This window comes from Petromyzon marinus, chromosome 57 (assembly GCF_048934315.1).
Source record: "Petromyzon marinus isolate PM22_M1 ecotype Great Lakes invasive population chromosome 57, UKy_Petmar_22M1.pri1.0, whole genome shotgun sequence".
NCBI classification, from domain to species: Eukaryota; Metazoa; Chordata; class Hyperoartia; order Petromyzontiformes; family Petromyzontidae; genus Petromyzon; species Petromyzon marinus.
Genome location: NC_133723.1, coordinates 6,266,939 through 6,339,027, shown reverse-complemented (window position 1 = coordinate 6,339,027; position 72,089 = coordinate 6,266,939). Strand labels below are relative to the sequence as shown.

The 72,089-nt window shown below is 50.5% G+C and overlaps 1 protein-coding gene across 7 annotated transcripts; it reads right to left on the bottom strand.

Annotated features, from left to right (window-relative positions):
• Window positions 1-16,957: 16,957 nt before the first annotated feature.
• ZFR (zinc finger RNA binding protein) lies at window positions 16,958-48,228 on the bottom strand. Of its 7 annotated transcripts, none has more exons than XM_076052707.1 (21): window positions 48,070-48,228; window positions 47,679-47,757; window positions 41,886-42,195; window positions 41,067-41,177; window positions 40,829-40,946; window positions 40,030-40,290; window positions 38,986-39,215; window positions 37,891-38,076; window positions 35,669-35,945; window positions 33,923-34,080; window positions 33,069-33,188; window positions 31,411-31,556; window positions 31,150-31,309; window positions 30,638-30,849; window positions 29,962-30,154; window positions 29,216-29,369; window positions 26,079-26,176; window positions 23,695-23,790; window positions 22,188-22,299; window positions 21,946-22,043; window positions 16,958-20,390 (listed from the first exon to the last, which is right to left on the bottom strand). In XM_076052707.1, the coding sequence occupies exons 1-21, from the start codon at window positions 48,209-48,211 to the stop codon at window positions 20,232-20,234; spliced, it is 3,420 nt and encodes a 1,139-aa protein (XP_075908822.1). In that variant the 5' UTR covers window positions 48,212-48,228; the 3' UTR covers window positions 16,958-20,231. The 7 variants fall into 7 exon arrangements, with proteins under 7 accessions (XP_075908822.1, XP_075908824.1, XP_075908823.1 ...); XM_076052709.1 differs by having other exon boundaries at window positions 31,150-31,285; XM_076052708.1 differs by having other exon boundaries at window positions 40,829-40,943.
• Between the last annotated feature and the right edge of the window lie 23,861 nt (window positions 48,229-72,089).

Sequence of the window (72,089 nt, the reverse complement as noted above, 5' to 3'; positions counted from 1 at the left end):
TAACGGTGACACCGCTAACGGTGACACCGCTAACCGTGACACCGCTAACGGTGACACCGCTAACCGTGACACCGCTGTGTCACTGCTAACGGTGACACCGCTAACCGTGACACCGCTAACTGTGACACCGCTAACGGTGACACCGCTAACGGTGACACCGCTAACGGTGACACCGCTAACGGTGACACCGCTGTAACACCACTAACCGTGACACCGCTGTGACACCGCTAACCGTGACACCGCTGTGACACCGCTAACCGTGACACCGCTGTGACACCGCTAACCGTGACACCGCTAACCGTGACGCCGCTAAGGGTGACACCGCTAAGGGTGACACCGCTAACCGTGACACCGCTAACCGTGACACCGCTAACCGTGACACCGCTGTGACACCGCTGTGACACCGCTAACGGTGACACCGCTAATGGTGACACCGCTAACGTCATCTCGATGTGGGGACGTTACCGGCGGGGGGGGGGGGGGGATGCAAGGTGACATCTCTCGTTGCACAGGCGGTGGGCGGAGGATGGCGGCATTCCTCGCCCGTGCCCTAGTCGAACATGAAGGGGGAGCGACTCGCGGCCCGGAGGACCATCGAGGCATTTGGTGCCCAGCTCCTGCTTTAGCAGCCCTGCGGGGGGGGGGGGGGCCCAGTGGTGGAAGTTCCTCACTTCCTCTGGCACTCACGTTTGTCGACTCCAAGGTGGATGACCGATGGCGTGAGTCAACCCCCTCCCCCCCTCCCCCCAACCACGATTTGAACTCTGAACCTTCTGGCCGCGAACCGCTCATTCTGCCGCCCGGTGCAATACATTTGTGACCGCTCCAACGGCTTACTGGAATACGCCCGTGGGCGCGGAACGTCGTTTGCCCATAGACAAGTTTCGCGCTTAGCGGTTCACGATTATAAACCGCGGTTCGCAAAAAACGGCGCCAATGCACAACAACAACAACAAAACAACAACAACAACAAAACAAACAACAACAAAACAACAACAACAACAACAAAACAACAACAAAACAACAACAAAACAACAACAACAACAAAACAACAACAACAAAACAACAACAAAACAACAACAAAACAACAACAAAACAACAACAAAACAACAACAAAACAACAACAACAACAACAATGCCGACCGTTAACTCACCGCGACGATTTTAACGAATGGGACGACCGCGTTCCGTCGGCGCTTGGAGCGTGGAGGATGAACCCCGCCGTGCGCCAACACAGAGAGAGAGAGAAGGGGGGGTGGGGGTAGGGGTGGGGTAGGGGGGGGGGTGGCAGCGACCCCACCAGGCACGGCCGCTGCCCCTTGTCCCGGTGCCGCGTCACAAACCCCGGGGGCCCTGTGGCGTTGTCTCACCGCGCGTTGTCCCGCGACGCTGGCCCCCCCCCCTTCCCCCCCCCCCCGCAGCCACCGGTTGTCGTGACTGTCGAGCGTGAAGGCCGGGGCGGGAGGACCGGTTGCCCGCGGAGGGGGGGGGGGGGCACGGAGAGGAAGGGGGGGGGGGTAAATTCAGACAGGGAGCCCCCCGTGGTTTGTTCCTTGCGCCAGGGCCTCGTGGAAACCGGCGGGGGTCCGTCACTTTAGGGGGGCTGTGGGGCCCGGGGGTTGATTTTACGTGACCCCCCCCCCCCCTCGACAATCCCGCGAGAGGCGCGACATTCACCACAATGTACAAACAAGAGAGAGAGAGAGACGACTAGTACTACTACTACGGAGTGGAATGGCGAGCGAGAATCACGACGACACCAACACGAGGTGCAGGGAAGGCCGTGGGCGGGGTGGTGGAGGGCCGCACGTGGAGCGGCGTTCTCCATTGCAAGGCCACCACGCGAGACACTGGCGGCGGGGGGGGGGGGCCCTCACGTGACAACAACGCCCCCCCCCCCAATCATCATCATCATCGAGCTGTCGTCTAAGCCAACAGTGGCGGCACCCTCGACACCGCTGATGATCTTCTTTGGTTCTTTCGGTTAAAGTCACGTAGAATGAGAATAAAATAATAAATTAAATAAATAAAATAACGCTATAAAATTCTCACGACGTTTCGGCCACAACACAACAACTTGTGTTGTGGCCGAAACGTCGTGAGAATTAAATTGTGCAATTTTATCTAATTATTTCATTCTCATTCTACGTGACTTTACCCGAAAGAACCAAAGAAGATGAATCCTTGCAGTCACGAAAGCTTTAAATCGAAATTTAACCGCTGATGATGTCGGCGAAAGTGGCTCCCCACTCTGATGCCGAGTGAAGGACACCGCAGCCTTGCCACCCCCCTTCAGTGCCGGATGAAGCTAGTGCGGGGCCCGTAGCATTATGTTGTTGCAAAGGGGCACTAAAGAATTTTTAAAAAAGACACGTAAATATAAAAACACACGCATTTTTAACTTGCACAGCAAAAGTTATTGTATTTTTTTTTCATTTGCTATTCAGCCAGATAATACGACAAATCGCTAACCTTAGACACCCAGTCGTTCATAACAGTTGAAGGCGGTATAGTACTATAGTGATAGAGCAAGTGCAGAATTGGTGGCTTAAAAAGCATTTAGCGCGGGGCCTTGAAAGTGCGGTGCCCGTAGCTACTACTACACGTGTAGTAGTAGTAACTACTACTACATATGTAGCTACTACACGTGTAGTAGTAGTAGCTAGTGTAGTAGTAGCTACTACACGTGTAGTAGTAGCTACTACTACACGTGTAGTAACTACTACTACATATGTAGCTACTACACGTGTAGTAGTAGTAGCTAGTGTAGTAGTAGCTACTACACGTGTAGTAGTAGCTACTACTACACGTGTAGTAGTAGCTACTACTACACGTGTAGTAGCAGCTACTACTACACGTGTAGTAGTAGCTACTACTACATATACGTACATATGTAGCTGCTGGCTCTCAATCGTAAAAAAAGTACAATGTTAATAGATGCATAGGGCTCGATGAAAACAAGATAAGTTGATACTTTTAACGCGCCCGTGGCTTCATTTGTGTTTTCGATTATTTAACTTCCAAAAAAAATCTGGCCACGTCTCGCACACCCCTCCCCCCCATCCCCACCTCAGAAAGGGCCTCTCTCACTTCCCCAGGGGGGGGTGATGCGTGCACCCCCAGGTTCCAGAGAGTTATCATTCACGTCTCGTCGCAGCCGGGGACGATTGTTAAAGAATCTGGTTTCTGTAGATCGGGCGGTGGTGCCCACTCGGCCCCAAATCGGGCACCGGCGGGCCGATCGTTGGCAGGCGATCGTTGGCTCTCTCCACTGCCGCTTTGTGGAGGACACTTTCCCTCCACACACAGACACGCACAAAGTCACACACACAGACACACAGTCACACAGACACACACACAGTCACACACAGACACACACACACAGACACGCACACACAGACACACACACAGACACACACACACACAGTCACACACAAACACAGACATACACAGACACACACACAGACACACACAGCCAGACAGACACACACACAGACACACACACAGACACACACAGACACAGCCAGACACACGCACACAGTCACACACAGTCACACACAGCCAGACAGACACACACACAGTCACACACAGTCACACACAGACACACACACACAGACACACACAGTCACACACAGACACAGCCAGACACACACACAGTCACACACAGACACACACACACGCACACACAGACACACACACAGACACACACACAGTCACACACAAACACGGACATACACAGACACACACACACAGACACACACAGTCACACAGACACACACACAAACACACACACAGACACACACACAGACACACACACACACACAGACACACACACACAGACACACACAGACACACACACAGACACACACAGACACACACAGACACACACACACAGACACACACAGACACACAGACACACAGACACACACACACACACAGACACACACACACAGACACACACACACAGACACACACACACAGACACACACACAGACACACACACACACAGACACACACAGTCACACAGACACACAGACACACACAGACACACACACACACACAGACACACACACACACAGACACACACAGACACACACAGACACACACACAGACACACACACACAGACACACACACACGAGATGCCGCGTGGGCTATGGGGTTGGTGAAGCGACCGCTTGGGGGCTGGGGGGTGGGGGCTGGGGGGTGCCTACGGCGCGTGTCGTCGACGGCCGCCTTCGAAGACGACGCGAAACGTAAATTATTGTACTGTACTACTGCCCCCCCCCCCCCCGTGTTATAATTTCCCTGGTCACAGCTCCCCCCCTTCTCCTAACCCCCCACGTCATAGCCCCTCCCCCCTCCTAACCCCCACTTCACAGCCCCCCCCCCAACCCCCAATTCACAGCCCCCCCCAACCCCCACTTCACAGCCCCCCCCAACCCCCACTTCACAGTCCCTCCCCAACCCCCACTTTACAGCCCCCCCCAACCCCCACTTCACAGCCCCCCCCCCAACCCCCACTTCACAGTCCCCCCCCAACCCCCACTTCACAGTCCCCCCCCAACCCCCACTTCACAGCCCCCCCCCCAACCCCCACTTCACAGTCCCCCCCCAACCCCCACTTCACAGCCCCCCCCCCAACCCCCACTTCACAGCCCTCCCCAACCCCCACTTTACAGCCCCCCCCAACCCCCACTTCACAGCCCCCCCCCAACCCCCACTTCACAGCCCCCCCCAACCCCCACTTCACAGCCCTCCCCAACCCCCACTTCACAGCCCCCCCAACCCCCACTTTACAGCCCCCCCCAACCCCCACTTCACAGCCCCCCCCCAACCCCCACTTCACAGCCCCCCCCAACCCCCACTTCACAGCCCTCCCCAACCCCCACTTCACAGCCTCCCCAACCCCCACTTTACAGCCCCCCCCCAACCCCCACTTCACAGTCCCCCCCCAACCCCCACTTCACAGCCCCCCCCCAACCCCCACTTCACAGCCCCCCCCAACCCCCACTTCACAGCCCTCCCCAACCCCCACTTCACAGCCCCCCCAACCCCCACTTTACAGCCCCCCCCAACCCCCACTTTACAGCCCCCCCCCCAACCCCCACTTCACAGCCCCCCCCAACCCCCACTTCACAGCCCTCCCCAACCCCCACTTCACAGCCCCCCCAACCCCCACTTTACAGCCCCCCCCAACCCCCACTTCACAGCCCCCCCCCCATCCACAGCAACCCCCATGTGACCCTCCCATCTAGCCGACCGTGTGAACCCCCCCCCCGAGGAGACACTGAACACCACAACTACTGAACACTACAACTACTGAACACTACTACTGAACACCACAACTACTGAACACTACAACTACTGAACACTACAACTACTGAACACCACAACTACTGAACACCACAACTACTACTGAACACCACAACTACTGAACACCACAACTACTGAACACTACAACTACTGAACACTACAACTACTGAACACCACAACTACTGAACACCACTACTACTGAACACCACTACTACTGAACACTACAACTACTGAACACTACAACTACTGAACACCACTACTACTGAACACTACAACTACTGAACACCACAACTACTGAACACTACAACTACTACTGAACACTACAACTACTGAACACTACAACTACTGAACACTACAACTACTGAACACTACAACTACTGAACACCACTACTACTGAACACTACAACTACTGAACAACACAACTACTGAACACTACTACTACTGAACACCACTACTACTGAACACTACAACTACTGAACACCACAACTACTGAACACCACTACTACTGAACACTACAACTACTGAACACTACAACTACTGAACACTACAACTACTGAACACCACAACTACTGAACACCACTACTACTGAACACTACAACTACTGAACACTACAACTACTGAACACTACAACTACTGAACACTACTACTACTGAACACTACAACTACTGAACACTACAACTACTGAACACCACTACTACTGAACACCACTACTACTGAACACTACAACTACTGAACACCACTACTACTGAACACCACTACTACTGAACACCACAACTACTGAACACTACTACTACTGAACACTACAACTACTGAACACTACTACTGAACACTACAACTACTGAACACTACAACTACTGAACACTACAACTACTGAACACTACAACTACTGAACACTACAACTACTGAACACTACAACTACTGAACACTACAACTACTGAACACTACAACTACTGAACACTACAACTACTGAACACTACTACTGAACACCACTACTACTGAACACTACAACTACTGAACACCACTACTACTGAACACCACAACTACTGAACACTACTACTACTGAACACTACAACTACTGAACACTACAACTACTGAACACTACTACTGAACACCACAACTACTGAACACCACTACTACTGAACACTACAACTACTGAACACCACTACTACTGAACACCACAACTACTGAACACTACTACTACTGAACACTACAACTACTGAACACTACTACTGAACACTACAACTACTGAACACTACAACTACTGAACACCACTACTACTGAACACTACAACTACTGAACACCACTACTACTGAACACCACAACTACTGAACACCACTACTACTGAACACCACTACTACTGAACACCACAACTACTGAACACTACAACTACTGAACACTACAACTACTGAACACCACTACTACTGAACACCACAACTACTGAACACTACAACTACTGAACACTACAACTACTGAACACCACTACTACTGAACACCACAACTACTGAACACTACTACTACTGAACACTACAACTACTGAACACCACTACTACTGAACACCACAACTACTGAACACCACTACTACTGAACACTACAACTACTGAACACTACTACTACTGAACACCACTACTACTGAACACTACAACTACTGAACACCACAACTACTGAACACCACTACTACTGAACACTACAACTACTGAACACCACTACTACTGAACACCACAACTACTGAACACCACTACTACTGAACACCACTACTACTGAACACCACAACTACTGAACACTACAACTACTGAACACTACAACTACTGAACACTACAACTACTGAACACCACTACTACTGAACACCACAACTACTGAACACTACAACTACTGAACACTACAACTACTGAACACCACTACTACTGAACACCACAACTACTGAACACTACTACTACTGAACACTACAACTACTGAACACCACTACTACTGAACACCACAACTACTGAACACCACTACTACTGAACACTACAACTACTGAACACTACTACTACTGAACACCACTACTACTGAACACTACAACTACTGAACACCACAACTACTGAACACCACTACTACTGAACACTACAACTACTGAACACCACTACTACTGAACACCACTACTACTGAACACCACTACTACTGAACACCACTACTGAACACCACTACTACTCATCGTCACAGTCGCTTCCACACACGCGTCTCAGTTTCTACTATAATCATTATAGTCATTGAAGGACGGGATGATGATGGTGGTGATAATGGTGATGATGGTGGTGATGGTGGTGGTGATGGTGATGGTGGTGATGATGGTGGTGATGATGGTGATGATGGTGGTGATGGTGGTGATGATGATGATGGTGGTGATGATGGTGGTGATGATGATGGTGATGATGGTGATGGTGGTGATGATGGTGGTGATGGTGGTGATGATGGTGATGATGGTGGTGATGGTGGTGATGATGGTGATGGTGGTGATGATGGTGGTGATGATGGTGGTGATGGTGTTGATGGTGGTGCTGGTGGTGATGATGGTGGTGATGGTGGTGATGGTGGTGGTGGTGATGATGATGGTGGTGATGGTGGTGATGATGGTGATTGTGGTGATGGTGATTGTGGTGATTGTGGTGATGATGGTGATGGTGGTGATGATGGTGATGATGGTGGTGATGGTGGTGGTGGTGGTGATGATGGTGGTGATGGTGGTGATGATGGTGATGGTGGTGATGATGGTGATGATGGTGGTGATGGTGGTGGTGGTGATGATGGTGGTGATGGTGGTGATGATGGTGGTGATGGTGGTGATGATGATGGTGATGATGGTGATTGAGGTGATGGTGATTGTGGTAATGGTGGTGGTGATGATGGTGATGATGATGATGGTGATGATGGTGATTTGGGCGAGGGTCGGGCTTGAACGGCGTTGAAGACAATTGGTGACGAGGCGAGCGAATGCAGCGATTGAGCCATTCAGGACGGGGGGGGGGGCACGGGGTTTAGAGGCTTTAGGGGGTACAGGGAACGTGAATTGAGGTTGGTTTGGCCTCAATGCCTTGGACGCAGCAGCAGCAGCAGCAGCCTCCTCCTCGATGGTTCACGGTAATTAATGACGACGAGACCAGGTAGGGGGGTTGCCACCTCTTGAGCTACACCGGGACAACCGTACGAGGCAGAATACTTCGTGAATGCGGAGGGGAGCGCTGCGCGTGACCGCGTTGCCGTGTTGAGTTTGGTGCATTGTTAACAATAATAATGATGATGATGTTGTTACAATCACTGAGCAAGTGACAGAACCTGGGAAGAGTGACTCTGATTTCCCAGGGCTGCGGGCAGCTGACCTCCTCGACGCGAGGGCGTTCCTGGCAAAAACCGGGACGGGTGGTAACCCCATTCTGCAGTCTCTGTTAACAAAACGATGGATGTTGGTGATGCAATTGTGGCAATGTTTGATGATGATGATGATGATGCAATTGTGGCAATGTTTGATGATGATGATGATGGTAATGATGTTGTTGACGATGTCGATGATGATGTTGATGGTGATCCTGCCTGTGATACTGTTTGTGTGCGTGTCCTGATTGCTAAACCGATGATTGTTTTCAAATAACAGGTTGTAATTGTACCCTTTTGTCGGGATCAGCTTGTACTGGCTTGGTTTTTATTGATTTGAAAGTAGTAGGAATACGTGAAGATAACAAATAATGACGACGATGACGACGGTGATGATGATGATGCTGATGATAGCGTAAAAGGAAAACACAACACCACAATTCAAATTTATAAAGCATTTAAGTGTAAACGCGTGTACACATGTATGGTCAAGTCATGCATGTCATTAACACCTGATTAGTAAACACTAAGAATATTTAACAAAAAAACAATCACGAAAGCGATGTCCGTGTGATTGGCCGCTTCCCCGTCTCGTTATTCGCGGCAACAAACGGGGCTCGTCGCGTCGCGTTTTGCAAAAGGAGCCCGCGGAAGCGGACACCACGGAACTACTCCGGGCACGGGCCCAAAAACGACGACGGAATGAATCGCGGAATGAAAAAAAAACCAAATGAATCGTCGGGGGGTCAGATCGCGCAAAACCCCAACACGCATTTTTGGCCCCGATATTCTCCGACGGCCTGTTCAAAATTAAGCAAGCTCGCGATTCGAAATATTCCGAACTTTGGGATGAACTCCCAGAGACAGCGAGAGAGAGAGAGACGTCACGCATCCACACCGCTCGCCGCCCTCCACACCCAACTTCGTCTGCAGCTCGCTGACAATTCTCGAAACCCGCTCCTGGGCCTCCCCTAGGTCGACTCGGACTCGAATGAGCACCTGGTGCCGAGTGCGAACATCGCCACTCGGGAGAGCAGAGGCGTGGTCGGCCTGCAGAGATGTTCCTCGTGAAACAGCGCTTGCTCCATTAATAGAGGGGGGGGGGGGTTATTTTTGTTGGCTTTAGCTCGCGCGAATATAAACTGTGTCATAGTCTTGGTTCTTTCGATAAAGTCACGCAGAAGGGAAATAATAAAATAATAAAAATATAAAACAATAACATTCTCACGACGTTTCCATTGCAACACAAGCGATCATCATCAGGTGTGAAAACCACAGCAAGAATGTTTTCTGTGTTTTTCACACCTGATGATGATTGCTTGTGTTGCAATCGAAACGTCGTGAGAATTTTATTGTTCTATTATTTTCATTATTTTATCGTTTCCCTTCTACGTGGTGACTTTACCGAAAGAACCGAGAATATGAATCCCTGCAGTCACGAAAGCTTTCAAACGAAATATAAATGTGGTGTCGTTGAACGCGCCACCACTCGACACAGCCTGATTCGTAAGGGGTTTGTCACGCAAACAAAGGGTGCCAATTTGTTGCGAGTACAGCACTAACCGGTGTGTTGGAGACTGCACCCACAACATTGACAATTGGGAGTATGATGTTTCGCCAGTAGTTACAACTCGCATCGTCAGGCTATCGGCAGAGTTGTTCAAAGCGTGCCAATTTATATGACGAGTTCAGCATCGGAACGGTTGCTCCGTTGGGAGAGTCAAACCCACAGCGCAACATTTATCGCCACGAGCACTTGCCACACGCAACAGTCTTTTGAGGCTACCACCGGGGGGCACATCTGTCGCCCGCTGTAATGTAGATCACCGTGAGTGCATGTGATGCGTGGGGCGAGTGGCGAGTTGATGGGCGAGTGTGGAGGAGAGTGATGAATGTGAATGTGAGAGTAATCGGTGAGTGATGGAGGCGATGGGAGTGTGGCGTACACCCTGATGCGGGATATCTTGATGGGTAATGATAGTTGATGGCTGGTGTGTGCTGTGACCAAGGGTGATGGGTGAATAATTGATGTGTGTGAGATGATGGGTGAGTGATGGGTGAGTGATGGTAGTGATGGGTGAGTGATGGTAGTGATGGGTGAGTGATGGTAGTGATGGTAGTGATGGGTGAGTGATGGTAGTGGTTGGTGAGTGATGGTAGTGATGGACGGATGATGGTAGTGATGCTGGTGATGGGTGAGTGATGGGTGAGTGATGATAGTGATGGGTGAGTGATGATAGTGATGGTAGTGATGGGTGAGTGATGTGGTGAGTGATGGTAGTGATGGGTGAGTGATGATAGTGATGGATGAGTGATGGTAGTGATGGGTGAGTGATGTGGTGAGTGATGGTAGTGATGGGTGAGTGATGGTAGTGATGGGTGAGTGATGTGGTGAGTGATGGTAGTGATGGGTGAGTGATGGGTGAGTGATGATACTGATGGGTGAGTGATGATAGTGATGGGTGAGTGATGGTAGTGATGGGTGAGTGATGGTAGTGATGGGTGAGTGATGTGTGAGTGATGATAGTGATGGGTGAGTGATGATAGTGATGGGTGAGTGATGGTAGTGATGGGTGAGTGATGATAGTGATGGGTGAGTGATGATAGTGATGGGTGAGTGATGATAGTGATGGGTGAGTGATGGGTGAGTGATGATAGTGATGGGTGAGTGATGATAGTGATGGGTGAGTGGGTGAGTGATGGTAGTGATGGGTGAGTGATGGGTGAGTGATGATAGTGAGGGGTGAGTGATGATAGTGATGGGTGAGTGATGATAGTGATGGGTGAGTGATGGTAGTGATGGGTGAGTGATGATAGTGATGGGTGAGTGATGATAGTGATGGGTGAGTGATGATAGTGATGGGTGAGTGATGGGTGAGTGATGATAGTGAGGGGTGAGTGATGATAGTGATGGGTGAGTGATGATAGTGATGGGTGAGTGATGATAGTGATGGGTGAGTGATGGTAGTGATGGGTGAGTGATGATAGTGATGGGTGAGTGATGATAGTGATGGGTGAGTGATGGTAGTGATGGGTGAGTGATGATAGTGATGGGTGAGTGATGATAGTGATGGGTGAGTGATGATAGTGATGGGTGAGTGATGATAGTGATGGGTGAGTGATGGGTGAGTGGGTGAGTGATGGTAGTGATGGGTGAGTGATGGGTGAGTGATGAGCACGCGATGGCGGTGACGCGCGCTGTCGAGTGAATCACCTTTCCCCAGGCAACCCCCCACTGCACGTGGTGACACACTCGTTCATTGACAGCCTGCGATATCAAACGACGCAGGTACATCGGCAGGGAAGCGATCGTCCTGCGCCACGGTGCATGTCGGGACCGGAGCACTCGACTGAGACGTGAGAGCTCCTCCGTGCTCACAAGTCGCCTCGAGAACAACTCAATAATTGACAAGCAGCAAGACGCCTCTCTCTGTCTCTCTTCACCCTCCCAAGCTCGCAGCTCTGAAGTCAACGTTGGCACGGCATCTTTAAATTAAATATCCTTTCATTGTTCAAGGTGGGAAACGTGGCACACACACACAGCAGCAGCAGCAGGATCAGCATTGTTACAGGCGGTCGAGTCGCCTGTACATCAATACAACCACCAGCTACTATTATCACGACTACCGAAGACAAAGATCCCCCACCCGTGTAGCAGTGCCGGATTATCGTAGTAGAAAAAGTAGCTATGTAGTAGCAGCTACACATGTAGTAGTAGCTACACATGTAGTAGCAGCTACACGTGTAGTAGTAGCAGCTACACATGTAGTAGTAGTAGTAGCTACACGTGTAGTAGTAGTAGCTACATGTGTAGTTGTAGCTACACACGTGTAGTAGTGGCTACAACATGTGTAGTAGTTGTAGCTACACGTGTAGTAGTAGTAGTAGCTACACGTGTAGTAGTAGTAGCTACATGTGTAGTAGCTACACGTGTAGTAGTGTTACAACACGTGTCGTAGTGGCTACAACACATGTCGTAGTGGCTACAACACGTGTAGTAGTATTGGCTACAACACGTGTAGTAGTAGCTACACGTGTAGTAGTAGTAGCTACATGTGTAGTAGTAGTAGCTACATGTGTAGTAGTGGCTACTACACGTGCAGTAGTAGTAGCTACACGTGTAGTAGTAGCTACATGTGTAGTAGTAGTAGCTACATGTGTAGTAGAAGCTACACGTGTGGTAGTAGTAGCTACACGTGTAGTAGTAGTAGCTACTACTACACATGTAGTAGTAGCTACGGGCCCCGCACTTTCAAGGGCCCCGCGCTAAATGCTTTCAAGCTATCAATTTCGGTTCAGTGATTCTGTACTTGCTCTATCACTATAGTGCTATACCGCCTTCAAATTTTATGAACGACCTGGTATTTAAGGTTAGCGATTTGTCGTATTATCTGGCTGTATAGCAAATGAAAAAAATATAATTACTTTACTTCGCAAGTTAAAAATTTCGTGTTTTAATATTTGTGTATTTAATTTAGGGCCCCTTTATAACATCATGCTACAGGTCCCCCACTAGCTTCATCCGGCACTGCTTGCATTGCGAGTACCGTAAATGTTCGTGCATTTGATTAATAAAAACGTGGAGCACTGCCATCTCGTGGCCGCCTCGGAGCCCAGCGAACGTGGCAAGTCCCGACCACTCTCCACGTGAACCACCAACCCTTGCCGGACCAAAACCTTCAACATACCTGGGTACATAATAAAGAGTTAAAGCTTTCGTGACTGCATAAATTACTCATTGTTTTTTTTTCGGTAAAGTCGCGTATGTAGAAATACCACAAAATTAAAACAAATAAATCACGTTTCGACCGCAACACAAGCGATCTTCATCAGGTGTAAATAACAAATAGCGAGGCAGCACATAGGGTGACAACAACGCAACACGTAGAGAGCGTTAGACTTGCACGGAGGTAAATACAACACGAAGATGAGAGACGAGAATTCAACAAACCTAAGAAAAAATTACCAACTGTGTCGTTGGCCTGACTGGTTTTGAATCACGTAATTTTTTCTTAGGTTTGTTGAATTCTCGTCTCTCATCTTCGTGTTGTATTTACCTCCGTGCAGTTTAACGCTCTCTATGTGTTGCGTTGTTGTCAACCTATGCACTCCCTCGCTATTTGTTTTTTACACCTGATGAAGATCGCTTGTGTTGCGGTCGAAACGTCGTGATTGATTTGTTTTAATATAATTTTGTGGTATTTATACAGACGTGACATTACCGAAAAAAACAATGAGTAATACCTGGGTACGGCGGTCAGGTGACGGGTGTGGAAGAGCGCAGGTCGGTGGCTGGTTGTGAAGACGATGCTGCTGCTGGTGAAGAGTTTGTGGTGTGGGGAACGGTGGTGCAGCGGTTAGCGCACTGCGCTACGAACCCGGCGACCCGATTTCGATTCTCGCTCACGGCCAACACCAGTGGCGATTATCTGAACCTGGTCATGGACCTCCCCTAGATCGACCGAGCCTCAAATGAGTACCTGGTGCGGTGTGTAAGCATCGTCACTGGGGAGACAAAGGCGGCCGGGCGTGGCGTTGGCCACCCACCCCCTCGTGTGCCGTGTTCCGGCCTTCATAGGCGCTCGCTAACAGCACTTGCCCCAACGGTCTATTACAGGCTATACGGGGAATCTTTGCCTTGTTGTTGTGGTCGTGGTGGCGATGTCAGCTGTATCTGGGCGACACTTCACAGTTGACCAGGGCACGCTGGGGGTGACAATTCTTGGAGTTGCGTCCTGACGATGATCATGAGCGCGTGTTGCGCGAACGGGGGGGGAGGGCGGGCTATGATTGGTCGAGAGAGCACACGACCTCGTGCAGCCGCGTGACGTCGACCCCCCTAAAAAAATAAACGAAACACGATTAAGAATTGTTAGGTGTCTGTTCTGTTCCATCGGCTCTTGCTATCTTGGTGGGAGGGGTCTTTATAAAGCGACGTTGAGTTGTATCGACGTGACCGAGCTTAATTTGAGTATTTTGATGATTCCCCTTCGAACGAAAAAACAAATCTGGGCCATGTCTCGCACAAACTCGGAAAAGGCTTTTCGCGTCACGAGGGCGTGTTGTGAGCACCCCAGGCGAAGAACCACTGCTCCAGACATGGCCTCATATCGACACGTGTGTCCACCCACTATCGATCACTTACATTGTATTCCTCCCGACAACCCACCCACCCCGCCAGCCCTTCCACGCTGTAATCGATGAAGCTTTGTGCGGGCCATGGGAGTTCGCCAGGAGCAGCCTCACAACCGATGCAGCCCGACGGCATTTGGCTGGACAGTGAGGTCACCGGTGAGACGAGAGTGAGACGACCAGTGACCAGTGGTATGACCAGTGAGACAGTGATATGACCAGTGAGACAGTGATATGACCAGTGAGACAGTGATATGACCAGTGAGACAGTGATATGACCAGTGAGACAGTGATATGACCAGTGAGACAGTGATATGACCAGTGAGACAGTGGTATGATCAGTGAGACAGTGATATGACTAGTGAGACAGTGGTATGACCAGTGAGACAGTGATATGACCAGTGACCAGTGGTATGACCAGTGAGACAGTGATATGACCAGTGAGACAGTGATATGACCAGTGAGACAGTGATATGACCAGTGAGACAGTGATATGACCAGTGAGACAGTGATATGACCAGTGAGACAGTGATATGACCAGTGAGACAGTGATATGACCAGTGAGACAGTGGTATGATCAGTGAGACAGTGATATGACTAGTGAGACAGTGGTATGACCAGTGAGACAGTGATATGACCAGTGAGACAGTGGTATGACCAGTGAGACAGTGATATGACCAGTGAGACAGTGATATGACCAGTGAGACAGTGGTATGACTAGTGAGACAGTGGTATGATCAGTGAGACAATGATATGACCAGTGAGACAGTGGTATGACCAGTGAGACAGTGATATGACCAGTGAGACAGTGGTATGACCAGTGAGACAGTGATATGGCCAGTAAGACAGTGATATGACCAGTGAGACAGTGATATGACCAGTGAGACAGTGATATGACCAGTGAGACAGTGATATGACCAGTGAGACAGTGATATGACCAGTGAGATAGTGATATGATCAGTGAGACAGTGGTATGACCAGTGAGACAGTGGTATGACCAGTGAGACAGTGATATGGCCAGTAAGACAGTGATATGACCAGTGAGACAGTGATATGACCAGTGAGACAGTGATATGATCAGTGAGACAGTGGTATGACCAGTGAGACAGTGGTATGACCAGTGAGACAGTGATATGACCAGTGAGACAGTGATATGACCAGTGAGACAGTGATATGATCATTGAGACAGTGGTATGACCGGTGAGACAGTGGTATGACCAGTGAGACAGTGATATGACCAGTGAGACAGTGATATGACCAGTGAGACAGTGATATGATCAGTGAGACAGTGGTATGATCAGTGAGACAGTGGTATGACCAGTGAGACAGTGATATGATCAGTGGGACAGTGATATGATCAGTGAGACAGTGATATGATCAGTGAGACAGTGGTATGACCAGTGAGACAGTGATATGACCAGTGAGAAAGTGATATGACCAGTGAGAAAGTGATATGACCAGTGGTATGACCAGTGATATGACCAGTGAGACAGTGATATGACCAGTGAGACAGTGATATGACTAGTGAGACAGTGGTGTGACCAGTGAGACAGTGGTATGACCAGTGAGACAGTGGTATGACCAGTGAGACAGTGCTATGACTAGTGAGAGAGTGATATAACAAGTGAGACAGTGATATGACCAGTGAGAGTGATATGACTAGTGAGACAGTGGTGTGACCAGTGAGACAGTGATATGACCAGTGAGACAGTGATATGATCAGTGATATGACCAGTGAGACAGTGACATGATCAGCGAGACAGTGGTATGACCAGTGAGACAGTGATACGACTAGTGAGACAGTGATATGACCAGAGACAGTGGTATGACCAGTGAGACAGTGATATGACCAGTGAGAAAGTGATAACCAATGAGAAAGTGATATGACCAGTGAGACAGCGATATGACCAGTGAGACAGTGATATGACCAGTGAGACAGTGGTATGACCAGTGAGACAGTGGTATGACCAATGAGACAGTGATATGACCAGTGCGACAGTGGTATGACCAGTGAGACAGCGACATGACTAGTGAGACAGTGATATGACTAGTGAGACAGCGATATGACCAGTGAGACTGCGAATGAGACGACCGGTGACACCAATTTGCAGTGAAACCGCCGAGGGGTTTCCCTCTCTTTCCCCCACAAACTCTGAAGGTGTCCACTTGTTATTTCTCGAGGTTTTTAATTCTACATCGGGCGACACCGACATCCAAACACAACACTGCACTTGTACACGGAAGCCACGCGGCTTCCCCCGTGTCCTGTCTGTCTCACAAACTAAGGTGTTGCAATCGCGTTAACCTTCAACAACAGAGGAAAAGGGGAGAGCTCTGGAACCAACAAGCATCGTCTTGATAGTAATACTAAAAAAAATAAAAAAAGACAAAGAACTCTTACTACGCGGCGAGTTTTGAAAGCCTGAAAGCATGCAAGGTCAAGTCAGTATTTAGCCACCCGCGGGCTGTCCTCAAAAGCCACGTCCTGGGGCTCTTGCGGCTCCGGGCCACGTTTTTGCGATGCCCGCGGCCAACGCGACGCGGGCCCCCCCCCCCCCCCCCCTAGTGGCCACGCGCTCGGCGGCACCGCCACACGTGGGCCTCGGGCAAGGCGGAAAACGTGGAGCAGGGAGAGTCGCAATAAAGCCCGGCAGTGGAGTTTGAGGGACACGCGGAACGCATGTGCGTCGCTCGCGACGATGTCAACAAACTGGACACAACTGGGCAAAAAAGTAAAAGCCGTCGCGCGCACAAATACGTGAAATAAATAAGGAGAACAACAACGTTCTTAGAAAACAAAGCTCCCTGGAGCAAGCGGGACACTGTCTGGGCCTCAACGAGCCGGTCTCCGCGGTCGTCCTGTACGACTCTCTCCTCTCCTGCCGCGTTTTCGGGCTCCGTAACCGCCGCGCCGTTCGGCGCGACGTCCCACGTTTGCGCTCCCGAGGGTGGGGTGGGGGGTAACCGAATTCCGTTCCCAGAGCTGCCGGCACGTGGAGAGAAAAACGTCGGACACCGAACCCGAACAACGCGCCAGTGGCAGCCTTAAAAACACTTGGGGGGCAACCAAATCGAGTTGTTTCCCCCCCCCCCCCCCGATCGTGTCGCTCGAGAAGGACCGAGAATGGGGTTTTTAGCTCGGGCTGCATTGGCCCAGGTGTGGGTCGCATCAATCCAGCCCACGGTTTGCTGCCAGCCCTGGCAGTGTTTGGGTAGGCCCACTGGCCATTCTCGCTGCAGCTGCCGCAGTAACAGCAGCCGCAGACACAGCACGCGCAGCAGCCGCAGTAACAGCAGCCGCAGCCACAGCAGACACAGCAGCCGCAGTAACAGCAGCCGCAGCCACAGCAGACACAGCAGCCGCAGTAACAGCCGCAGCAGCCACAGTAACAGCAGTCGCAGTAACAGCCGCAGCCCACAGCAGCCGCAGCCACAGTAACAGCCGCAACAGCCACAGTAACAGGAGTCGCAGTAACAGCCGCAGCCACAGCAGACACAGCAGCCACAGCAGCCGCAGCCAAAGTAACAGCCGCAACAGCCGCAGCTACAGCAGCCGCAGTAACAGCCGCAACCGCAGCAGCAGCCGCAGCAGCATCAAAAACACAACCTGGACTGGATCAACAAGCAGGATTGAATTTAGGCAAAAGATTCGTGTTAGGTTTTAGGGGGTTTTCTTCGTTCAAATTAACAATGAATAATTAACAACCCAATTCAGAACTTGTCGAACAAACGCTCAACTGTCCCGACGCTTGGAGTGCAACTGGCAGGGCCATATCGGCAAGCTCCCACCTTGAGATCCGACCCGCAACAAAAATGTTGGTAGAGGTGGGCGCGACGTGATGAGTTCACTGCGAGTTTGTCGGCCGAAGGAAACCGGGGGGGGCGGTGGGTTGGCGGGGGGCCGCCCTGCGTCACGCTCCACCCCCTAACGCACTGCTGGGGGTCTCCTCTACGGTGGCAGGAGCCACCCCCTCCTCCCCCCCCCCTCCTCCTCTACGCAGCAGCGCTGCTGAAGCAGCTAATCGCCGGTCTCACGGCAGGAAGCCACAAACTAAAATGAGAAACAAAATGTAACACAGATTCACTCGAGCCGAAACTCACCGTCCTACAGAATCTCTTTAAAACATCTAGACATCGAGGGGTTTTTTTTTTGCTTCCACTAACTTACGTGGTTATTTATTTATTATACATTACCATTCTTAGCGTGCGAGCGAGCGCGCGTGTATGCGCGTGTGTGCGCGAGTACAGCTAGAATGAAAAGTCCGGCCGATATCCGAGTGTGGATGCTGCCGAAGTCGGCGGGTGAACCGGTTACGGTGTGACGCCAACTCGCGCCACCACGGAGGGCGGCGGCGGCGGCGGCGGCGGGCGCACGGCAGGGGGTGGGGGGCACCGTCGCGGTGAAAGCGAGCACGCGGGAGCGCTCCGCACCACGACCGCATCCGCTCCGCGCGAACGCATCGTCGCAGAGCGACGCAGGGGAGCGTGACACCGCCCTACCGAGGCGTCCGGCTCGAACCAACGGACTTCGCTCCGGAACTCGGCGCCCGGGCAGACGCAGCGCCGGACACGGCAATCCCCGCGATTTCGCCGTTGGTGTATGGGGGGGGGGGAGGGGGGTGGTTGGGGTGGTGCAATCGGGGGGGGGGGGGGACACACACACACGACCACGCGGTCCCCTCCCCCGATTGTGGCTCGTCACCAGGGCCCACGCCTTTTATTTGTGATCTCCGTCGCCAAGACCAGAAGCGCGCGGAGCTACGGACGGACGGCAAGGGCTGCTGCTGCTGCTGCCCTCGTGCCGTACGCTCTGCAACCGCGGCTACATGCGGACGACCGCAGGCTTAATTAACCGGGTAACTAATCCAGCGCAGCCACACGGGAAGTCCATTCTCCTCCGCATTGTTTTTTTTACGTCGGCCCATCCGGCCTTCCGGAACCGATGCTTTCCAGCGGCACCTTTCAAGCAGGCAAGCCATGGACCGGTTTTGAACTTCTGGGTCTCATCGGCAGATGCCAAGGCCCGTTAAGACGCGGCCCGCTGCCTGAAACGAGACTTCCCAAGCCAATTTTGAAACTGTAAATAATGAGCGACTCACCGGCACAGCAGCCAGAGAGGAATGCCGGCAAAAAACCTTCGTATGACCGTCATCCTCCTGCTGCCGCTGCGGCCTTAAAAAATAAAATATCACCACTCCGTTCACTCCTCCTCCTCCTCACCCGTGGTCGTCCACCCCGGCGCACAGTGAGCGAGCCGAGCGAGCCGTGCGAGCGACATTTGCCGACGCCATTAATGGCAGTCGGGAAGGACGGGGGTCGAACTGAGCGAGAGAAACGGGGAGCGGGGGGACGAGGGCAGGGACCGGGCGGCGCGGGCAGAGCGTGTGGAGTGTGCCGGGTGGGCAGCAGGGTGACCACCGCCCCATCGCCCACCCATGCCCTAGGCCTCCTTCTTGTCCTTCTTGCCGTCGCCGTCACCCTCCTCTCCTCCGTCGCAGCGCCGCTTGCGGTTGTGGCTCCGCGCCTGCGTCCTGAGCGGCGGCGTGTCCATGCCCAGCAGCTTGTACACCTGGCGGAACGTCATGAGGCGCAGGGCGTGCTGCGGGGGGGGGGGGGGGGGGGGGGGGGGACACGGGGGCGGCAGGCGCGGGGTTAGAACGGACGCGCGGACGCAGCGCCAACCTCCTGGGGCGCCAACGAGTCCGGCGCCACGAACCACTCACGCCATCGCCGCTACCGACACCGCGAACGACACCACCGTCAATCACGCCGAACACCGCCGCCAACAAACTTCCAAACAGCAACACCACCACTGCCACAAACCGCCAAAACCACCAACTCCGTCGTTGCCAAACACCACTAATAATGCTCCTTGGGTTCTTTCGGTAAAGTCACGTAGGTGATAAAATAAAATGAATTAAATCGCGACGTTTCGGGCGCAACACAAGCACCCGTCATCAGGTGGGAGGGCAACCACAGCAAGAAAACAATTGCTGAAATGGTCAAGAGGGCAGCAGCCGGAGGAGAGGAGGGTGATGGGGACGGCAAGAAGGAGGCCTAGGGCAAGGGTGGTGGGGTGGGGGGGGCGGTGGTCACCCTGCTGCCCACCCGGCACACCCTGCAACACCCTACCCGCCCACAAGAGGGCAGCAGCCCTCTAGGCCATTTCAGCAATTGTTTTCTTGCTGTGGTTGCCCTCCTAACCTGATGACGGGCGCTTGCGTCGCGCCCGAAACGTCGCGATTTAATTCATTTCATTTTAATTTCATTTTTTTTTTCACCTACCTGATTTTACCGAAAGAAAGCAAAGAGGATGGATCCTTGCCGTCACGAAAACTTCAAATCTAGAACCACCAATAATAACGACCGCCCAAAAAGCATCAACGCCACCATCACTGGCGGACTGCAAGTGACCATCACGGCTCACTTTTAAGACGGTCGCGGCATCGCGCGGCGCTTTCAGATGCGCTTCTCCATTGCTGAGGAGCGCAAGGTATGTACGCAGGGTGCTTCAAAACAATGTCAACAACACCACCTGACATGTGCTGCCGCCTCTGTGCTCTGGAGGCCACTTGGAGAAGATTCCAGGCGTAGCGGTGACAACGATGGCGAACAAGTGGGGGGATTAACATCACATTTGTTATCATGTTACAGTGCGTTCATTATCCGTTCTTTTTCCATTAAAAACAATAGTCCCATATAGGTGTTAACACATTTTTTTAAGCACCCTGTACACCAGACGTCTGGGGGGGGGGGGTGGGGGGGGGGCAGACGGGACTGCAGCTGCTGAAGACCAAGGTTGTTTTGAGCTGAAACGCTCTTCCTTCCGAAATTAGGAAGCCATTGGAAGCTATGCACTTTCAAATCATCATCATCATCTAGGTTGTAAACTAATTTCTTAAGAACTACTTTTTGTGTTCCGTTTGTTTTCCACCCCCCCCCCGCCCCCCCCGATTAGCACAGCTGGCTACGTACAGTGGTGCGAAAAAAATTCAACGTACAGTACATCAGCACCGTCACCTCCGCCGTTACTACCTCCGCCGTTAGCACCTCCGCCGTTACTACCTCCGCCGTTAGCACCTCCGCCGTTCCGCTGTCCACCCCCCCCGCCTCTCCCCGCCTCTCCCCGCCTCTCCCCGCCCCCCGCCCGGTACCTGAGCGCTGGCGGTGACGTCCTCCCTCTGCTGCATGGTCATGAGTGCCAGCGCGTCCGTGGGGGCCTTCTCACACGGGTCGTACAAGCCCGGGCCGTCTGCGCGCAAGAGAACCACAATGAGGCCGCCGGCGGCGTCATGGCCGGTCAACGTAGCGTGGGGTGTGGGTGTGTGGGGGGGGGCTTGAGGGGGGGGGAGGGGGGGCGTGGGGGGTTGGCGCTGACACGAGCCGAGTCACTTACTGGGGAACAGAATCCCAGAGGCGAGACACTCCAGGACCCTGCGCAGGGCCTCTCCGGGGCTCAGCGGCCCCGCGCTGCTGCTGATGGCCTTCTCAATCAGAAGCTCCATGGCCTGGGGAGACGACGGGAAGACACAGGAGACACTCACAAAGATCCCCCCCATGTAGCTTTAACAGACTGCTGCGGCAAGTACTGTTTGCAAGTAGAACCTATGAGGGCCCGACTGCCTTTGTCTCCCCAGTGGCGATGTTTACACACCGCACCGGGTACTCAATTGTGGCCGAGTCGACCTAGGGGGAATGGTCACTAGCTCTTTTTCAGCAACAACCTGGCCGCACATCACGTGGAAATGTATAGCAGCAAAATACTCTCAATGCACGACGTTGATTCTAAATGTGGCGGGAAAAAACCGGAGGACCCTGAGAAAAATCCACGCAAACTCCAAATATACAGCAGGCGTCAGGGTCGGCATCGACACCCCACAACCTTCTTCATACCAAGCGAGGTAATTAACATAATTATAAATGGGTTCACCACGGTCAAGCAAAGTGGCATGTCACGTCTTTTAAGATGTCTGGGCCAGTGTGGCAAAGCCGCGCAAACACCCCTCTCCACAGCTCCCTCAAGGCCCTTGTACCAGCAGTGGTGGCAGCCGGCAACTGCAGGCCTGCGCCTTTACCACATTAACCCAGTAGAGGTAGTAATCTTACAGAGCTCAAACGGAAATGATCATTTCAAAGAGTAAGCATGTTTATATATTTTCCCTTCACCCCCCCCCCTCCTACTACACCCTCCTCTGCGGAGTTGTGGGCTCTGGACGAAGTCAGAGTTTAATGAAAGAAATAAGAAGAGGTATTCTTAGTTCGTTTCGACCATAACACAAACGACCGTTTGTGTTATGGTCGAAACGTCGTGAGAATTTTTATTGTTTTATATATTTTATTATTTTATTGTTTCCCTTCAACGTGACTTTACCGAAAGAACTAAGAATACGAATTACTGCAGTCACGAAAGCTTTAAATAAAAAAATAAGAAGAGGCTTTGCCAACGGGAGGTGTTGAGATCCAAATATCTACCGATTTCAAGGAATCAAGTCTGCATCAACCGCACAGTACTTGTGGCAAAACATGCAAACAAACATGCTCTGGTAATATATGCGTTGTCTTTGAAACCAATTGGCCGACGCCAGAGGACAACCTTCTTAATGGCCTTGTCTCGCCAGTGTTAGGACAGAGAACAACGCCAAAAGGCGAACACTGCAGAGACAAGGCCCGTAAAGTCGAACACTCTTTAAACATCCCAAAAACCTCCTGCTTTGTCAGAAAGAGTAAAGCCTGTTCTCTTATGTTTTCATTGTTTTAATACTGGGAAAAAAGACGCCAGAGATCCAGGTGTAACCCCCCTCCTCCCACTGGCTGGTGTCAAGCGCCGGTCGTCATCGTCATCGTCGTCGTCATCGCCGTCGTCATCGTCATCGTCGTCGTCACCGTCGTCGTCGAGATCTCACCCAGCTGGGCAGGCTCCCCCATGTGGGCACGCGGCGGCAGAGGTCGCGCAGGACGCGCATGACGACGACGCACGACTGCAGGCCCGTGGCCCTAGCCTGTCGCCGTCGTTAGAACAGCGGGGGGGGGGGGGGGGGGCGCGCCACCCAACGCAAAGAAGCGCGCACACGAGAAAACAAAAACAAAAACAACAAAAACAAACAACACAAATCCATCGTCGCAAACGGCGCCGTGGCGGGCGTGCACCCCCCGCGGCTCCGCGCCGGCCGTGTTGCCGCGGCGTCGCCGCCGCGGCGGTCTCGTGCCGACGTTCTCGCCGCTGGTGTTCGTGGCGGTGGCGGTGGCGGCTGCAGCCGGCGGAGCCTCTTAGGCGAGAGCTCGTTTTAGCTCGCCCGCCTGTGGGGCTATCCGGCCACTCAGCCGTACGGCCGTGCGGCTATCTGGCCGTGTGGCTATCCGGCTAACTGGCTGTCCCCGGTCCTTCCGGAAGAAAACACCAGAACGCGCGCTTCGGCAGATTTAGCAAAAGCACGCCGGACGATCCGGCGGAAGCATCGACGGCTCCTTTAACACGGCCAAGCGAAACCAATGATCCACCCATCTCTGTTGTGTAGAAACCGGAGGGGAGGGGGGGAACGTTTGAATGGCCGAGTGCGATGCCGGATTGATCCGGGGCTGTTGCCGGCCGGGGGGGGTTTTAGTTTGCCGACTGTCGCTGGATTTAAAAATTAGTCTGTTCTTTTTTTTTTACGTAGCTGGTGGTGGGGCATTGCAAATTAAACTTTTGTAAAAGCGGCCGGTTTCACGAACATAAAAACGCGTGCTTCCGTTTCTGGTGCACCGTTTCCTCATCTGTGTATGCCGGCTGCTGCCGATCGCCAACCCCACGAAAAAAAAAGACTGCGCGCCGTCACGTTAAGATTTAAGTATCGCAAGACGAATAAAGAAACTGAAGGTCAAATGAAAGAAAGCAAAAATATATATAAACACGCACGTAGAGAAGCAGCGCGCGCTTTTAATCACTGGGCTACTTGCTTGCAGCCTTATGAAAAATTGCCATGGGGGAAAAAACGACTATATAGCTAAAGGATTTGGCACATACAATGACCAGAAATTAGCAAAATAAAACGAAATTAAATAAAACATTCCACTCGATAAGGAACAAAAACAGATTTTTTTTTTTCCTCTCGTCGTTATCTGCTGCACAGCGGAGCGTCGCAGTGTCACTGGTTGGGACAGCCGGCTCCGGTTTACTCGTTACAAGGGTTAACATCAACTCACTCTTTTATCATTAGCATGGTTAACATCAACGCTTAGTCAAAGTTTCTACGGACTGGATTTACTTTCTGGTCATTTTTTAATGACATTAACGGGTTCAAAACAGCTTTCTTTAAATACAACAATTAACGCGCATCCAATTTTTGGGGTTTTCATGTTTTTTTGTTGCAATCAATTCGGCTTCAAATGTTCACATCTAAAAGCTTGCACGACGATAGCGTTTACTTTACTTCAAACTCCGTCGACCGAATTCGAGCCAAAGGGACCTTCCGCGACTGGGGTGAAAAGTAATGTCCAGTCAACCGAATGTCCTTTCGCGAGCTTCGCCTTCCCTGGGCGAGGCCTCGGTTCGGAATCTCCCCCACGCACGACCCCGAGCGTCTTCGCCCGCCGAAGACGCCCGCAGTCGCGCGCGGGCAGAAGCTGAACGCTCAGCCTAACCCGGAAGGGACCGCTACACCTGAATTTACGGGGGTTTCTGCAACAAATAAAACCTTCGCGCTAAATAAAACAGTCCTTGAGTGAGCCAGGTGGGCGCCAGACTCGAGCGTCGCGTCACTTTGCATACCTGTCAACCCATACGGTTTAACGCCGTATTCTTGGACGGGCAAATTGAGTCTTGAGGTCCATACGGCGTAAAGCCGTTTCAATACGGGCAAGAAACATTTTTTTTTGGTCCATTTGTTTGTGTTTATTTGTTTGCGTTTCTCCCTTGTGACGGTGACTTTTGTAGGATGAACGTTGAGATTTATAAAGGGGCACGGGGTGACCAATAAGGTGGTCTGAATTGGCCTGTAATAAGATAGGGCACTGCTAAGGGGTTGACAGGTATGACGACTCCTGCGACGGGAAACCAAACCCGGTTTTAACGGCAAGGACACTTTTAACCGTTTCCATTCTCAATGAGCGAGGAGGATGGCACCAACGCGCTTGGGGGTTTACTCCACGTGTAAACATCTTTTTGGCGGTGGGCGTGGCGGGGGGGAGAAAAACCCAAAAATCGGAGTGCGCGTGTGTCTGGTTTTAAACGATTATGTTCTCTGTTACTTTACTCTCTTAGCGATAGAATGCGCTCATAAGGCCACAGGAGTAGAAACGGAATTCGAACCTGGAACCACTTAGCGTGGCGAAGGGCTGCCAGAGCGTCAAGGCACTTTTGCCTGTCCAAGACGTCCGGGGGGTCTTTCGCCGTGCCGGTGGTTACATCTAAAACGGATTGTGCACAGCCTTGGTGAGGGACGGGTGTTTGACCAGTTGGTATAATGCAGGAATTCATATTTCTTGGTTCTTTCCGTAAAGTCACGTTGATAGAAAATAAAAATAGAAGATAAGAAGACCGCTTGCGTTGCGATCGAAACGTCGTGGATTTTTTTTGCTTTTATTCTTTTCATTTGATTAATTTTATTACCTTTTATTTTTATTGTATTTTCTGTCTACGTGACTTTACCGACAAAAACAAACAAGAATATGGCATAATGGAGTTCTGCTTTTCTTTCGGTTTCGCGTCGGGACGAAAAAAAAACATAAAGCAAAAGCTACCGCCGCAGACTCAACTGCCATCAGAGTTTTGTTCTGACTTTTGAGGCATCGTCTGCGGAAACATCCCGTCGCGAGGGGGGGGGGGGGTTTGTTTTTTTCTGCAAACGGGAACTGTCGGACGGGCGTACGGAATTACGGGCGCGACGCGCGGACCCGCGGAGCTTGCGCTCTTTTTTGGTCGAATTTTGAAGAATGATTTTTTTTGGGGGTTTCACCGCAAAAAAAAAGTCAAGTCGGCCATGTGCGGACACGCGAGATGGGGGGGGGGGGGGGGCCGGGGGGCGGTGGCAGGTAAAAGGATGCCGCCGTTTCGACCGAATGACCTTCTGCTGTAGGACGATATTGGTCCTGAAGAAGGCTGGCGGGGATGAAACGCCGACATTCTTCCTGGCCCCACGCCACCGCCCTTCTGTTCATCATCGTCACCGATCGTTCTTAAATCGGACGTCAAAGTTGGCGACACTCCCCGCGCGGCGCCCCGTAATTCCGGACGGCTCGGGACACCACCGCGGGGAAGGGACGTTACCCCCCCCCCCCCTCCCCCCGTACGCGGATAGCCACCCAGCGCATCTCGGACAGGGGCTCACGCGCCACTAACCACCAGGCCACGGACGAGAGGGCCCCTCCGCTCCCCCCACCCTCACTCCCATTGGCCAAAACGGCTATTTTTGTTTGTTATCGTCGTCGCGTCTCGTCGCTCTTAGCCGCGTCGGCAGTTCCCTGGGGTGTTTTTTTACGGGGCTGTCGTGATCTCGGCAGTCGGGAATCGCTGAACGTCAGCGACAGCGAAATGTGGCTCCCAAGTGGAGCTTCTGCCCCGCCCCCCCCACCCCCTTCGGAGGCAGCTCGTCGGTCTAGAAAGCGGGCACGAGCGACGTGCCTGAGCAATGGGAAAGTTTCCGTAGGCAAAGGCGGTGCGTGTGTAAGTGTGTCAAACGCGGGCATTCGATGACGGCTAAAAAGTACGGTGTTAAAATTTGCGTGCCGGTCTATCATTGTCGAAAGACTACAAAAGACGGGCGCCGTCAGTCAGTCCAGAGTTCAGTGTCGATGACTCAATGCTGAAATGATTTTCACGGATCACCCATGCAACAATGAGATATTTTCTCCAAATTAAAACTACCCTAAGAGTGCCATAAAAAGTTCATGGGAAAGCTGTACAAATTATAAACAAACAAAAATACTTCAGCAAATCCGTCAATAATTCTGCACATCACCAAATAATTGGAATAAAAGCTAATAAACTTGCTTCCTCTTCAGTAAACTAAATCAGCTGCATAATGGGTAGCAAAACTCAGAACATTTTGTGAAAGAGATCGGAGCATCTCTGCAACCGTTCTGTTAACCACTTCCCACGGCCTTGTGGGGGGTGGGGGGAGGAGTGGGGGGTCCACCCGGGGGGCCCACGAGTTGAGAAGCGCTGCCCTATAGAGGCCGTCAGAGGCGGGGGCTTCAGTCTGGGGTCTATGGTCCCTGGTGGAGTTGGTCCGTCACTGTCACTGTCCAGCGGCCCAAGGAAACCATCCCACGGCACAGGCTCGCCGCCCTCCCTGGCACGGGGGCTCAATAGTGGCAGTAACGCCCTGTGGAAGCTCGTGACTGATTGGTCAAAAATCCTCCACAGTGCAGCAGCAGCGGCGGCCAATCGGAGCGGTCTGCAGCAAGGAGCCTCCTGATTGGTCACCTGCAAGCTGAACACAGATTCATCAAAGTGGATCGACCAGATGGATGGGGTGGGGAGGGGGGGGGTTGTTGTGTGAAGGGGAGGGGGGGGCGATGGGAAGGGAGGAGGGCGGGGGGGGGGGGAATTTCGGAGAAAACAAACCCTCCCGCTAGAACGAACGTGTGCGTAGAAGCGGGCCGCCATGTGCCATTCACAGCCACGGCGGGCCACTCCTACGCAGGCAAGTAACGTCACACCCGGACCTTCCGCACGTACACACACACACAAACAGGCGCGGACATGCAGACACACGCACAGAGACGCATAGATAACCCGTAAAGCCTACGCAGGCCCGTTGGGGCAAGTGTTCTCCAAGAGCACCTATGAAGGCCGGCACGGCGCACGACAATGGGTGTTTTGAAGCCAGCACCGCGGGCCCGGCCGACCTTCGTCTTCCCAGTGGCGATATTTAAACAGCGCACCGGGTACTCATTCAAGGCTGTGTCAACTTAGGCGAAAGGCCCAGGACAGGTTCCAAAAATGACCACCGATGTTAGCCATGGCCGGTAATTGTCACACAGTGGCGCGAACCACACGTGATCACACGCACACACACGCACGCACACTCGGAGCCAGGGCTGTCCCGGAATTGCCTGTGTGGCAGTTGGCGAGATTACATGCCACCACGCCTGCATTCAACATCCAGGCGTTTTCATTTTGTCGGGAGGGTCCCTGCTGCCTTGGCATGTTTGGCCAATTGCAGTAATGAGCGTTTGGCTTTGTGCGGGAGGAAACCGGAGGGCCCGGCAAAAACCCACGCCGCATATGAGGGGGGTTACACTCAAAAGCCCCGCACGGATGATTCGATTCGATAATTATCGATAGCTGCGCTCCCATCTCTTGGCCACCTCACACATCCCACGGCCTACAGCATCGGGGGTATTCCCAGACAGTCTTTTCGAGCGAGCGAGGACCAGGATCGACTCTGCTCGGATTGCGAGACCGCACACAACGAACGGGGGACGCCGACGGGGTTCACCGACCTGCGTCCTTGTCCCGCGTGTCCGACAGCAGCTCCCGCATGTCCGGGGACGTGAGGTGGACGATCACCTCGGTCTTGGGCTCGCCCACCGCCCTGATGAACACCGCCGCCTCGTCCACCTTCTTTGTCACCTCGTATTTCTTATCCGTCACCAACTGGCGGCGTCGTGCGGAGAACGGTTTGGGTGGGTGGGTGGGGGCGGGGCGGCCGGGGTCAGAGGTCGAGAGCGCTACATCAAAGAGAGATGCGTAACAACGCGGCAAACAACGTGCGCCACCCGCATCCGGAATCGACTCTTGCTCGACTCTTGCTCGACTCTCGCTCGACCCTCGCTCGACCCTCGCTCGACTCTCGCTCGACTCTTGCTCGACTCTTGCTCGACTCTTGCTCGACTCCTCCGGCCGAAGAGACGACGTGAATTCCACACGGTGAGGTGTGAATGTTGTTCACCGGACCTGCGGTTCCCGACCCCTCTAGACCCGGCGCGCCACTGTCAACCCTCAAATACAATTTGCGGACCACCGTGTTCTACAGAACCACACGCTTAGGAACTGCTGCTCTAGGCTAAGACTTTGAGTCTTAGTCTAGAACGGTCACTGTTTGTGTCTCCTCTCGCCGTCGTCTCATAACCCCACGAATCGACGGAGGTCGTGCGTGGGTGCTTGCATGCGTCGCCGCGTGCGTGTGCGGAGAGAGAGGGAGGGAGGGAGGGAGGGGGGTTGTGGGGGTGGGCGGTGGGGTACGCACGGCGAGCTGCGCCGGCAGCGCGTCGGCGACGCGCAGCAGCAGCGACTTTGTCGGCTTCTGCACGGACAGCAGCACCAGCTCCACGCTGAGGTCTCCGCGCAGGAGCAGCCCCTTGGCCAGCAGCCCCACGCGCATCACGCCCTTCAGCAGCCGCTGCGGCGGAGGATCCGACTTGTCGGCCGGCGGCGGCGCGCTGCAGGCGCCGGGGAGGAGGTGGGGGGGGGGGGAGGGAGCCGGCCAACGGCGTGGGAGCGGCGTGCGCACGGATTAGGAGGCGACGGGTTCCAAGGTGCGTATCACAAGCGACAGACGGTGGCGCTGACCGACCGCCATCGAAGGCACCGCGCCGTCACGGGCGGTCGCGCGTGCCCAATTGGTTCGACCGCGACTAAAACAGAACTCTGTTCGATCGTCCATTCTACGACTTTCATCGATTCCAAAAACGACAACCGAGCCACCCCGGTGGGAATAATGCAGAGGGGAAGAAGTTGTTATCGCGACTGCCCGACGCGCAGCGCTGCACTCGCGCGTCATCCTGCGTGGCGGCGGCGGCGGCGGCCAACCCGTCAGGTGGCGGGGGGAGGTGGCCACCGTACGGCTCCCCCCTTGGCGTCGATTCCCACTCGCGACTCCGCCGCCATGGTGCTCACAAGCGGTGCACACGCTCGTAACTCACGCGCTCTCCTGCGCGGTGGAAGCGGCCGTGGCGGTGGCGGCGGTGGCGGCGGTGGCGGTCGGGAGGCTGTAGAGGACGGAGACGAGCTTGAGGGCGCGCTCCACGTGGGAGACGATGTTCTGCACGGCCGAGAGTTCGGCCTCCGTCGGGTAGATGAGCGTGTGCTTCCCCATCACCTGGCGGTCCTCCAGGGAGTCCGGGCGGCGCATCGCCTGCGGCGAGGCACAACGGCAGCGCATCATGATTTGCTCGCTGTTTTTTTTAATTTCTCTTTGACTGTGACTTGCTGCGGTGGTGATGTTTTTGTTGATGGAACCCGATTTAAGAGCTTCTTGGCTCGTAGGGCACTTCAAAATAAACTGCACCGAACCATCTCCCGGATCGACGCGAGAACTCACGAGACCGGGGTCGACTCTTACTTTACTGGACATCCGTGAAAAAGGGCTTCGTAGCCCATCGAATTCCTCCCGTCCGAATCAACATTTCCCCCGATACAATTTGCAAGCACCCACCATGGGAGCCGGGGGGGCCATGGGGGGACCCAGGCGGTGCATGGGTCCTGGCGGGAATCCGTCGAAGCGCCAGCGCTCCTCCCAGTACGGTCCCTCCTCCTCCACGCGGCGCCAGTACAACTCCTCCTCGTAGCGCCTGTGAGAGAAGGCCGCGCACGGCCTGAGTGAGCGGGCGGGCAGGTGAGCGGGCGGGCCGTGCACTGGCTAAGATGGGGAAAACTGGAATGTGACCGTGAGTCAGTCGCCGCTGTCGCCGCTCACCTCATCTCTTGGCGCCAGCGTTCGTCCTCCTCACGCCGCCGCCAGTACTCCTCCTTCTGCATGGAGAGGCGCACGCGCTCCTCCTGGAACTTGCGGGCGCGGATGCTCGGCTTCACCTCCACCTGCAGCTCCGGGTTCACTTTTTTCTGAGCGCGGGGGCAGGCGGGCGGGCGAGGGAGGGAGGGAGGGAGGGCCGGCGGAGGAGGAGAGCCGGGAAGAGAGAAAGTGAGAGAGAGGGAGAGAGAGATAATGATGATACAATGTAGCAGTCGTAGCAGTTTCAGGCTTGCATCGATTCATCACAGCATGTGCGCCTCCCAAAGATAAGATTAACACGACGGACTGGGGGAGTACGTTTCACAATTGTTATATTTTGGGTTAGGTCGTGTAGAAATTCGCACCTCCGATTAGCGAGGTTGGCTCCGTACGGTGTGGAAAAAGTTAAACATATGTACTTACAACATCCAGAAATGTGTGTCGCTAACCCTCCACCCAACACAGCCAATCAAAAAAGTGTCACGCAGTTGATCATCGATTATCCGGCGGATTCGTGGGGGGTGGCAGATTTTCAAAAATGCCGGATAATCGCGACATCATTATTTAAAATAGATTTTTGCACATTATTGTATGACATTAAGTTTTTAGGCGTTGTTATATGTTTTTTTGTGTTTTAAATGTTTACTAAATGAAATTGGCGTAGACATACAAATAGTTACCGTATTTACTGTACAGTACTTACCACTCCAACGAAGACTCTGCATTATGGGGTGATGTATATACGTGCAACATTTTAATTGTTTAAGTTGTTGTATTAGTGTATAATGCACTGTATATATTTGACACTGAAATCAAGCATAGCTACTTTTTTGTCACGCACATAGTACTGATCACCGGACTGGTGTACAGCCTATGGAGCGGTTTTGCAGATTTCGCCGACGGATAACGTTGGAAGCCGGATAATCGTGTGCCGGATAATGGATGATCAACTGCATTAAAACATATTCTTGGTTCTTTCGGTAAAGTCACGTTGAAGGGAAACAATAAAATAATAAAATATATAAAACAATAAAATTCTCACGACGTTTCGACTGCAACACAAACAGTCATCGTCAGGTGTGAAAACCAACGACAAGTAACATTTGAAAGAAGTGTCGGCCCGTATTTATTTATTTATTTTTAAGCGTTAGCGCCACGGATAGCGATTTGACAGTTTGTTTAGATGCACGAGTCCATCTATGTTCGGAAAAGAGGGGGGAGACGAAAAATTAATGTATGCTGTCTGAAAGCCACCGTAAGCGTGAACAATCAATTAAGACCCGAAATGGTTTATCAAATCCTTCCAATGATGGCTAAGCCATTATTATTTAATTGTTTACCTTCAACGTGACTTTACCGAAAGAACCAAGAATATGAATCACTGCAGTCACGAAAGCTTTAAATCAAAACGCATTAAAACACTTTGGCTTTCGGCTTTTTTTGACGTAAAAAAACTGGAGAAAAGCCACGGGGAGCGGCCCTGGGCCGTGCCGACGCCCCAGCAACCCCAGCGCCCCCAGCGCACCCGGCCACCCCCAGCGCCCCCAGCGTACCCAGCGCCCTCGCGTACCCAGCGCCCCCAGCGTACCCAGCGCCCTCGCGTACCCAGCGCCCCAGTGTACCTTGTACTGTAGGCGGTGGCGGCGCCCCTTGAGGTGCATCTCCTTGGCGTTGGGGTCATTGAAGCTGCACTCGCACAGCTTGCAGTAGAATCGGATTACTCGCCCGTCGTCATTGCAGACCTGCGTAGGGCGACCATTGGCGTTTCCAGTTATCTTTTGTTACGTTTATTGTTTTTTTGTGCGAACGTTTTGATTTCCCCCCCCACCCCTGCTGGGCCTACCAGACTGGCTTGTGTAGGCTCACGCAGGACAACGAGTTTAACCATCACCCACAAACACCACACTGCAGGTCGCGGACTCATGCGTATGCGGTAATGTAGCGGTTAGAGCGTACGCTATGAACCCGGCGACCCAAGATGGAGTCCTGCTCACAGCCAACACCAGTGGTTTATTACATGAACTGGTCCTGGGCCTCCCTTAGGTCAACTCAGCCTTAAATGAGTACCTGATGCAATGTGTAACATAGGTAGCCGGACTCGGGGCTGGCCACCCATCCCCTCGTGTGCATTGCCGGCCTTCGTAGGTGCTACTCGCTAACAGCACTTGCCCCGACGGTATATTTTTTAACAACGACGCTGGTCCCTGCATCGCGTGGCATTTTCAGATGCGCTACTGCGGCCATCTGCAACGCCCTTCCTTCCGTTATTAGGAAGCCACTTGGAGCTATGCAACTTTTAAATCATCATCTATAGACAAACTAATTTCTTTACAAGAACGACTATATTTCGTCCCCGGATTTTTTTCGATTCCGGTGATTTGCCGCACCTCCGTTGAGTACGGTTGGCTACATGCTCAACATACTCACGTACGTACATGAAGGCTACGCAACATGAAGGCTACGTGCGTACACACACCTCCTCCACGTAGTCATATCCCACGGGCAGCACGTCCTGCACGGGTGACGACTCGACGGCCTCCTCGCCCTGGCACACGATGGGCTGCTCCGCCGCCTTCACCTCCGCCACCTTCACCTCCTCCATCTTGCCGCCCGTCGTCTGCAGTTTGCTGCCACCTGCCCCGCGCGCCATGTCGCGGACGCCACATCGTGGTCATCGTCGGCGTCATCGTCGTCAGATCTGGCTACGTCCTAGGTTGTAGGCTGCGTCAATTTGAAAACGCAATTCTTTAGAGCTGCGTTTTATCTGTTTTAAAGTTTGTTGTCCTTCACCCGCACCTCCGATTAGCACGGTTGGCTACATACCGCGGTGCGAAAGAAGTTAAACATAACGTACGTATGTACGTACAATGTCAGCGGAGAGCGGTGCAGCAGTCCGTTGTCGTGTTCCCAAGTTTACGCTCCCCGCCTTCATACGTGGTGGAGCATGGCCAAATATAACCATCGCGATTCTGGCATATCGCCCGATGAAGCTGGTTGTTGTTGTTGTAATCGCCAGCGAAATGTCACGGGTACTCAAATTGTAAATGTGTGTGGGTTTATTCTCCAACTCATGACCGGTGTGCTGAAGTAGTAACCAATTTTCAGATTTCGTTTACATGACAAACCTTAGTAATTGGCTGTATTCACCTAATGGTGGGTTAATGACACATTTATATTTAAGCGATCTAACCCCATAAAAAAAACCTCTATTATGGCAAATAACCCACGTGATCGGAACTGTTTGAGGACCCTCATCCAGCAGTGCATTGACGTAAGTGCTGTGCATGAACGCGTGCCAGACAACGACTCGCGGCTTCCCCCAATAGCGAAACAAGCGTTGGAAAAACGCAGATCCCTATCGGCGGCGACCAAGTCAACGGCGGAAATTCCACATTCCTATGGAAGCAGAATGGCTATATCCACGGGGCTTTTCCAAAGCGTAATGCAGTAAGCAAAGGAGACGAAAGTTACTTTCTAGAAAACGGTTTAACACATCGGCTTTCACCACCAATATCATGCATAATACAAGTTTTTTGGGTTAGATAGCGTAAAAATATGTGTCGTTAAACCCGCCACCACCCGACACATCCAATTGGCAAGGTTTGTCACGTAAACAGAACTTGCCAATTCGGCTATTTTAGCAGACACAATCGACAGAATGCACACGTTCAATGTGCATGCATAATGTCCATGCATAATATACTTTGATTACCTTATAAATAACCCAACTGACAATGGATACCCATTGTATTCCTATGCATTCATTAATCCCCCCCCACCCCACTTCACGCAGGAAATGCTCACAAGTGATGCCATCACATCGACCCCTCTATTTAAGGAAGGAAATAGGATTTTTCCACAAATCTGGCCGAATGAAGCAAATTGTAATTACTGGTCGAAACGTCGTACGCAGATTGTAAATGTTGTAGCTTGGCTCTCCAACACACCGGGGTCAGTGCTGTACTCGTAACGAATTGGCACGTTCTGTCTACGTGACAACCCTTACTAGTTGGCTGTGTCGGGTGGTGGCGATCTAACCCAAAAAACCTCAATTATGGATTTCTAGAGAACGTTCCGTGTCATCCCGTGGAATTTCCACCGCGCTGGAGAAGTTTCCGACGTCGCAGCGCGGCTCTTTGAACGTCCCAGCGTTATGACCACCAACACGAGGGACCGCTCAACGACCTGACCCACACGCAACACACACGCACGAGACACTTGCCGACAAACGTGATCTTGGGGGTCGCCACTTTCTTGGGCAACACTTTAGCTGCTGGCGACGCGACAGTCGCAGCGGCGGCGGCGGCGCCGACAGTGGCGGTGACCGCGGCCGGCGTGGACGCCGGCGTTCCCTTAGCCGCCACCGTCGCGGCCGCGGCACTGCTGGCCGTTGCGGAGGCCGCCTTTGCCCCCGCCGTGGCGGTGGCGGCGGCGGCGGGCTGGCTGTCCTGAGCGGGCTCCGGGATGGGTATGCCGAGCTTAGTGTGCAGCTTCACGACCTGGCGTGCAAGGGGGTGTTGGTGGGAGAGGGATCACAGCTGAAGCGCGGCGGCTTTGGTCGGAATCTTGGCCATGGGTCACCGCGAGGCTCATCGTCGCGGCGCCGGCATGCTGGAAATGAGCGTGCAAACTTCGTGCGGAGCCAACCTGGTGTAAAACGTATTTATTTTTAAGTGTAACATCACCTAAACTCAAGAGGGTATCAAAACATCGTACAGTAAAACCTCGTCATTTCAGTGTTTGATCATTCGTAATTGGGGATAATTCGGCACGGCTGCGCTTACGGCATACATACAGCATCAGTAATTCGCCACGAGCCAAATCGCCGGACCGAATGGTCCAATTTCGGCAGACACGTGGAACGACGCCGCGCGCCACAAGCAAAACAATTACTTGGTCTGGTGGCGGCGCGCGTGGTGAGCGATAGTGCAAGCCTACCCTCTCAGAAATGTCGTCTACGCCTACATCAAGAAGTAATAGAAAGGGACTAAAGTATAAAATCCCCGAGTCTGCAGGACAAATCAATAGTTTTGGATATAATTTATGCAGGTGTGTCAATGCACCTGCAGTGCTGGTTGCCGATGGTAAGTGTTACTTTTTTTTTGGAAAATAATTTTTGGAAAACAAATTTGGAATAAAATGTTCATTGGGGCAGGGGAGACAGGGAGTACCATTGTACACAATTCGGGTTATCGGATAATTCGGCAAGGCCAGAGCCCCATATGTATCAAATTACTGTATACTAAAATAAAATGCAAAAGACAATGACAATGTTTAAGTAAAATCCATGGGAAAATAGCGCAAATGTGAAATTTATACCCATGGCGCAGAGTCATCAGGAAAGACGAGAGCCACTCGTGTGTTAAGAAGAGACTGCTTACTCGTAAGCGAGCCTTTGACGTAATTCCAGCTCTCACTTTGTGCAGAACCTTACACACCTAGTCCTCAACTTAAAACTTAAAACCTAGTGATGACCATAACCTTACCGCTCACCGCTACACTGAGCGACACGTCTCATTTTTCATCCAGATGTTATTTTGGAGGTGGACGGCGATCGCCCCAGGGGTCAGGGAGGCTGAGCCAGCCCGCGCCGAGAGCCCGGGTTCGACTCGCCACGTTCCAGTCGCCCTCGATTAAATCCATATCGAAAACGAATTTCTTCCTAACTGCTTTTTGTGTTTAGTTTGTTGTCCTACCCAGCCGCCCCCACCCGCACCTCCGATTAGCGCGGTTGGCTACGTACGGTGCGAAATAAAGTTCAACTTGCATCCATAAAACCAGCGGCGCATAAGCGTCACCGCACGACGCGTTACAGGACGTGCGCGGCATGATCACAACAACACCCGTGTGACGTCAACGCGCACGCGAGCACCTCCGCCATTAGGCCACGCGCAGCGCACGCTCCTGACAAATGCAGGCAACTTATATTTTGCCGTGATGTTAAGAGGGACGGAGACCATTTTCTCTTCCCGACATTTATGGGACAGCATGGTGCGAGTCGGGAGGCTGTGCGCCTTGTGGCTGTCCGCGTTTTCCATTTTTATTATAAAAGAGTTTTATTTTGATTTAAAGCTTTCGTGACTGCAGTAATTCATATTCTTAACTATATATATTTTTATTCTTAGCTCTTTCGGTAAAGTCACGTGACTTTACCGAAAGAACTAAGAATATGAATTACTGCAGTCACGAAAGCTTTAAATCAAAATTTATATATATTTTATTATTTTATTGTTTCCCTTCAACGTGACTTTACCGAAAGAGCTAAGAATAAGAGTTTTATATTGTTAAAAGACCATGCTTAGTGCGATCATATTTGACGACGGTAGTCAGTGAGGTGCCCGAATTAGGAAATCGACTTACACAAAACCTTCACGGCCTCACGACATTTCCCCACGGACCCAACCGGCAGGCTTCCCGCGGCTCGTCTAATCCCGCGGCCCGCACCTTCTGGTGCTTGGCACCGCGGATGTGCGCTGCGTAGGCGTCGGCTCCGGTGCACGTGACGTCGCACAGCTCGCAGCGCAGCTGATGCTGGGTGGCGCGGCCCGCCGTCGTGGTGGTCGCCGTGCCCGCCTTGGCGGCCGCCTCCTTCTTCTTGTGCTTCTGCCCTTCCAGGTGCTCGCGGTAAGTCTGTCGGGGAGGAGGGCGGGCGCGCGAGAGAGAGGGGGAATGCAACCGAGAGCCAGCCTTGCAGGCCCGGCGCTGCGCGTCGCTCGGCAGTAATGGACGCGAGAAGGAATGAGCGATAAAGACACTGGGAGGGGGGGGGGGGGGGAACTTGAAGAATGGAGCGAAACACAAACAAGACGGGAGTGAAGGAACGGCGACGGTGTGCGGTCCCGTCGGAAGAATGGCGCCAAACGGCCATTGCAGCGCGAGCGGCAGGCAACAGAGGCAGGCAGAGGGTGACTTAGACAAACATGGACTAATGGGACGGGAGGAGGCACCAGAGGAGAGCAGTGATGAGGACACATCAGCAGGGGGGACATGACGATGACGATTGCAAAAAGGGGAAGGCGGTGGCCGCTGCTGCTAGAAGCTCGCGGACCCAGTGGCCTCGATAAAGGGTTGGACGGGAGAAGAGAGCTGCGTACACCTTGTGCCACGCAGGGACAGCTCCCGCTGGAATTCCCCCTAAGCTATACTGCAGCAGAGCGTTGGTTTGGTTGAGACGGGTTGTACCGCAAGGAGTCCAGAGCTGCAGCTGAGAGAATTTATCAAACGACATATAAATGCAAATGCTTTAAACAAAGAATTGCTGCTCCATCCACTGCTGGATGAAGGCCTCCCCACGTCACGTCGATTACGTGCGCTGTGTGACCACGCTGGTGTGCACGTACGGGACGGTCAAGGTCAGGGTGGGTGGGTGGAGAGCTGGGACCGGTTCAGATATCAATCGCCGCTGGTGTTAGCCGTGGCTAGGAATCGAACTCGGGTCACAGTGTTCACGGCACCGCCGGGTCAACTTAAGAAAGGAAAACGGGCGAAACGGCGAGGAACCGCCGGCGCCCGGCGCAAACCCGTCTCGGCCAGGATCACCTGCGGCCCGGCACAGCTGATCTTGCAGACGTCGCAGTAGTGCAGCTGCGGCTGCTTGGGCGAGAGCTTGGGCCGCGGCGGCTTGCCCTGGAACGCCGGCCTCTTGGTGAAGGTGCTGGCCCCCCAGGGGGACACGTGCTTCTGCTGCTGCTGCTGTTGCTGCTGCTGCTGCTGGTAGTAGGAGGTGGCGGCCGAGTACACCGCGGCCTCGTAGCCCGAGTACGCGCCGCCTGCGAGGGCGTGCACGCGGGGTCACGCGCGTCAGGGCAAAGCCACGTAGAGTGCAAATGCGCGTGTAAAGAGAAAGATCTCCCGCGTAGCTGTGGCAAGGGCTGGTAGCGAGCGCCTATGAAGGCCGGCACGACACACGAGGGGGTGGGTGACCAGCACCAGGCCCGGTCGTCTTTGTCTCCCAAGTGGCATTCATTTAAGTGGTATTCATTTAAGTCTGAGTTGACAGAGGGGAAGGGTAGGACCACTTCAGATAATCGCCACTGTTTTTGGCCATCAACGAGAAGCAAACGCGGTTTGCCAGGTTCGTAGTGCGGTTCTCTAACTACTGCACCACCACTCCCAACAACAAAAGCAGCCATTTGCTACTAAGTGGCAGTGACGTCACCATGGCGCTTGTGCCAGGCCATGTGCACTTTAAACCCACGCGGAGTGTCGAACGCCTGCTGGCTGCAGGTCACGGGACAGACCCACACACATTCACACATACACATCCCCCACATGGGACGGATGCCGTGGCGTACCCACGAACGCAATGGTGGGCGCGGTGCTGTAGCTCGTTCCGACACGCAATCACGCCCCACGCAAGCGCGTCACACACACACGCACGCGCGTCACACACACACACACGCGTCAAACACACACACGCACGCGTCCCACACACACACACGCGTCCCACACACACTCGTCCCACACACACACACGCGTCCCACACACACACACGCGTCCCACACACACACACACGCGTCCCACACACACACACACGCGTCCCACCCACACCCACGTGCGCGTGCAATCCCGGGTGCGGCGTACCCGTGTAGGTGACGGGCGTGGTGCTGTAGCTGGTGCTCTGCGTGTACGAGGGCACCACGGCGGGCGCTGCCGCCACCACGGGCTGCACGGCGGAGCTCACGGGGTACACGGTGTAGGTGCTCGTCGCCGTGCTCGGCGTCGCCTGCTTGATGGCCGTCACCTGGCGCGGCTGCTGCGTCTGGGTGAACTGCGGCGTCGCCTGGCTGAAGCCGACCTTCTGCGCCGCCGACACGGACAGGCTCGACGTTATCGGCGGGATCACTGCGGAAACAACGAAGCGGAGAAACGAGACGATAATGGCGATGACGACAATGATGGCTGTCGTTTACATTTGTAAGGCGAATTTCATCCGTAGATCCCAATGCGTTCCTTACTCGAATCACCGTAGAGGCCAACCGGACGCTGTTTCTAAACGAGTTCAACGTCTTTTATCTTTTATAACGGTCTTCTTCTTCTTCTTGTCGTGTGGCTGCTGATGTAGACGGAGAGCAACAACTACAATGTCACATTCAGGTGGTCAAGCCAGATAATCGCGTCAGGAGCAGCGGAGTGGTATATCATCGCCGTGATGTCTCCTTCGTATTTGTCGATCGGGGCATTGCGTCCTTATATGGTCTGTTCTGGATGACAACGGCCACACATCACTACTGGAGAGTTTTTAATATTCCATTTGTGCATCAGGTATCCGCAACAACGGTCCACCCACCTCGGATTAGCACGGTTGGCTACGTACGGTGCGAAAGAAGTTCAACGTATGTACATCCCGGCGGACGTTTGGCCGCGTCAGCCAGCGACTCACCGCTCTGATAGTACGTCTCGGCACCGGTGTGCTGTGGCTGAGACACGGCCGGCTGTGGGTAGTATTGCTTATCATAGCCGACGACCCCAGCCGATGAGCGCACGTAGGTGTAGGTCTCCTTGGGTCAAGGGTTAGGGGAGAAATAATAATTCATTAATTTTGAACATAAACGCGGTTGAGGCCTTCTGGTCATCACCCCCCCCCCCCGCCGACGCACGCAAAACCAGGCCTGCCTCACCTGGTTTCCCTGCCCGGGTCCTTGCATCTCCCAAGGCAAAGGGAGGTGTGTGACATCATGCATGTGGTTCCTCCTATGGCCGATGACGGCAGCCATGGCCTGCGGAATTAGCTGTGGAATATATTGCTACATTTTAGCCAACCCCTTTGGCGAATGTAACCCGGTCGTCCGCGGGGTAAGTTCTTTATGAGAAAAAAAACACACGCAACTTTGCAATCCGCCCCCCCCTTATACACACGAGGTCAACCTTCGTGAGAGTTATCGTGACCCCTCTCTTCGGACAGTCAGACAGAGCCAATGCATTGAGGACGTTGACCTTAGTTGTGAATCGTCAACAATGACGATGAATGGGCCACAGTCTTTGTGGGGAGCCTCTTAACCTTGCTGTGGTTTTCACACCTGATGATGATTGCTTGTGCTGCAGTCGAAACGTCGTGAGAATTTTATTGTTTTATATTTTTATTATTTTATTGTTTCCCTTATACGTGACTTTAGCGAAAGAACCAAGGATAAGCCTCTTAACCTGTATAATTCACAAATCCAGACATTCAGGCGCTCACAACACCAGACGGGCAGGCTCATGGCATTTGAACTGGAGAGGTGGGGCTATGGGGGGGGGGGGAAGGCGAGGAGGCGGCGGAAGTGGGAAGACATGCAAGGAGATGGGGAGATGGAAAGGGGGTTTATGGGGAGAGTGGAGGGGATGGTGAGATGTAAGGAAGACGGTGAAGAGGTGGGGAAGAACGGCAGAGGTAGGGAGACGGAGAGGAGACAGCCAGCCACAGGCGGTGATACGAGCGCACAAGGCAGGCGCAGTACCTGGTAGTTCTGCGTGGTGGTGGGCGGCGGCGGGGGCGGCGGAGCTTCCTGCTGGCGCTGCGCGTACCCGTAGTCGGCGCCGTGGCTTGCTGCGGCGGCGGCAGCGGCGGCGGCGGCGTAGGCGCCGTACGCCGGCGACGCCGCCACAGTGGGGGCGGCGCGAGCGGCGGCCGCGGCTGCCGCCGCGGCCGCCGCGGCGGCCGGGGTGGCGGCGGCGGCAGCGGCCGGGGCGTAGACGGTGGGCGCCTGCGGCATGGTGTAGCTAACGGCCGTGGACGGGTGGGAATAGGCCACGGCCGTCGGCTGCTGGCTGCAGAGCCGCGTAAAGAGACACCGGCACGCGTAATGCGGGCGTTTAACGATCGGCGTTTGCACGGCGTAACCATTTGTTAAAAACGACGTCGTTGTGGTCTTTAACGTAGGCTGGGGACTAGCGACGCAGAGGTCGGCGGTTCGATTCGTTCTCCCGGTGCAGGCGGTCGGAAATGGGCAAGTTTCTTAAATCCCCCCCAACCTCTATCCACCCAGCGGTATAAAGCGGTTCCTGATCCTGGGAAAAATCGGCCCCAACATCGAAGCCATCCTCCCAACAAGCTAGGTTTAGGCCCCAAAGAAGCTGCAGTGACCGAAGTCCCGGCCTTGACAACGAAACATCGATGCCGGATTCGAAAGCGAAGTCAGGCCCAGCGCCGCTTTCATCCACCTGTCGTCAGCCTACAATAACATTTAGAAGCAAGGTCTCTTGGTGAAGCTGTCCACAATCCTACCGTTTGTGCCTGAGCACTGTGGGCTAATCTGTAAAATGCTGAGCGAGTGAATGTCGCGTGCCGACCTTGGCGAGAAAGTCGGCGCACACCCCGCACCCTGAATAACGCGCTTCACCAGGGGGTCCGCGCTCGGAGCTGAAGATGTTCAGCGTCTACACACGAGCCATCATCCCGCAAGTCCCTGTCCGCGGACAGCCTGGCCCCGGCTACAAGGGGCCCGCAGCCTCGGCGCAGCGGAGGCCACTCCTCGCGCCGACCTCAATCAAAGTCAATGGCGGGGCAACTTCTGGAAGCGGCGAGCGACACCGAACCCAAGGAATTCGATCGTCGTCGCAGCAGTGCCGAAGCCACACTCAATGCCGCGGGGGAGGAACAGGTGTGACGAGACCCGAACCGGACTGATCTAGGCGAGATACTTGACGGCACGCTGGCTTTTAATGGCCGGCTAAAAAAGGTCACCGGCAAAACCGAGGGTGAACCTCATTCACACACCGGCCAGTTACAATGCTAGGGGGCCGATGGATTTGCGCTTCGGACATTGGCCATTGCCTTACGGCGTACTCAACCGCACAGAACTGCTGCCCCAGTTCTGACAAAAAGCCGCAACTGTCGGCCCAGTGACACCCAACTGAACATTGCCGAGTGGATCATCACTGGAACTTTAACATCTACACCAGTGCCTCGGCTTCCCTGTACTCTCAAATATCGCACCACCGGGTAGGTGCCACCACGCTGCAACACTCCTGCATGAACTGCACCGATCGGAAGTCGACCCAAACCTGCCGATCAACGACGATTCTAACAACATCCCGCATCCGTGGCTGAGGTCCAGAACTTGGAAGTTTTAGCATCGAAATTTCATGGACCAAACACCTGATCAGCGATCCCACCATCCACTGCCAGGCTTCCACAACACACAGCTCATCAGCGACCCCACCACCACACAATGCCTGGCTTCCACCTTCCACGGAAACAATGGACAGCGGTTAACAGGATCTGCATAAACCACGGATGATGCGGATACCTAACGCACAAGGGGAAATTCAAAGACTTGCTCCTGTGTGCAATTGTGGCTAATAACTCCACACCATAGCCCACGTGACTTCACACTGCGCTCAAAATACATTTAAAAGCAAGAGTGGGTGGGTGTATCTGAAACTCAACAACTCTCAAAGCAATTGAATGGCTAAATCACTGATAACTGAATATAGTTGTTCTTCATTGACCATACAAAATATCCCCACCTCTTTCGAGAAATCTGGGCAGCATGGAAGAGTACGCCAAATACTCTTGAGTGGTTCTCAAGAGCTCCCTCTAGTGGAGACACTTTGGCCAGTAGTTGTGTGAGAAAGTAACTGCAGGGCTGCATCTTTACCTTTCCCAACAACCGATTCCCAAAACGAAATCGTGAACCTGAATCATGACAATAGAATCGTGAGAAGGGAAAATCATTGCTTTCCCGATCAAATGTTGTCATTCATTTACAGAGGAAACCCTCACCGAGTCTCAAGACTCTCTGTTTTCTGCTCAGGTCCTGCTGATATCTGGCCAATTCGTTTAGGACGAGTGTTCGGATTTACGCGGGAGGAAAACAAACTCAAATAACTCGGAGATAGAAAACGACACGCATATCATGGGGCAACCCTTTAAGAATCACGGGTGGATTCGGGTGAACCACACTTGATGTGCAGCCATCTACCGGCCACCTCGCAGCCCACAAGCTTTTGGGAGCCTCACAAACCTGTGGGGTCCACCGACCACTGTCCCTCCAGAATTAGAATATTAATTTCTATTGGAGGAATCTGATGAGCTGTAAAGCTATTTTAAACAAATGCCCAGTATCATGGGTGTGGGCCACCTCATCCGCTTTTATTTTGTCCTCACGCAGCCAAACGCTTTGCGTTTGTTTCAAAAAGCCACAAAGCAAAGGTCAGCGTGGCCCCGTGCTCAATGGATCACAAGGCACCGAGCGCTTATCGATATTGGTGGCCCAGAACCAGTGGTGGGAGTTCCACGTTCCTATGGCAGGGGTCAGTTTCCGCACATAACAGCCACGGGCAATGTCCCCCGAGTGGTTTAGGATGTATTGACCCTGAAGGGTTTTTTTGATGGTCTGAGTCACAAACATCAATGCCATTAATAATTAAATATGCCATTAAGCGTTGCATATTTTACGTGTAAATACAGATTGGCTGAAGCACTACTTTTAAAATTAGTATTAACATTCAATGTTAGAAAATTATATTAATTGTAAAGACATTTAAAAATCAGCTTGATAGTGCACACATTGGTTTTTTTTATGTGGGAGAATTTTCCAAATATGGGAATGTTCCAGTGAGCACAAAGCCATTATTTTTGTTGAGATCACCTTCGGCATCAGTGGTGTGAATTTGATTTCACTATGCGACAGTTGAGCGCAATACTCAACGCTAAACGGCGATTGCTAATAATTTATTTAGGGTGGCCATTCCCCTGCTGGATGAATAGGGGTTTATTTGACCGTACTGAATGGGGGTGGTTTGACCATACTGCACCAGCGGGTCAGTTCGGGCTGGTCAAGGGCAACATCAGAAATGGTTCCGCTATCACTTGCCAGTCTTCTTCTTCGTCGCGTTTCCTGTCCAACCTATATGGGTCTTTTCCTAATATTCTGCACAGGCCACCGCTCCTAGTGTTGTCATTGCCAAATCTTGGAGTGCATTGTGGTGGTGCTGCAAGGCATCTCACGAGGTGATCCACGCTTTGCTTCTCCTTACGAGCACATTGTTTGGTTTGCGCAGAAGCCCCACGATTTCATGAGAGTTGCATCTTGCCGAAACCCACTCTCAGTCTGTTTAGGCTCCGCCATGTGAGCCATTAGGAATTTGAGCCCGATATAAGATCACCACTGGTGATGATTCCTCGCCGGCTCCATTTCCAGTGACGTTATAGCAATTCACCAACCGCCACACATTACCGTGCCTAATATAACAGGCACAAAGTATGAAGTATGAGGAGACATGGGTCCCTCTTTTCTAGACGAGAAAAATACCTTTCATAGTTGCGGATCCTGATTTGTTTTAAAAAAAAATCTTTCCAACAGGAAATCAACATCATTAACAACGTTTTACTTAAACTCAGTTGCGAAGCTTTTGGTGCCAGTGGGCAAAATTTGCAGTGGCAGCGCAAAGCAATTTTTTGCAGCATTCATTGAATTCCTGCACTCGAATCGCCGGGTTTCTAAAAACAACCGACAGCCACAACAACACAAATCAGACTGCAATCAATTACAGAGTTTGCGTGAAAGGGAACACAACGTCCGACCAACAGATAATTTGCCGTGAAGGTCAACGAAGCGGACGATAATTATTAAAAACGTTCACAGAAAATCGATGTTGGTTTGAAAAAAAAATGAAAGCAACGTAATGGGGTGTAGGAGGAGAGTTTTTTTTGGTCGCGATAATTTCCGTTCGCAATTCACACGACGCCTGCTACCAGCAATCGCCGGTCACACAATTCGCCGTCACTGTCAACATCGGCGACACGCCAGTTAATAAACCCTGTGGCAATTTGAGCCAAGGCACAATGGGGCCACCTACTCCGAACAACAACAACAAGCGGATCTGATGGCTCGGTGAATGGAGGCGATTATGCAGTTACACGGTGGATTATGGGCGAGTGGGACCGAACCCACATGATGTGCGGTTTAGTGGCCGAGTTCGTGTATGCACTTGGGTTGGGCGAGCGAATGAACCCGTCGGTGAACGAGGTGGCAGGGTGATGAGCGTCAGGGTGGGATGAGTGGATGGGTACACAGTATACGCTATGGCTGGTGGGTAGGCGAGTGAATGCACAGCAGATGCGACTGTGTAGGTGAGAGGATGGGTGGATGGTTGAATGGATGAGTGGTTAAAAACGGGCAAATGGATGAGTTGAATGCGCAGACGAGTTCATGATGGAGTGAATGTGCAAACTGGTAATAACGTCGAGTGACCAAGAAGATAAGTTAAGACGAGTGGCTGGTCGCGTGAATGTGTACGTGGATGGGCGAGTTTGGTAGGTGGACGGTTGAGTGGACGGGAGAATTTGTGGTTCGGTGATGGATTTGGTGATTCCAGGAATTAAGACGGGCATATGTGAGTATTATCCATGGAAAGGTGGGTGGGGGCAAATGATTTGCATGGTGAATGAATGTGTATGTAGGTCACTAGATGGTTGTGCTTTAATAAGTATGATTCTTCAAAGACACATGCTTTAGCCAGGCAACATCGTGGATTCGTGAACGTTGTGTGTGAATGAATGGGTAAGTCGGTGAGCAGATTGTCGTCGACAGGATAGGTGATTTTGGTGGGCGAGTGGGTAGGTGCGTAGATGGTTGTGTGGATGAATGAAAGGATGAGCAAGTTAGCCGATCAAGAATGTGAACAAGTGGGTCGGTTAGGTGATTTGGTAGGTTGAGTAAATGTGCAGATGAATGATGGGCGAATGAAGGCGAGTGAGGTCGGTGATCTGGTGGTGGTGGGCGAGTGGGGAGGTGAATAGATGGATGTGTGGCTGAATGGAAGGATGAGCAAGTTAGCCGATCAAGAATGTGAACAAGTGGGTCGGTTAGGTGATTTGGTAGGTTGAGTAAATGTGCAGATGAATGATGGGCGAATGAGGTAAGGCGAGTGAGATCGGTGATCTGGTGGTGGTGGTGATGATGGGCGAGTGAGAGAGGAGGAGGTAGGCTCATTCGGTTAGGTGAGCGTGTGCAGTACATGAGCGGACCGTCGATTGACCAAAGCGAATAGAATGAATGTTGTCAACGAACGCGTCCGTCTCTACAACCACACAAACACAGAGAGCCGCAGTCGGGAACGCCGCGGCTTCCCCAACGAGCCCCCCACCACCAACGTGACGCGGCACCCCACACACACCGCCCCCCACCCCCCGCGACAATCACCACCACCATCCCCAACGCCTCGCGGCACACACACACACACCAACACGCGCCACACGTTCTCTCTCGCTCTCTCTCTCTCTCGTCAGTGCATTGGCTCGTCACCTGTACTGCGGGGCGCCGTGGGTGAAGCCGAAGTAATTGCTGGCCGCCATTTTCGCCTCTTCCCCGAGCCGGCCAGACACTGCACCCGCCCACACAAAACCCGCGGCCCAGCAGCAGCAGCGGCAGCGGCGGGGCGGGCAGCAGCAGTAGCGGGCAGCAGCAGCAGCAGCGGCGGCGGCAGCAGCAGGGGCAGCAGAGGGCAGCGGCACACGAGCGAAACTCTCGTCACGATCAATGCGCCATCACGCAACGAGGCGACGTTGGACTTTTCCCTCCCCCCCCCACCCGTTGCCCGACCGACCGACCGCCCGACCGCCCGACCGACTGAGGCAGCGAGAGCCGAGCGCGCGAGTCCCGAGCTGCGCGTTGTAGATGCGGGGCGAGCACTGACCGTAAGTGACAGACACAAGCGGGCATATGGGGATCATGGGCTCCGGCAGAGAAGGCGTGACCTCTGACCCCTCTCGCTTCTCTCTCCCCCCACCCCACTCTTCGGATCGGCGCGGGGTGGAGAGTGTGCGGGGTGACGTCATCGCCCCGCGCGCGTTGGTTTGCGGGATGACGTCACCGCCCCCCCTTTCTCCTCCCCGCCCCCCGCGTGTGCGGCACGACGTTCCGCCCACGCGTTCGTATGCAGGAATGACATCACCGCGTGTCCGTGTGTGGGATGACGTAACCGCGTGCGCGGAGCGTGATGTCGCTGCGCGGTCGTTTGCGGGATGACGTCACCACGCCCCCCCTCGCTTGTGCGGAATGACGTCACAGAATCCCAACCCGCGTGTGCGTGATGACGTCACCGCGCATCTGCGTGTGTGTGGTCGTATGACGTTGCGTGTGTGCGGAGGGTGATGTCACCGCGAAATGCTGTGCGGGATGACGTCGACGCGCGCGTGCGCGGAGATGATGTGCGGGAGCGACGTCACCAGGCGCGGACATTTTCAGTGACGTCATCGGGTTTTAAAAAAACCTACGCGCGATGAAGATTGTTTCGCGTGTGTGACGTCATGTCCATAGGGATGTACAATGTGGCTGCAGCACACACAGCATAGTTCATAGTTCATTTATTAGGTATAGCCCTGTGAGCCATTCGGCTCTTGAATCGGGTGCAACCGCAACAAACAAAAACACGAACAAGAAAACATCTTAAAGTGATAATGTGACTGTGCAAACAGAAAATCCAGGAAAAAAAACATCAAAATATTCCTGAAATAGCACCGTACACCAACGCTGTGTGCAAAAATCCCAGTGGGATGCAAGTCAAACAACAACAACAACTACCACAAGAAAACTTAGATTAAGGCCATCAGTCTAACTCCGTACTACAATAAACTAAAACATGGCAAAAACAAACAAAACAAGTTTTCGAAATCACCAAAATAAAAACCATAAATGCAATGTAACAGTGATCATAGGGACTGTGACCGAATTTTTAACAATAAACTACATAAATAAGTTATAACACCAAAATCTAGAGCCATATTTTAGGCCACTGAATAGCAGTGGCAGCTAGCTTGAGTGACAAACCGACACGCATCTGTCCCTCCACACGCACAATAAATACACGGTATTTACCACGCAGAGGGACAGGTATGGGGAGTGCACGGTATGTATGGGGCCGTCCATAAATGACGTCACGCCATTTTTGACCCCCCCTCCCCCTCATCACGCGGCGTCACAAAAAAGTTAGACCCCCCCCCGCTCAAATATGACGTCACAAAGCTCTGCCCCGCCCCCCCCCCAAAAAATACGAAACATGCTTCAAATCGCTTTAAACTATTGTCATTGTAGTGCGTATTTAATGTGCCGCTGCACTCTGATGTTGTAGGAGAAAACATTTAGCAAAAAGTATATTTAATTAAGTAGAACGTGTTGTCTATATTTATTTAAAGTTGCGCATTTTGATGTGACGTCACATTTCCCCAAACACCCCCCCCTCGTCACACATCGTCACAAATGTCTGACCGCCCCCCCCCTCCCTAGGTGCGTGACGTCATTTATTGACGGCCCCTACGTTGAACTTCTTTCGCGCCGTACGTGGCCAACCGTGGTAATCGGAGGTGCGGGTGGAAGGACAGCAAACTAACACACACAGATATATATATATCGGTGGTTGGGTATTGACTAACATTAGCAGTGAGGGGTGAACTCTGGGGAGTGATACAATGTGTGAGTTACTGAGCCAGCACTGATTGAGAGACCGGGGTTGAGCCGTCCACAGCGGCTTACCAAGAGTAGTCGGTTCACAATCCGGTCTCTTAATGACTTACATAGAGACCCACTGATATTACATAGAGACCCACTGATATTACATAGAGAGCCACTGACATTACATAGAGACCCACTGACATAGAGACCCACTGACATTACATAGAGACCTAGTGACATTACATAGATACCTAATGACATTACATAGAGACCCACTGACATAGAGACCCACTGATATTACATAGAGACCCACTGATATTACATAGAGACCCACTGACATAGAGACCCACTGACATTACATAGAGACCTAGTGACATTACATAGATACCTAATGACATTACATAGAGACCCACTGACATAGAGACCCACTGATATTACATAGAGACCCACTGACATTACATAGATACCTAATGACATTACATAGAGACCCACTGACATTACATAGAGACCCACTGACATTAGATAGAGACCCACTGACATAGAGACCCACTGACATAGGGACCCACTGACATTAAATAGAGACCCACTGACATTACATAGAGACCTACTGACATTACATAGAGACCTACTGACATTACATAGAGACCCACTGACATTACATCGAGACCCACTGACATTACATAGGTACCCACTGACATTATATAGAGACCCACTAACATAGAGACCCACTGACATTACATAGAGACCCACTGACATAGGGACCCACTGACATTACATAGAGACCCACTGACATTACATAGAGACCCACTGACATTACAGAGAGACCCACTGACATTACAGAGAGACCCACTGACATTACATAGAGACCCACTGACATTACATAGAGACCCACTGACATAGAGACCCACTGACATTACATAGAGACCCACTGACATAGGGACCCACTGACATTACATAGAGACCCACTGACATTACATAGAGACCCACTGACATTACATAGAGACCCACTGACATAGGGACCCACTGACATTACATAGAGACCCACTGACATTACATAGAGACCCACTGATATTACAGAGACCCACTGACATTACATAGAGACCCATTGACATTACAGAGAGACCCGCTGACATTACATAGAGACCCACTGACATTACATAGAGACCCACTGACATTACATGGAGACCGACTGACATAGAGACCCACTGACATTACATAGAGACCCACTGACATAGGGACCCACTGACATTACATAGAGACCCACTGACATTACATAGAGCCCCACTGACATTACATAGAAACCCACTGACATTAAATAGAGACCCACGGACATAGGGACCCACTGACATGACATAGAGACCCACTGACATTACATAGAGACCCACTGATATTACAGAGACCCACTGACATTACATAGAGACCCACTGACATTAAATAGAGACACACTGACATTACAGAGAGACCCACGGACATTACATAGAGACCCACTGACATTACATAGAGACCCACTGACATAGAGACCCACTGACATTAAATAGAGACCCACTGACATTACATAGAGACCCACTGATATTACAGAGACCCACTGACATTACATAGAGACCCATTGACATTACAGAGAGACCCGCTGACATTACATAGAGACCCACTGACATTACATAGAGACCCACTGACATTACATGGAGACCGACTGACATAGAGACCCACTGACATTACATAGAGACCCACTGACATAGGGACCCACTGACATTACATAGAGACCCACTGACATTACATAGAGCCCCACTGACATTACATAGAAACCCACTGACATTAAATAGAGACCCACTGACATAGAGACCCACTGATATTACACAGAGACCCACTGACATTACATAAAGACCCACTGACATTACATAGAGACCCACTGACATTACAAAGAGACCCACGGACATAGGGACCCACTGACATGACATAGAGACCCACTGACATTACATAGAGACCCACTGATATTACAGAGACCCACTGACATAACATAGAGACCCACTGACATTAAATAGAGACGCACTGACATTACAGAGAGACCCACGGACATTACATAGAGACCCACTGACTTTACATAGAGACCCACTGACATAGAGACCCACTGACATTAAATAGAGACCCACTGACATTACATAGAGACCCACTGACATAGAGACCGACTGACATTACATATAGACCCACTGACATTACATAGAGACCCACTTACATTAATAGAGACCCACTGACATAGAGACCCACTGACATTACATAGAGACCCACTGACATAGGGACCCACTGATATTACATAGAGACCCACTGACATTAAATAGAGACCCACTGATATTACACAGAGACCCACTGACATTACATAGAGACCCACTGACATTACATAGAGACCCAGTGACATAGAGACCTACTGACATTACATAGAGACCCACTGACATTTCATAGAGACCCACTGATATTACACAGAGACCCACTGACATTACATAGAGACCCACTGACATTACATAGAGACCCACTGACATTACATAGAGACCCACTGACATAGAGACCCACTGACATTACATAGAGACCCACTGACATAGGGACCCACTGACATTACATAGAGACCCATTGACATTACATAGCGACCCACTGACATTACATAGAGACCCACTGACATTACATATAGACCCACTGACATTACATAGAGACCCACTGACATAGGGACCCACTGACATTACATAGAGACCCACTGACATTACATAGAGACCTACTGGCATTACATAGAGACCCACTGACGTAGGGACCCACTGACATTATATAGAGACCCACTAAAATTACATAGAGACCCACTGACATTACATAGAGACCCACTGACATTACATAAAGACCCACTGACATTATATAGAGACCCACTGGCATTACATAGAGAGCCACTGACATAGGGACCCACTGACATTACAAAGAGACCCACGGACATAGGGACCCACTGACATTACATAGAGACCCACTGACATTACATAGATACCCACTGATATTACATAGAGACCCACTGACATTACATAGAGACCCACTGATATTACAGAGACCCACTGACATTACATAGAGACCCACTGACATTAAATAGAGACCCACTGACATTACAGAGAGACCCACTGACATTACATAGAAACCCACTGACATTACATAGAGACCCACTGACATAGAGACCCACTGACATTAAATAGAGACCCACTGACATTACATAGAGACCCACTGACATTATATAGAGACCCACTAACATAGAAACCCACTGACATTACATGGAGACCGACTGACATAGAGACCCACTGACATTACATAGAGACCCACTGACATAGGGACCCACTGACATTACATAGAGACCCACTGACATTACATAGATCCCCACTGACATTACATAGAAACCCACTGACATTAAATAGAGACCCACTGACATAGAGACCCACTGATATTACACAGAGACCCACTGACATTACATAAAGACCCACTGACATTACATAGAGACCCACTGACATTACAAAGAGACCCACGGACATAGGGACCCACTGACATTACATAGAGACCCACTGACATTACATAGATACCCACTGATATTACATAGAGACCCACTGACATTACATAGAGACCCACTGATATTACAGAGACCCACTGACATTACATAGAGACCCACTGACATTAAATAGAGACACACTGACATTACAGAGAGACCCACGGACATTACATAGAGACCCACTGACATTACATAGAGACCCACTGACATAGAGACCCACTGACATTAAATAGAGACCCACTGACATTACATAGAGACCCACTGACATAGAGACCGACTGACATTACATATAGACCCACTGACATTACATAGAGACCAACTGACATTACATAGAGACCCACTTACATTAATAGAGACCCACTGACATAGAGACCCACTGACATTACATAGAGACCCACTGACATAGGGACCCACTGATATTACATAGAGACCCACTGACATTAAATAGAGACCCACTGATATTACACAGAGACCCACTGACATTACATAGAGACCCACTGACATTACATAGAGACCCAGTGACATAGAGACCTACTGACATTACATAGAGACCCACTGACATTACATAGAGACGCACTGATATTACACAGAGACCCACTGACATTACATAGAGACCCACTGACATTACATAGAGACCCACTGACATTACATAGAGACCCACTGACATAGAGACCCACTGACATTACATAGAGACCCACTGACATAGGGACCCACTGACATTACATAGAGACCCATTGACATTACATAGCGACCCACTGACATTACATAGAGACCCACTGACATTACATATAGACCCACTGACATTACATAGAGACCCACTGACATAGGGACCCACTGACATTACATAGAGACCCACTGACATTACATAGAGACCTACTGGCATTACATAGAGACCCACTGACGTAGGGACCCACTGACATTATATAGAGACCCACTAAAATTACATAGAGACCCACTGACATTACATAGAGACCCACTGACATTACATAAAGACCCACTGACATTACATAGAGACCCACTGGCATTACATAGAGACCCACTGACATAGGGACCCACTGACATTACAAAGAGACCCACGGACATAGGGACCCACTGACATTACATAGAGACCCACTGACATTACATAGATACCGACTGATATTACATAGAGACCCACTGACATTACATAGAGACCCACTGATATTACAGAGACCCACTGACATTACATAGAGACCCACTGACATTAAATAGAGACCCACTGACATTACAGAGAGACCCACTGACATTACATAGAAACCCACTGACATTACATAGAGACCCACTGACATAGAGACCCACTGACATTAAATAGAGACCCACTGACATTACATAGAGACCCACTGACATTATATAGAGACCCACTAACATAGAAACCCACTGACATTACATAGAGACCCACTGACATAGGGACCCACTGACATTACATAGAGACCCACTGACATTACATAGAGACCCACTGACATTACAGAGAGACCCACTGACATTACAGAGAGACCCACTGACATTACATAGAGACCCACTGACATTACATAGAGACCCACTGACATAGAGACCCACTGATATTACATAGAGACCCACTGACATAGGGACCCACTGACATTACATAGAGACCCACTGACATTACATAGAGACCCACTGACATTACATAGAGACCCACTGACATTACATATAGACCCACTGACATTACATAGAGACCCACTGACATAGGGACCCACTGACATTACATAGAGACCCACTGACATTACATAGAGACCTACTGGCATTACATAGAGACCCACTGACATAGGGACCCACTGACATTATATAGAGACCCACTAACATTACATAGAGACCCACTGACATTACATAGAGATCCACTGACATATAGACCCACTGACATTACATAAAGACCCACTGACATTACATAGAGACCCACTGGCATTACATAGAGACCCACTGACATTACATAGATACCCACTGATATTACATAGAGACCCACTGACATTACATTGAGACCCACTGATATTACAGAGGCCCACTGACATTACATAGAGACCCACTGACATTAAATAGAGACCCACTGACATTACAGAGAGACCCACTGACATTACATAGAAACCCACTGACATTACATAGAGACCCACTGACATTACATAGAGACCCACTGACATTATATAGAGACCCACTAACATAGAGACCCACTGACATTACATAGAGACCCTCTGACATAGGGACCCACTGACATTACATAGAGACCCACTGACATTACATAGAGACCCACTGACATTACAGAGAGACCCACTGACATTACAGAGAGACCCACTGACATTACAGAGAGACCCACTGACATTACAGAGAGACCCACTGACATAGAGACCCACTGACATTACATAGAGACCCACTGACATTACATAGAGACCCACTGACATTACATAGAGACCCACTGACATAGAGACCCACTACCATTACATAGAGACCCACTGACATTACATAGAGACCCACTGACATTACATAGAGACCCACTGACATAGGGACCCACTGACATTACATAGAGACCCACTGACATAGGGACCCACTGACATTACATAGAGACCCACTGACATTACATAGAGACCCACTGACATTACATAGAGAACCACTGACATTACATAGAGACCCACTGACATAGGGACCCACTGACATTACATAGAGACCCACTGACATTACATAGAGACGCACTGACATTACATAGAGACCCACTGACATTAAATAGAGACCCACTGACATAGAGACCCACTGATATTACACAGAGACCCACTGACATTACATAAAGACCCACTGACATTACATAGAGACCCACTGGCATTACATAGAGACCCACTGACATAGGGACCCACTGACATTACAAAGAGACCCACGGACATAGGGACCCACTGACATTACATAGAGACCCACTGACATTACATAGAGACCCACTGATATTACAGAGACCCACTGACATTACATAGAGACCCACTGACATTAAATAGAGACCCACTGACATTACAGAGAGACCCACTGACATTACATAGAGACCCACTGACATTACATAGAGACCCACTGACATAGAGACCCACTGACATTACATAGAGACCCACTGACATTACAGAGAGACTCACTGACATAGAGACCCACTGACATAGAGACCCACTGACATTACATAGAGACCTAGTGACATTACGTAGATACCTTCATACATTACATAGAGACCCACTGACATTACATAGAGACCCACTGACATAGGGACCCACTGACATTACATAGAGACCCACTGACATTACATAGAGACCTACTGGCATTACATAGAGACCCACTGACATAGGGACCCACTGACATTATATAGAGACCCACTAACATTACATAGAGACCCACTGACATTACATAGAGATCCACTGACATATAGACCCACTGACATTACATAAAGACCCACTGACATTACATAGAGACCCACTGGCATTACATAGAGACCCACTGACATAGGGACCCACTGACATTACATAGAGACCCACTGACATTACATAGATACCCAATGATATTACATAGAGACCCACTGACATTACATTGAGACCCACTGATATTACAGAGACCCACTGACATAGAGACCCACTGACATTAAATAGAGACCCACTGACATTACATAGAGACCCACTGACATTATATAGAGACCTACTAACATAGAGACCCACTGACATTACATAGAGACCCACTGACATAGGGACCCACTGACATTACATAGAGACCCACTGACATTACATAGAGACCCACTGACATTACAGAGAGACCCACTGACATTACAGAGAGACCCACTGACATTACAGAGAGACCCACTGACATTACAGAGAGACCCACTGACATAGAGACCCACTGACATTACATAGAGACCCACTGACATAGGGACCCACTGACATTACATAGAGACCCACTGACATTACATAGAGACCCACTGACATTACATAGAGACCCCCTGACATAGAGACCCACTACCATTACATAGAGACCCACTGACATTACATAGAGACCCACTGACATTACATAGAGACCCACTGACATTACATAGAGACCCACTGACATAGGGACCCACTGACATTACATAGAGACCCACTGACATTACATAGAGACCCACTGATATTACACAGAGACCCACTGACATTACATAGAGACCCACTGACATTACATAGAGAACCACTGACATTACATAGAGACCCACTGACATAGGGACCCACTGACATTACATAGAGACCCACTGACATTACATAGAGACGCACTGACATTACATAGAGACCCACTGACATTAAATAGAGACCCACTGACATAGAGACCCACTGATATTACACAGAGACCCACTGACATTACATAAAGACCCACTGACATTACATAGAGACCCACTGGCATTACATAGAGACCCACTGACATAGGGACCCACTGACATTACAAAGAGACCCACGGACATAGGGACCCACTGACATTACATAGAGACCCACTGACATTACATAGAGACCCACTGATATTACAGAGACCCACTGACATTACATAGAGACCCACTGACATTAAATAGAGACCCACTGACATTACAGAGAGACCCACTGACATTACATAGAGACCCACTGACATTACATAGAGACCCACTGACATAGAGACCCACTGACATTACATAGAGACCCACTGACATTACAGAGAGACTCACTGACATAGAGACCCACTGACATAGAGACCCACTGACATTACATAGAGACCTAGTGACATTACGTAGATACCTTCATACATTACATAGAGACCCACTGACATTACATAGAGACCCACTGACATAGAGACCCACTGACATTACATAGAGACCCACTGACATTGCATAGAGACCCACTGACATTACATAGAGACCCACTGACATTACATAGAGACCCACTGACATTAAATAGAGACCCACTGACATTACAGAGAGACCCACGGACATTACATAGAGACCCACTGACATTACATAGAGACCCACTGACATAGAGACCCACTGACATTAAATAGAGACCCACTGACATTACATAGAGACCCACTGACATAGAGACCGACTGACATTACATAGAGACCCACTGACATTACATAGAGACCCACTGACATTACATAGAGACCCACTTACATTACATAGAGACCCACTGACATAGAGACCCACTGACATTACATAGAGACCCACTGACATAGGGACCCACTGACATTACAGAGAGACCCACTGACATTACAGAGAGACCCACTGACATTACAGAGAGACCCACTGACATAGAGACCCACTGACATTACATAGAGACCCACTGACATAGGGACCCACTGACATTACATAGAGACCCACTGACATTACATAGAGACCCACTGACATTACATAGAGACCCACTGACATAGAGACCCACTACCATTACATAGAGACCCACTGACATTACATAGAGACCCACTGGCATTACATAGAGACCCACTGACAAAGAGACCCACTGACATTACATAGAGACCCACTGACATAGGGACCCACTGATATTACATAGAGACCCACTGACATTAAATAGAGACCCACTGATATTACACAGAGACCCACTGACATTACATAGAGACCCACTGACATTACATAGAGACCCACTGACATAGAGACCCACTGACATTACATAGAGACCCACTGACATAGGGACCCACTGACATTACATAGAGACCCATTGACATTACATAGCGACCCACTGACATTACATAGAGACTCACTGACATTACATATAGACCCACTGACATTACATAGAGACCCACTGACATAGGGACGCACTGACATTATATAGAGACCCACTGACATTACATAGAGACCCACTGACATTACATAGAGACCCACTGACATAGGGACCCACTGACATTACATAGAGACCCACTGGCATTACATAGAGACCCACTGATATTACACAGAGACCCACTGACATTACATAGAGACCCACTGACATTACAGAGAGACCCGCTGACATTACATAGAGACCCACTGACATTACATAGAGAACCACTGACATTACATAGAGACCCACTGACATAGGGACCCACTGACATTACATAGAGACCCACTGACATTACATAGAGACCCACTGACATTACATAGAGACCCACTGACATTAAATAGAGACCCACTGACATAGAGACCCACTGATATTACACAGAGACCCACTGACATTACATAAAGACCCACTGACATTACATAGAGACCCACTGGCATTACATAGAGACCCACTGACATAGGGACCCACTGACATTACAAAGAGACCCACGGACATTACATAGAGTTCCACTGACATTACATAGAGACCCACTGCCATAGAGACCCACTGACATTACATAGAGACCCACTGATATTACAGAGACCCACTGACATTACATAGAGACCCACTGACATTAAATAGAGACCCACTGACATTACAGAGAGACCCACTGACATTACATAGAGACCCACTGACATTACATAGAGACCCACTGACATAGAGACCCACTGACATTACATAGAGACCCACTGACATTACAGAGAGACTCACTGACATAGAGACCCACTGACATAGAGACCCACTGACATTACATAGAGACCTAGTGACATTACGTAGATACCTTCATACATTACATAGAGACCCACTGACATTACATAGAGACCCACTGACATAGAGACCCACTGACATTACATAGAGACCCACTGACATTGCATAGAGACCCACTGACATTACATAGAGACCCACTGACATTACATAGAGACCCACTGACATTAAATAGAGACCCACTGACATTACAGAGAGACCCACGGACATTACATAGAGACCCACTGACATTACATAGAGACCCACTGACATAGAGACCCACTGACATTAAATAGAGACCCACTGACATTACATAGAGACCCACTGACATAGAGACCGACTGACATTACATAGAGACCCACTGACATTACATAGAGACCCACTGACATTACATAGAGACCCACTTACATTACATAGAGACCCACTGACATAGAGACCCACTGACATTACATAGAGACCCACTGACATAGGGACCCACTGACATTACAGAGAGACCCACTGACATTACAGAGAGACCCACTGACATTACAGAGAGACCCACTGACATAGAGACCCACTGACATTACATAGAGACCCACTGACATAGGGACCCACTGACATTACATAGAGACCCACTGACATTACATAGAGACCCACTGACATTACATAGAGACCCACTGACATAGAGACCCACTACCATTACATAGAGACCCACTGACATTACATAGAGACCCACTGGCATTACATAGAGACCCACTGACAAAGAGACCCACTGACATTACATAGAGACCCACTGACATAGGGACCCACTGATATTACATAGAGACCCACTGACATTAAATAGAGACCCACTGATATTACACAGAGACCCACTGACATTACATAGAGACCCACTGACATTACATAGAGACCCACTGACATAGAGACCCACTGACATTACATAGAGACCCACTGACATAGGGACCCACTGACATTACATAGAGACCCATTGACATTACATAGCGACCCACTGACATTACATAGAGACTCACTGACATTACATATAGACCCACTGACATTACATAGAGACCCACTGACATAGGGACGCACTGACATTATATAGAGACCCACTGACATTACATAGAGACCCACTGACATTACATAGAGACCCACTGACATAGGGACCCACTGACATTACATAGAGACCCACTGGCATTACATAGAGACCCACTGATATTACACAGAGACCCACTGACATTACATAGAGACCCACTGACATTACAGAGAGACCCGCTGACATTACATAGAGACCCACTGACATTACATAGAGAACCACTGACATTACATAGAGACCCACTGACATAGGGACCCACTGACATTACATAGAGACCCACTGACATTACATAGAGACCCACTGACATTACATAGAGACCCACTGACATTAAATAGAGACCCACTGACATAGAGACCCACTGATATTACACAGAGACCCACTGACATTACATAAAGACCCACTGACATTACATAGAGACCCACTGGCATTACATAGAGACCCACTGACATAGGGACCCACTGACATTACAAAGAGACCCACGGACATTACATAGAGTTCCACTGACATTACATAGAGACCCACTGCCATAGAGACCCACTGACATTACATAGAGACCCACTGACATAGAGACCGACTGAGATTACATATAGACCCACTGACATTACATAGAGACCCACTGACATTACATAGAGACCCACTTACATTACATAGAGACCCACTGACAAAGAGACCCACTGACATTACATCGAGACCCACTGACATAGGGACCCACTGATATTACATAGAGACCCACTGACATTAAATAGAGACCCACTGATATTACACAGAGACCCACTGACATTACATAGAGACCCACTGACATTACATAGAGACCCACTGACATAGAGACCCACTGACATTACATAGAGACCCACTGACATAGGGACCCACTGTCATTACATAGAGACCCATTGACATTACATAGCGACCCACTGACATTACATAGAGACTCACTGACATTACATATAGACCCACTGACATTACATAGAGACCCACTGACATAGGGACCCACTGACATTACATAGAGACCCACTGACATTACATAGAGACCTAATGGCATTACATAGAGACCCACTGACATAGGGACCCACTGACATTATATAGAGACCCACTAACATTACATAGAGACCCACTGACATTACATAGAGACCCACTGACATAGAGACCCACTGACATTACATAAAGACCCACTGACATTACATAGAGACCCACTGGCATTACATAGAGACCCACTGACATAGGGACCCACTGACATTACAAAGAGACCCACGGACATAGGGACTCACTGACATTACATAGAGACCCACTGACATTACATAGATACACACTGATATTACATAGAGACCCACTGACATTACATAGAGACCCACTGATATTACAGAGACCCACTGACATTACATAGAGACCCACTGACATTAAATAGAGACCCACTGACATTACAGAGAGACCCACTGACATTACATAGAAACCCACTGACATTACATAGAGACCCACTGACATAGAGACCCACTGACATTAAATAGAGACCCACTGACATTACATAGAGACCCACTGACATTATATAGAGACCCACTAACATAGAGACCCACTGACATTACATAGAGACCCACTGACATAGGGACCCACTGACATTACATAGAGACCCACTGACATTACATAGAGACCCATTGACATTACAGAGAGACCCACTGACATAGAGACCCACTGACATTACATAAAGACCCACTGACATTACATAGAGACCCACTGGCATTACATAGAGACCCACTGACATAGGGACCCACTGACATTACAAAGAGACCCACGGACATAGGGACCCACTGACATTACATAGAGACCCACTGACATTACATAGATACCCACTGATATTACATAGAGACCCACTGACATTACATAGAGACCCACTGACATTAGATAGAGACCCACTGACATTACAGAGAGACCCACTGACATTACATAGAAACCCACTGACATTACATAGAGACCCACTGACATAGAGACCCACTGACATTAAATAGAGACCCACTGACATTACATAGAGACCCACTGACATTATATAGAGACCCACTAACATAGAGACCCACTGACCTTACATAGAGACCCACTGACATAGGGACCCACTGACATTACATAGAGACCCACTGACATTACAGAGAGACCCACTGACATTACAGAGAGACCCACTGATATTGCATAGAGACCCACTGACATTACATAGAGACACACTGACATAGAGACCCACTGACATTACATAGAGACCCACTGACATAGGGACCCACTGACATTACATAGAGACCCACTGACATTACATAGAGACCCACTGACATTACATAGAGACCCACTGACATTACATAGAGACCCACTGATATTACAGAGACCCACTGACATTACATAGAGACCCACTGACATTAAATAGAGACCCACTGACATTACAGAGAGACCCACTGACATTACATAGAAACCCACTGACATTACATAGAGACCCACTGACATAGAGACCCACTGACAATAAATAGAGACCCACTGACATTACATAGAGACCCACTGACATTATATAGAGACCCACTAACATAGAGACCCACTGACATTACATAGAGACCCACTGACATAGGGACCCACTGACATTACATAGAGACCCACTGACATTACATAGAGACCCACTGACATTACAGAGAGACCCACTGACATTACAGAGAGACCCACTGTCATTACATAGAGACCCACTGACATTACATAGAGACCCACTGACATAGAGACCCACTGACATTACATAGAGACCCACTGACATAGGGACCCACTGACATTACATAGAGACCCACTGACATTACATAGAGACCCACTGACATTACATAGAGACCCACTGACATAGAGACCCACTACCATTACATAGAGACCCACTGACATTACATAGAGACCCACTGGCATTACATAGAGACCCACTGACATAGGGACCCACTGACATTATATAGAGACCCACTGACATTACATAGAGACCCACTGACATTACATAGAGACCCACTGACATAGGGACCCACTGACATTACATAGAGACCCACTGACATTACATAGAGACCCACTGATATTACACAGAGACCCACTGACATTACATAGAGACCCACTGACATTACAGAGAGACCCGCTGACATTACATAGAGACCCACTGACATTACATAGAGAACCACTGACATTACATAGAGACCCACTGACATAGAGACCCACTGACATTACATAGAGACCCACTGACATAGGGACCCACTGACATTACATAGAGACCCACTGACATTACATAGAGACCCACTGACATTAAATATAGACCCACTGACATAGAGACCCACTGATATTACACAGAGACCCACTGACATTACATAAAGACCCACTGACATTACATAGAGACCCACTGGCATTACATAGAGACCCATTTACATAGGGACCCACTGACATTACAAAGAGACCCACGGACATAGGGACCCACTGACATTACATAGAGACCCACTGACATTACATAGAGACCCACTGATATTACAGAAACCCACTGACATTACATAGAGACCCACTGACATTAAATAGAGACCCACTGACATTACAGAGAGACCCACTGACATTACTTAGAGACCCACTGACATTACATAGAGACCCACTGACATAGAGACCCACTGACATTACATAGAGACCCACTGACATTATATAGAGACCCACTAACATAGAGACCCACTGACATTACATAGAGACCCACTGACATAGGGACCCACTGACATTACATAGAGACCCACTGACATTACATAGAGACCCATTGACATTACAGAGAGACCCACTGACATAGAGACCCACTGACATTACATAAAGACCCACTGACATTACATAGAGACCCACTGGCATTACATAGAGACCCACTGACATAGGGACCCACTGACATTACAAAGAGACCCACGGACATAGGGACCCACTGACATTACATAGAGACCCACTGACATTACATAGATACCCACTGATATTACATAGAGACCCACTGACATTACATAGAGACCCACTGACATTAGATAGAGACCCACTGACATTACAGAGAGACCCACTGACATTACATAGAAACCCACTGACATTACATAGAGACCCACTGACATAGAGACCCACTGACATTAAATAGAGACCCACTGACATTACATAGAGACCCACTGACATTATATAGAGACCCACTAACATAGAGACCCACTGACCTTACATAGAGACCCACTGACATAGGGACCCACTGACATTACATAGAGACCCACTGACATTACAGAGAGACCCACTGACATTACAGAGAGACCCACTGATATTACATAGAGACCCACTGACATTACATAGAGACCCACTGACATAGGGACCCACTGACATTACATAGAGACCCACTGACATTACATAGAGACCCACTGACATTACATAGAGACCCACTGACATTACATAGAGACCCACTGATATTACAGAGACCCACTGACATTACATAGAGACCCACTGACATTAAATAGAGACCCACTGACATTACAGAGAGACCCACTGACATTACATAGAAACCCACTGACATTACATAGAGACCCACTGACATAGAGACCCACTGACAATAAATAGAGACCCACTGACATTACATAGAGACCCACTGACATTATATAGAGACCCACTAACATAGAGACCCACTGACATTACATAGAGACCCACTGACATAGGGACCCACTGACATTACATAGAGACCCACTGACATTACATAGAGACCCACTGACATTACAGAGAGACCCACTGACATTACAGAGAGACCCACTGTCATTACATAGAGACCCACTGACATTACATAGAGACCCACTGACATAGAGACCCACTGACATTACATAGAGACCCACTGACATAGGGACCCACTGACATTACATAGAGACCCACTGACATTACATAGAGACCCACTGACATTACATAGAGACCCACTGACATAGAGACCCACTACCATTACATAGAGACCCACTGACATTACATAGAGACCCACTGGCATTACATAGAGACCCACTGACATAGGGACCCACTGACATTATATAGAGACCCACTGACATTACATAGAGACCCACTGACATTACATAGAGACCCACTGACATAGGGACCCACTGACATTACATAGAGACCCACTGACATTACATAGAGACCCACTGATATTACACAGAGACCCACTGACATTACATAGAGACCCACTGACATTACAGAGAGACCCGCTGACATTACATAGAGACCCACTGACATTACATAGAGAACCACTGACATTACATAGAGACCCACTGACATAGAGACCCACTGACATTACATAGAGACCCACTGACATAGGGACCCACTGACATTACATAGAGACCCACTGACATTACATAGAGACCCACTGACATTAAATATAGACCCACTGACATAGAGACCCACTGATATTACACAGAGACCCACTGACATTACATAAAGACCCACTGACATTACATAGAGACCCACTGGCATTACATAGAGACCCATTTACATAGGGACCCACTGACATTACAAAGAGACCCACGGACATAGGGACCCACTGACATTACATAGAGACCCACTGACATTACATAGAGACCCACTGATATTACAGAAACCCACTGACATTACATAGAGACCCACTGACATTAAATAGAGACCCACTGACATTACAGAGAGACCCACTGACATTACTTAGAGACCCACTGACATTACATAGAGACCCACTGACATAGAGACCCACTGACATTACATAGAGACCCACTGACATTACAGAGAGACTCACTGACATAGAGACCCACTGACATAGAGACCCACTGACATTACATAGAGACCTAGTGACATTACGTAGATACCTTCATACATTACATAGAGACCCACTGACATTACATAGAGACCCACTGACATAGAGACCCACTGACATTACATAGAGACCCACTGACATTACATAGAGACCCACTGACATTACATAGAGACCCACTGACATTACATAGAGACCCACTGACATTAAATAGAGACCCACTGACATTACAGAGAGACCCACGGACATTACATAGAGATCCACTGACATTAAATAGAGACCCACTGACATTACATAGAGACCCACTGACATTACATAGAGACCCACTGACATTACATAGAGACCCACTGACATTACATAGAGACCCACTGACATTACATAGAGACCCACTGACATTACGTAGAGAACCCCACAGATTTACACGGAGAGCCATAGACAAGAGACGGTCTTCGCTCGAGTTATTTAAAATCGTCTTATTCCAGTGACGAGGAACAGCGCATTTCACATGCATCGCCATGATGATGGGCAAGGCGCCTCGTGAGCACGTAAAGTGACACCGTCTCACGTGCAAAATTCAAAACGCCGTTTTGGTGAAGCTGCATGTATGTATGTATGTTGAACTGACTAGTTCAGCACACCGGTGCGTTGGAGAGGAAACCCACAACTCTACAACACATCGGTGTGCTGTACAAGTAAAGAATTGGCACGTTTTGTTTACGTGACAAACCTCGCTAATTGATTGTGTCGGGTGGTGGCGGGTTTCACGACACATTAATATTTACGCGATCTAATCCCCAAAAAAAACTATATTTCGGATAATATTGATCGCGAAAGCCTACGGCTGCTAACTAGTCCGTGTTCAACTGACGTGGAACTTCTTTCGTACCGTACCTAGCTAACCGTGCTTAATCGGAGGTGCGGTGTTGAGTCCACGGGCAGTGTTCAGTCTACGGGCAGTATGTATGTGGAACTTCTTTCGCACCGTACGTATCCAACCGTGCTTAATCGGAGGTGCAGTGTTGAGTCCACGGGCAGTGTTGAGTCTACGGGCAGTATGTGTGTGGAACTTCTTTCGCACCGTACCTAGCCAACCGTGCTTAATCGGAGGTGGTGCACAAACACAAACGACAGGACGCCCGCGAGACGTTCGCCAACGACATTGCGGCCTTCGACGAAACATGTGTAATCGGCAACGTTTCGGGCGACGGCCCTTTCTTCAGAGCACATACGAGGCGAGGGAGGAAACGGATAAGCGTCGGAGACTGGCTGCAACGCGACCGTTCAAAACCGCTCGTGTTAGAAACTGCAGCTCTTATCGGGCTCAAATTGCGTAAAACGCGCTGCAGCGTGTGGCGATCTCTTGTTGGACACGTGGTCTCTGTGGCCGCTGTGTTTGTGAGCTGTGAAGAAAGGGACATTTTTTTTTGGGGGGGGGGAGTGGTGGCTGCGTACACGCAGTGCCGGATTAAGGTAGTGCGGTGCCTGGAGCATATGTTACAAAGGGGCCCTAAATTAAAGAAAACACACGCAAATATTAAAACAGAATGTTTTTTTTACTTGTACAGTAAAGTAATTGCATGTTTTTTTTATTTTCTGTACAGCCAGATGATACGACAAATCGCTAACCCTAAACACTCCGTCGTTCGTAAAAGTTGAAGGCGGTATAGTACTATAGTGATAGAGCAAGTGCAGCATCACTGAACCGAAATTGGTGGCTTGGAAGCATTTAGCGCGGGGCCCTTGAAAGTGCTGGGGCCCGTAGCTACTATGTAGTAGTAGCTACTACTACTACACGTGTAGCTGCTACTACACGTGTATCTGCTATTACACGTGTAGTAGCTACTACACGTGTAGCTACTACTACATGTGTAGCTACTACACGTGTAGCTACTACTACTACTACACGTGTGTAGCTACTCCACGTGTAGCTACTACACGTGTAGCTACTCCACGTGTAGCTACTACACGTGTAGCTACTTACACGTGTAGATACTACACGTGTAGTAGCTACTTTTGCTACTACGGTAATGCGGCACTGGGTAGACGCCTGTGGTGAATCCAGCATCGTGTGGGGGTCAGCGAGGCTTTGGTGGATCTCAGCAGTGGTTGTGAAACTGCCTCCCCCCGGGCGCCTGGGAGGTTGCAACATTCTCGGTCTCGGCAGGAGAAGGCTGTAAACATTGCCAGTCGACTGCTGATGAGCCACCCGTGTCTCGTCTGTACTTGGGGACAAGAGTGTTGGGTCCGGTTTCGCTTTCACTTGCATACACACTCATCGTTAATTCATAATAATTATATTACTGGTAGGAACCTCCTGGTTACAACAGCCCACAGGGGATTATTGTGTCCGTCCGTCCGTCGTGCATACAAACATGGGAGGGGTGGGGCTGGGTGGAGAGGGCAGGGTGGGGAGGGGAGAATGGGGAGGGGCTGGGTGGGGAGGGTGGGGAGGGGCTGGGTGGGGAGGGGCTGGGTGGGGAGGGTGGGGAGGGGCTGGGTGGGGAGGGTGGGGAGGGGCTGGGTGTGGAGGGTGGGGCTGGGTGGGGGGTGGGAGGGGTGGGGCTGGGTGGGGAGGGGCTGGTCACCCCGTGGTGCCCTTATAAAACTCAACGTGTAACCTACTCCCGCCGGCTTGTGCCCGCCCTCACAGTCGGGCATATTGTGCGGAATGCACCACGTGGTGCCGCCGTTGAACCTGGCCATTGACCGAGCAACCCAACGTTCCTACCAGCTCCCTCCGCAGGAGAATGTGTTTTATAATCACGCTTTTCATCAACGCGCTGCACAGAGCATAGCAAGCAGCAGACACGCGACATTAAAGCAATTTTATTATAAATACAATCTAGATTTGAAGCTTTCGTGACTGCAGGGAATCCATACTCTTTGTTTCTTTCGGTAAAGTCACGTAGTAGGTGTAAAATAAAATAAATTAAATCACGACGTTTCGGGCGCAACACAGGCGTCCGTCATCAGGTGGGACAACCACAGCAGGAAACAAATCGCTTTCGAGAACCATGCAACTCAATGAACCCAAACGTTTAATACGCCAAAGGGTACGTGAGTAGGGTTTCAGGAACGCATTTTAAAAATGTCCGCAGACTCGGAGATCCCTGATTTCTCGTGCAAGAGCGTTGCCGTAGCGGGGAAAACATCTCGGTCGCCCGTCGACCGAAGTCTCGACCTGAGCAGATCTGCATCATGCCCAGATCTTAGGGACCTTGATGGGGGGCACGTGGGTGGGTGCAGCATGGCGATGCCGTAGCCCGCGTGGCAAGATGGGTCCCCACCGTTTTCTTTGGTTCGTTCGGTAAAGTCACGTGGGTATATAGATACAAATAAATCACGACGTGTCGGGGTGCAACGCAAGCGTCCATCATCAGGTGGGAAAGGACGCTTGTGTGAGCGCCCGGAACGTCGTGATTTATTCGTATTAGTTTCTACCCACCGCGTGACTTTACCGAAAGAACCAAAGAGGACGGATTCCTGCAGTCACGAAAACTTCAAATCAAGATATTCCACCGCTTTGGAAGTTAACAATAGGATTTGTAAATGGTCTTTGTTCTACGTGATTTTAGGGCCGTCCATAAATGACGTCACGCACCTGGGGGGGGGGGGGTGTGGTCAGACATTTGTGACGATGTGTGACGAGGGGGGGGGGGGTTTAGAAATGTGACGTCGCATCAAAATGCGCAACTTTAAATAAATATAGACAACGCGTTCTACTTAATTAAATAGACTTTTAATAAATGTTTTCTCCTACAACATCAGAGTGCAGCGCCACATTAAATACGCACTACAATGGCAATAGTTTAAAGCGATTTGAAGCATGTTTTATTTTAAGAATGGAAATATGGTTTTGGGGGGGGGCAGAGCTTTGTGACGTCATATTTGAGGGGGGGGGTCTGACTTTTTGTGACGCCGTGTGACGAAGGGGGGGGGGGGGGTTAAAATTCACCACGTGGCCTGCCATCTTCTCCAGGTGGTCTCCAGAGCCCCGAGGCAGCAGCACATGTCACGTGGTATCGTTGCAAATTCCCAGAAGTGTTAACAATCTTTTGTTAAAGCACCCTGTATCAAGGCCGTAGCCATGGAGTCAACATTGGGGGGGACCAAATCTTCCAGGGGGTCTGGGGTCACCCCCCCCCCCCCCCCCAGAAAAAAAATCTAAATTTGAAAATAATTTTCTGCTATTTCCTGCCTAAATATAAAAAAATTCACCAACACATAGGATGGACTTTTATTATTTTTATTTTTTACAATAATGTCTAATAGTGTATTGTATTACATTGCTCTGTTTTTTCTTGTTTACCTTTTCTTGTTTCATTGTATGTAATGGCAGAGATCAGGGATTAATAAAGTTCAACCATAACCACAATCATATAGGCAGAAATCTATTTTATAGCAATATATTGGGAGGGGGACATTTTGAGCATATTTGAATATTGGGGGGGGGGATGTGTCCCCCCCCCCCCATATATATTATAATTACGGCCTTGTCCTGTATAATCAGCTTTTAGGTGCGACCCTGCGAGACGAAGCAAATATTGGGAGGCCCCCACCATGCAAACTCCAAATATACAGGGTCGGCATCGAACCCACGACCTCCTGTATACCAGGCGAAGTAGTTAACATCTCCCAGCCACCGTGGCGTCCCGAACCCCCTCCCCCGCGCGGTGTTACGGTGCTCCGAGACGTGTTGCTGCGGGTGGTTCACTTTTATTTGTGCTGAGACATTAATCACAATCCGTAAATCCGGATTTCTTACGGCTAATTTCTCGTGGCAGGTGACAGATCAGCAACATTTGCGGTCCAGAAAAAAAACAAAAAAAGAAAACCCACTCTCTCCGCCATAATCCTCGTTCAAATGCTGTTTATTAACCGGGTGGTGGTTATGCCTATGCACTGCCTGTGACCCAGCACCTTGGAGGCATCGGCAAGGGTTGGTGGATCACGCACGGATGGTGTGAAACTCCCTCCCCGTGGGAGCCGAGGAGGAGCCCGTACCTTGACTCGCCAGGAGACGGCAGCACAGCATAAATGTGGACTCCCATCTGTTTCGTCTGTACGGGATAGAGCGTTGCCCCCTCGCACGCGCGTGGGGTTTTCTCCCCCGTGCTCCAGTTACCTCCCACGCGTAAACTATCATTGAACTGGCCAGGAACACCTTTATATGCAGAGGACTGCAGAGCTTGGAGTGGTTGCTTGGTGCCCCGCTCACTGCCTGGCTGCTCCCTCCTGGCTCATCTGTTGTTCCTCTACACGCCTCGGGACTCGTCCTCTC

Excerpts from the sequence above, each read along its gene's own strand:
- ZFR (XM_076052707.1), bottom strand. The coding sequence starts at position 48,211 with ATGACGTCACCCCGCACACTCTCCACCCCGCGCCGATCCGAAGAGTGG. Across the intron at positions 40,291-40,828 it reads CGAGACGTACTATCAGAGCG|TGATCCCGCCGATAACGTCG; the intron begins GTGAGTCGCTGG and ends TTGTTTCCGCAG. Across the intron at positions 29,370-29,961 it reads CGCTGCCGGCGCAGCTCGCC|TTGGTGACGGATAAGAAATA; the intron begins GTGCGTACCCCA and ends CGACGCCGCCAG.